The sequence below is a fragment of the Lontra canadensis genome, unplaced genomic scaffold (assembly GCF_010015895.1).
Source record: "Lontra canadensis isolate GAN:19392208 unplaced genomic scaffold, GSC_riverotter_1.0 scaffold11, whole genome shotgun sequence".
Taxonomy (NCBI): Eukaryota; Metazoa; Chordata; class Mammalia; order Carnivora; family Mustelidae; genus Lontra; species Lontra canadensis.
The window spans coordinates 15,021,557-15,093,645 of record NW_022631005.1 but is presented as its reverse complement, the minus strand read 5'-3'; the positions used below and the strand labels follow the sequence as shown (position 1 = coordinate 15,093,645).

General features: G+C 35.2%; 1 long non-coding RNA gene and 1 pseudogene across 4 annotated transcripts; one reads left to right on the top strand and one right to left on the bottom strand.

Annotated features, from left to right (window-relative positions):
• Window positions 1–1,906: 1,906 nt before the first annotated feature.
• LOC116866790 lies at window positions 1,907–2,506 on the bottom strand (annotated as a pseudogene).
• A 36,521-nt stretch (window positions 2,507–39,027) lies between these two features.
• LOC116866869 lies at window positions 39,028–55,369 on the top strand. Of its 4 annotated transcripts, none has more exons than XR_004382498.1 (4): window positions 39,028–39,057; window positions 52,108–52,158; window positions 54,679–54,937; window positions 55,166–55,369. It is a non-coding gene; the product is annotated as an uncharacterized LOC116866869 (long non-coding RNA). The 4 variants fall into 4 exon arrangements; XR_004382497.1 differs by having other exon boundaries at window positions 39,044–39,057; window positions 54,561–54,937; XR_004382496.1 differs by lacking the exon at window positions 39,028–39,057 and having other exon boundaries at window positions 52,031–52,158; window positions 54,880–54,937.
• The last annotated feature ends 16,720 nt before the right edge of the window (window positions 55,370–72,089 follow it).

The following is a 72,089-nucleotide window of genomic DNA, read 5'->3' as shown; positions in this document are numbered from 1 at the left end:
CTTTCAGTCCTATCCCTTTTATGATACCATTGGCATTTTTCAAAGAGCTGGGATGAAAAAAAAAATCCTAAAATTTGTATGGAACCAGAAAATATCCCAAATTGCAGGAATGATGAAAAACAAAGCTGGGGACATCACATTGCCTGACTTCAAGCTACATTTGTATTTTTTTTTTAATGATGTCCATATTAGTTACATGGTAGCTGCTCTAATAATACATATGTTCACAAATTGGATCTTAGTGAGAAAATATTCTGCTGGAAATTTCAGCATTGTATTTATCAATGCATGAAAGAACTTTTGGATTTGCTATCTATAATTTTTAACTTTTAATTTTTTGAATAGTTATAAAGGTTGATTTGAAATTGTTTTACCTGTTTGTGATTTTTTTCATTAATGGAGACTCTTAATGATTTGGAATGAGCTTGTATCATTTTAATTGGATAGAAATAAATAAAAAGTGCTCCTCAGTACTCTTGGGCACAGGTGGGAGTTCTGGCTACCCACTGTAGTCTACTGATAGCACCTGGGCACCATGTCATTTCAATCTCCCTCTCTGCCTCCCGTGTGAACAGAGACTGGGTGGGGAATCTGGACTAATGTCTCAAACTGTCCATGATGCAGTGGTGCCCCACATTTCCCTGCTGGAGTGGCATAAGAGGAGACCAGCAAAAATTAAATACTCAGATAAGATCCAGAATTTCATAAGTTGTTGTCCAAAAAGTCCAGGTTCAATAAAAAATAACTAGTCTTACCAATGAGCAGGCAAATCTCAGCTGGAATGAAAAAAGGCAATTAATAGATGACAATACTGAGAAGACAAAAATATTATTTGACAAAGGTTTTAAAGCAGCTATCATAAAAATGCTTCAATGACCAATGACAAACATAGCTGAAACAAATAAAAAGTCTCAACAAATAAATAGAAAGTTTCAGCATATAAATAGAACATAAAAGAAAAACAAAATGGAAGTTTAGAAGTGAAATCTAATATTAAATTAAAAACTTAGTGAATGGGCTCAAAAACAGAATGATGGGGTTGGAGGAAACAATCAGTGAAGTTGAATAAAGACAAAAAAAAATTCAATCTGAATAATGGAGAGAAAATAGACTGGGTGAAAAAATCAATAGATCTCTGGGATTATACCTGGAGATCTAACATTTTGTCATCAGAGTCCTAGAAGACAGGGAACACAGCTCAAGGCCGAAAGATATACTATGTCCTGGGCCATAAAACAAACCTCAGCAAAGTTAAAAGAATTGAAGTCATCAAAGTAGGTTCTCTGATCAAAATGAAATTGAACCAAAGTCAAGAACAGAAAAATAATAGGAAAATCATCAAATATTTAACTTAAAAATAGACTTCTAAATAAATTATGGGTCAAAGAAACAGTCTGAAGGAAAATTTAAAAATGTATATTGGATTGAATTGAATGAAAGTGAAAATAGAACATATCAAAATTTAGGTGACACAGCTAGATCAGAACCAAGAAGGAAATTTATAGCATTAAATATGTGAGAAAAGAGAGCAAATCTCAAAAAATTAACTTCAACTCCTACCTTAAGAATATAGAAAAAGAAGACCAAAAATAAATATAGAGCAAGCAGACAGAAGGATATAAGGACAGAAATAAATAAAATGGAAAGGAGAAAAGCAATAAAACAAAAACTTTTTTACAAAGATCAATAAAATTTAGCAATTGATAAAAAAAGGAAGACACAAATTATCAATATTAATAGTAAACTGGGGATATCACTATAGATCCCGCAGACATAAAAAGGAAAATAGTCGAACACTGTAAATTACTCAGACAAACTTGAAGACTTAGATGAAATGGATCAATTTCTTGAAAAACACTATCACAAATAACTAAATATGAAATAGATAATTTAAATAATTCTGCAACTATCTTCCCCCACCCATGACTGACATTTTTATTGCTTTGGAAGTGGGGGGCAGGTGCTCAGGAGCTCTTGGTGGGGTGGGCTGCTGCTTCTTCACTATCACAGGTTTCTGGCTGTGCAGGATGGTGGTGGCTATGTGAATGGCAGCCATGCACAGATTTGGGCAGTACTTGTTCTTGCAGAGTATGTGCCTGATGATGGTGAGGATGGCTGATGCGTTCATAATGATGCTGGTCCCTATGTAGGAGGCAGTGGGTTTTAGTGAGCCCCATCTCCATTCATGACCACTACTACAGCTCTGCCATGGGCTACTAGTGCCACGTCCACGGTCTTGTTGTGACTGTGCCTGTTGTAGCACAGTCTGTTGTAGCAGAATGAGTTGCTATTCTTTAGTCTGCTATTCTTCAACTCAACTCTGTTGAGTTGCTGTTCTTCAGCAGAATGCATTGCAAGCCTTCATGTTACTGGGCTCTGTACTGTTTGTCTCCTTGTTTCTCTTGATCAGGAAGCTGGAGCAGTTCTGCACAACCATCCATTATAGGTGGGCCGACTTGATGGCAGCTCCTCTCTTTGCTGTGGCCAGAGAGGGAAAGAGGCCCATAGTCCTGCAACTATTAAGAAAACTGAATTCATAATTTAAAAACTCATGAAAAGGAAATCACTAGGTGCAAATCATTTTACTGGGAAATTCCACTGAACTTCTAAGAAAGAACTAAAACAAATTATGTGTAGTCTCTTCCAGAAAGAAGACAAGGGAATACATTTCAATTCATTTTATGGAGCTAGTATTACACTGATACTAAAACTATATGAAGACAGTAAAGAAAAAGAAAACTACAGTCCGATACCCCTCATGAAATTAGACACAAAAATCTGTGACATATTAGCAAATAGAATTAGATAATATATATGAAGAACTATATGCCATGGCCAAGTGGGGTTTATTACAGTGATGCAAGATTGGTTCAGTCCTCAAAAGCTATTACATGATCCACCATATTAACAGGCTAAAGAAGAAAAACCATATGATATCAATTGGTATGGAAAATGCATTTGACCAAATTTCAACACCATTTATAATGAAAATTCTCAGAAAAAATTGGAGAAGAGGGAAACTTCCTCAGCTTGATAAAGACCAGCTATAAAAAAAAATCTACAACCAATACTTAATGGTAAAGAATTTGAATGCTTTCCCTCTATGATTAGGAAGAAGGCAAAGGTATCTGCTCTAATATATTCAACATGGTTCTGGAAGTCCTAGCCAGTGCAATCAGATTAGCAAAGGAAATAAATATCATACAGATTAGAAAGGAAGCAATGCAGTGCTTCCTTTTTGCAGATGATCTGATTGTATACACAAAAATCCCAAGGATTCTACTAAAAACTCCTAGAAAATAAGTCAGTCAGCAAGATTGTAGGATAGAAGATAAACATCCAAAAGTAATTACCTTTTTATATGTTGATGAACACATAGGAAAAAAGATTAAAATTCAATCCCACTTAAAATTGTTTAAGAGAGGGGGAGGAGTCAAGATGGCGGAGAAGTAGCAGGCTGAGACTACTTCAGGTAGCGGGAGATCAGCTAGATAGCTTATCTAAAGATTGCAAACACCTACAAATCCAACGGGAGATCGAAGAGAAGAAGAACAGCAATTCTAGAAACAGAAAATCAACCACTTTCTGAAAGATAGGACTGGCGGAGAAGTGAATCCAAAGCAACGGGAAGATAGACCGCGGGGGGAGGGTCCGGCTCCCGGCAAGCGGCGGAGCAACGGAGCACAAAATCAGGACTTTTAAAAGTCTGTTCCGCTGAGGGACATCGCTCCAGAGGCTTAACCGGGGTGAAGCCCACGCGGGGTCAGCGTGGCCTCAGGTCCCGCAGGGTCACAGAAGGATCGGGGGTGTCTGAGTGTCGCAGAGCTTACAGGTATTAGAACGGGGAAGCCGGCTACAGAGACAGAGCCGAGGAGTGAGCTCTAAGCTCGGGTTTACCTTGAACCGGTCGCAGGCTCGGTCAGCTCGGAGCGCGGCTGGAGGCCAGGGTGATGGGAGCAATTGGGCGCTGTTCTCTGAGGGCGCACTGAGGAGTGGGGCCCCAGACTCTCGGCTCCTCTGGGCCGGAGACAGGGAGGCCGCCATCTTCATTCCCGTCCTCTGGAACTCTATGGAAAGCGCTTAGGGAACAAAAGCTCCTGAAAGCAAACCCGAGCGGATTACTCAGCCCGGCCCCTGGTAAGGGCGGTGCAACTCCGCCTGGGGCAAAGACACTTGAGAATCACTACAACAGGCCCCTCCCCCAGAAGATCAACAGGAAACCCAGCCAGGACCAAGTTCACCTACCAAGTAGTGCAGTTTCAATACCAAGGAGAGCAGCAGAATTCCAGAGGAGGAGAAAGCAAATCACGGAACTCATGGCTTTCTCCCCATGATTCTTTAGCCTTGCAGTTAATTCAATTTTTTTTTCTTTTTCAATTTTTTTTTCTCTTCTTCTGCTAATTTTTTTTAACTTTTACCCTTTTCTTTTTTAACGTTTTTTAACTAGTTTATCTAATATATATATATATTTTTCCTTTTTATATTTTTTCATTATTGGTTTTCTTTTTTTATTTGTTTCTTTTTTCTTTTTTCTTTTTTTTTCTTTCTGAACCTCTTTATATCCCCTCCCCTCCCCCTCACGATTTGAGATCTCTTCTAATTTGGCTAAAGCATATTTTCCTGGAGTTGTTGCCACCCTTTTAGTATTTTACGTGTTCCTTCATATACTCTTATCTGGACAAAATGACAAGGCGGAAAAATTCACCACAAAAAAAAGAGCAAGAGGCAGTACCAAAGGCTAGGGACCTAATCAATACAGACATTGGTAATATGTCAGATCTAGAGTTCAGAATGACGATTCTCAAGGTTCTAGCCAGGCTCGAAAAAGGCATGGAAGATATTAGAGAAACCCTCTCGGGAGATATAAAAGCCCTTTCTGGAGAAATAAAAGAACTAAAATCTAATCAAGTTGAAATAAAAAAAGCTATTAATGAGGTGCAATAAAAAATGGAGGCTCTCACTGCTAGGATAAATGAGGCAGAAAAAAGAATTAGCAATATAGAAGACCAAATGACAGAGAATAAAGAAGCTGAGCAAAAGAGGGACAAACAGCTATTGGACCACGAGGGCAGAATTCGAGAGATAAGTGACACCATAAGACGAAACAACATTAGAATAATTGGGATTCCAGAAGAAGAAGAAAGAGAGAGGGGAGCAGAAGGTATATTGGAGAGAATTATTGGAGAGAATTTCCCCAATATGGCAAAGGGAACAAGCATCAAAATCCAGGAGGTTCAGAGAATCCCCCTCAAAATCAATAAGAATAGGTCCACACCCCGTCACCTAATAGTAAAATTTACAAGTCTCAGTGACAAAGAGAAAATCCTGAAAGCAGCCCGGGAAAAGAAGTCTGTAACATACAATGGTAAAAATATTAGATTGGCAGCAGACTTATCCACAGAGACCTGGCAGGCCAGAAAGAGCTGGCATGATATATTCAGAGTACTAAACGAGAAAAACATGCAGCCAAGAGTACTATATCCAGCTAGGCTATCATTGAAAATAGAAGGAGAGATTAAAAGCTTCCAGGACAAACAAAAACTGAAAGAATTTGCAAACACCAAACCAGCTCTACAGGAAATATTGAAAGGGGTCCTCTAAGCAAAGAGAGAGCCTAAAAGTAGTAGATCAGAAAGGAACAGAAACAATATACAATAACAGTCACCCTACAGGCAATACAATGGCACTAAATTCATATCTCTCAATAGTTACCCTGAATGTTAATGGGCTAAATGCCCCAATCAAAAGACACAGGGTATCAGAATGGATTAAAAAACAAAACCCATCTATATGTTGCCTACAAGAAACCCATTTTAAACCCGAAGACACCTCCCGATTTAAAGTGAGGGGGTGGAAAAGAATTTACCATGCTAATGGACATCAGAAGAAAGCAGGAGTGGCAATCCTTATATCAGATCAATTAGATTTTAAGCCAAAGACTATAATAAGACATGAGGAAGGACACTATATCATACTCAAAGGATCTGTCCAACAAGAAGATCTAACAATTTTAAATATCTATGCCCCTAACGTGGGAGCAGCCAACTATATAAACCAATTAATAACAAAATCAAAGAAACACATCACCAATAATACAATAATAGTAGGGGACTTTAACACTCCCCTCACTGAAATGGACAGATAATCCAAGCAAAAGATCAACAAGGAAATACAGGCCTTAAATGACACACTGGACCAGATGGACATCACAGATCTATTCAGAACATTTCATCCCAAAGCAACAGAATACACATTCTTCTCTAGTGCCCATGGAACATTCTCCAGAATAGATCACATCCTCAGTCCTAAATCAGGTCTCAACTGGTATCAAAAGATTGGGATCATTCCCTGCATATTTTCAGACCACAATGCTCTGAAGCTAGAACTCAATCACAAGAGGAAATTTGGAAAGAACCCAAATACATGGAGACTAAACAGCATCCTTCTAAAGAATGAATGGGTCAACCAGGAAATTAAAGAAGAATTGAAAAAATTCATGGAAACAAATGATAATGAAAATACAACGGTTCAAAATCTGTGGGACACAACAAAGGCAGTCCTGAGAGGAAAATATATAGCGGTACAAGCCTTTCTCAAGAAACAAGAAAGGTCTCAGGTACACAACCTAACCCTACACCTAAAGGAGCTGGAGAAAGAACAAGAAAGAAACCCTAAACCCAGCAGGAGAAGAGAAATCATAAAGATCAAAGCAGAAATCAATGAAATAGAAACCAAAAAAACAATAGAACAAATCAACGAAACTAGGAGCTGGTTCTTCGAAAGAATAAGATTGATAAACCCCTGGCCAGACTTATCAAAAAGAAAAGAGAAAGGACCCAAATAAATAAAATCATGAATGAAAGAGGAGAGATCACAACTAACACCAAAGAAATACAGACAATCATAAGAACATATTATGAGCAACTCTATGCCAACAAATTTGACAATCTGGAAGAAATGGATGCATTCCTAGAGACATATAAACTACCACAACTGAACCAGGAAGAAATAAAAAGCCTGAACAGACCCATAACCAGGAAGGAGATTGAAACAGTCATCAAAAATCTCCAAACAAACAAAAGCCCAGGGCCAGATGGCTTCCTGGGGGAATTCTACCAAACATTTAAGGAAGAACTAATTCCTATTCTCCTGAAACTGTTCCAAAAAATAGAAATGGAAGGAAAACTTCCAAACTCATTTTATGAAGCCAGCATCACCTTGATCCCAAAACCAGACAAGGATCCTATCAAAAAAGAGAACTACAGACCAATATCCTTGATGAACACAGATGCAAAAATTCTCACCAAAATACTAGCCAATAGGATTCAACAGTACATTAAAAGGATTATTCACCACAACCAAGTGGGATTTATTCCAGGGCTGCAAGTTTGGTTCAACATCCACAAATCAATCAATGTGATACAACACATTAATAAAAGAAAGAACAAGAACCATATGATACTCTCCATAGATGCTGAAAAAGCATTTGACAAAGTACAGCATCCCTTCCTGATCAAAACTCTTCAAAGTGTAGGGATGGTGGGCACATACCTCAATATTATCAAAGCCATCTATGAAAAACCCATCGCAAATATCATTCTCAATGGAGAAAAACTGAAAGCTTTTCCACTAAGGTCAGGAACACGGCAGGTATGTCCGTTATCACCACTGCTACTCAACATAGTACTAGAAGTCCTAGCCTCAGCAATCAGACAACAAAAAGAAATAGAAGGCATCCAAATCGGCAAAGAAGAAGTCAAACTATCACTCTTCGCAGATGATATGATACTATATGTGGAAAACCCAAAAGACTCCACCCCAAAACTGCTAGAACTGGTACAGGAATTCAGTAAAGTGTCAGGATATAAAATCAATGCACAGAAATCAGTCGCATTTCTCTACACCAACAACAAGACAGAAGAAAGAGAAATTAAGGAGTCCATCCCATTTACAATTGCACCCAAAACTATAAGATACCTAGGAATAAACCTAACCAAAGAGACTAAGAATCTATACACAGAAAACTATAAAGTACTCATGAAAGAAATTGAGGAAGACACAAAGAAATGGAAAAATGTTCCAGGCTCCTGTATTGGAAGAATAAATATTGTGAAAATGTCTATGCTACCTAAAGCAATCTACACATTTAATGCAATTCCTATCAAAATACCATACATTTCTTTCAAAGAAATGGAACAAATAATCCTAAAATTTATATGGAACCAGAAAAGACCTCGAATAGCCAAAGGAATATTGAAAAAGAAAGCCAAAGTTGGTGGCATCACAATTCTGGACTTCAAGATCTATTACAAAGCTGTCATCAAGACACCATGGTACTGGCACAAAAACAGACACATAGATCAATGGAACAGAATAGAGAGCCCAGAAATAGACCCTCAACTCTACGGTCAACTCATCTTTGACAAAGCAGGAAAGAATGTCCAATGGAAAAAAGACAGCCTCTTCAATAAATGGTATTGGCAAAATTGGACAGCCACATGCAGAAAAATGAAATTGGATCATTTCCTTACACCACACATGAAAATAGACTCAAAATGGATGAAGGACCTCAATGTGAGAAAGGAATCCATCCAACTCCTTGAGGAGAACAGGCAGCAACCTCTTTGACCTCAGCCACAGCAACATCTTCCTAGGAACATCGCCAAAGGCAAGGGAAGCAAGGGCAAAAATGAACTATTGGGATTTCATCAAGATCAAAAGCTTTTGCACAACAAAGGAAACAGTTAACAAAACCAAAAGACAACTGACAGAATGGGAGAAGATATTTGCAAACGACATATCAGATAAAGGGCTAGTATCCACAATCTATAAAGAACTTAGCAAACTCAACACCCAAAGAACAAATAATCCAATCAAGAAATGGGCAGAAGACATGAACAGACATTTCTGCAAAGAAGACATCCAGATGGCCAACAGACACATAAAAAAGTGCTCCATATCACTCGGCATCAGGGAAATACAAATCAAAACCACAATGAGATACCACCTCAGACCAGTCAGAATGGCTAAAATTAACAAGTCCGGAAATGACAGATGCTGGCGAGGATGCAGAGAAAGGGGAACCCTCCTACACTGTTGGTGGGAATCCAAGCTGGTGCAACCACTCTGGAAAACAGCATGGAGGTTCCTCAAAATGTTGAAAATAGGACTACCCTATGACCCAGCAATTGCACTGCTGGGTATTTACCTTAAAGATACAAACGTAGTGATCCGAAGGGGCACATGCACCCGAATGTTTATAGCAGCACTGTCTACAATAGCCAAACTATGGAAAGAACCTAGATGTCCATCAACAGACGAATGGATAAAGAAGATGTGGTATATATACACAATGGAATACTATGCAGCCATCAAAAGAAATGAAATCTTGCCATTTGCGATGATGTGGATGGAACTAGAGGGTATCATGCTTAGCGAAATAAGTCAATCGGAGAAAGACAACTATCATATGATCTCCCTGATATGAGGGAGAGGAGATGCAACATGGGGGTTAAGGGGGTAGGAGAAGAGTAAATGAAGCAAGTGGGATTGGGAGGGAGATAAACCATAAGTGACTCTTAATCTCACAAAACAAACTGAGGGTTGATGGGGGGAGGGGGGTTGGGAGAGGGGGGGTTGGGTTATGGACATTGGGGAGGGTATGTGCTATGATGAGTGCGGTGAAGTGTGTAAACCTGGCGATTCACAGACCTGTACCCCTGGGGCAAAAAATATATATTTATAAAAAATAAAATTAAAAAAAAAAGGGAGTAAGAATACTTAGAAGTTAAGGATACTTAAAAAGAACTCAAGACATAACAATAAAATGTGTGTACTTTATTTGTACTCTGAGTCAAATAAACCAATTGTTAAAACAATAAAGGACTTATGGTAAAATCAAATATGAACTGGGTATTAAATGATATTAAGGAAATATTGCTAATTTTGTTAATCATTGTAGTGGCATAGTGATTATGAAGAAAATGTCCTTATTTTGAAGGATATATAAGTATATTGAAATATTTAGGGGCAAAATTATCAGATTGCCCAGGATTTTCTTTAAAAGTCTCCAGCCAGAAAAAAGAAGCAAATACAGTAATACATTAATAATTGTTTAAGGTAAATGTATGGAGCTTCGTTATACTAGTTTTCAACCATGTGTTGGAATTTTTTAATAATAAAAAGCTAAAAGATAAAGGTCCTTCAAATAGGATGAAAAACAAAGTGCCTTGCCTTCTGGAGACTACCCATGATATCTCTAATTATTTTTACTCTAAGGAATTGAACATTGGTTTTCAGAATCTCTCTGCTAACGTTGGAAGTCTCCATTTCGTGGTAAATATTTTGGTATTCTCTGTTGTTGTTTTTCCCAAATGGGGTATTCTATTTCTTCTGGGACCTTCCTTCCTCCAAGACCCATGCCTACTGTTACCTCCCCCACTAAATGTATTCATTCATTCATTTAAAAATAACTTTTGGGTGACCTCAATGTGCTGGATCCTGTACTAGACACAGGAGATATTGTGGAAGCAATAAAAACAATTTCTTAACTCTCAAAAAAAAATTGTTTAAGAGAAACAATTAGATGTAAACCTAAAACAATATGTGTAGGACTTACATGCTGAAAAATACAATAAACTGATGAAATAAATCAAAGAAAACTAAATAAATAGATATATTCTGTGTAAGGTTTGGAGACTCAACATAGTGAAGATTTCAGTTGTCCTTAAATTGACACCTAGGTTAAATGTATTTTTTTTTTTTAAGATTTACTTATTTATTTAAGATTGAGAGAGAGAGAGAGAGCGAGAACACAAGCCGGGTGGAAGGGGAGAGGGAGAAGCAGGCCACGCCTGAGCAAAGAGGCATCCCAAGACTCTGAGATCATGACCTGAGCCGAAGGCAGCTGCTTAACAGACTGATCCACCCAGGTGCCCTAAATGCGTTTTTAGTTAAAATAGCAACAAAATTGTTTTGTAGACATAGAGAAGATTATTGTAAAAGTCATATGAAAGGGCAAAGGAACTATAGTAGTTAGCATAAGTCTTCTTTAAAGATTTTATTCACTTATTTGAGAGAGAGTGAGCAAGAAAGAAAGCACAAGCAGGGAGGAGAGGGAGCAGGCTCTCTGTGAGCAGAGAGCCCAATGTGGGGCTCAATCCAAGGACCCTGAGATTATGACCTGAGCCAAAGGTAGACACTTAACCAACTGAGCCACCCAAGCACTCCAGTTAACATAATTTTTAAAAAGAAGGGGGAAAAAGGGAGAAATTGGCCTAACAGATTTCAAAACTTGTATAGCTAAAATACTGAAGACAGTGCAGCATAGGTAGAGATATATGTAGGTCAATGGGATACAATTAAGGTCCCATAAGTAGATCACATAAATATGTTCAACTGACTTTTTGCAAAGATGCAAAAACAATTCAATGGAGGAAGGACAGCTTTTTAAACTAAAGATGCTAGACTAATTAGACATCTATCAACAAAAATATAACCTTTACCTAAACCTCACAACTTAGATAAAAATTATCTCAAAATGCTTCATTGACTTAAATGTGGACCATAAAAAAGTTTCTACAAAACTTTTAGAAAAACTACAGGAAAAAATAGTTGGGCTCTAAGAACATGATTTATGGAATGGAAAGTGAATTATTACATTTGAACAAAATAAAAACTTTTGCTCTGCAAAAGATACTTTTGAAATGACAAAAAAAAAAAAAAAAAAAAACCAGCTACAGACTTGGAGAAAATACTTGCAAACCACATGTCTTAGAAAAGAATAATATCTATAACAGTAAAGAACTCTTAAAATTCAATAGTGAAAAAATAAGCAATCCAATTAGAAAATAGGCAAAAGATCAGAATTTTCACTGAAAAGGATATGAAGGCAGCAAATAAATGTGTCCAGTAATATTCAACATAATTAGCCATTAGAAGAAAGCAAATTAAAAATACAATCACTATACTCCTACCGGAATGACTAAAATTAAAAAAAAAAGTGACAAAACTAAATTCTTCTGAAGATGAGGATAAATTAGATCACTCATACATTGTTGGTAGGGATGTAAAATGGTACAGCCACTCATAAAAAGGGCTTGGCAGTTTCTTAAGGAAATTTAACATGCAGGCACTGTACAACCCAGTAATTGCACTTATGGGCATTTATCCCAGAGAAATAAAAACTTATATTCACACAAAAATCTCCATACAGATGTTCACAGAGTCTTTATTCATGGTAGCTACATACTAGAAACAACCAAGTTGTCTTTCTGTGGATGAATAGTTAAAACAGGCTGATGTACATGGAATATTACTCAGGAGTTAAAAATAAATGAACTTTTGACAAAAAGAACAACTTGAATGAATCTCAGAAAATTTAACTGAATGAAAAATGTTTCCGAAGTGTTACATACTGAGTTACTCCCTTTATGTAACATTCTTGAAATGACAAAATTATGTAACTAGAGAATGTATTGGGGTTTCCATAATATAAGAATGAGGGGAGGAGGGGCGCCTGGGTGGCTCAGTGGGTTAAAGCCTCTGCCTTTGGCTCAGGTCATGATCCCAGTGTCCTGGGATCGAGCCCCACATCAGGCTCTCTGCTCCGCAGGGAGCCTGCTTCCTCCTCTCTCTCTCTGCCTGCCTCTCTCTGCCTACTTGTGATCTCTGTCTATCAAATGAATAAATAAAATCTTAAAAAAAAAAAAAAGAATGAGGGGAGGAAAACTATAAAAAGAAACATTAGTAATTCTTATAGTAATAGAAACATCCTATATCTTGGCTGTATCAGTGTCAATATCCTGGTTATGATATGGTACTATATAGTATTGCAAGATGATACCATTGGCGGAAACAGTAAAGGGAACATAAAACCTCTTAGTATTGCTTAGAGTTTTATGTGTATTTACAGTTTTCTTCAACTCAAAAAAAAAGTTTAATTAAAGTTATAGGAACAAATTTGACTTTCTCATAGAAACAAGATTTTACCCAAATGTTTTAAAAATTCAATATTTAATATATCCCCAAATATTTTGAATTTATTCTTATCATGTGTATATAACATAAAGAAAAATATAATTAAATGTTTTTACTAAACCTGTTATAGATATGGATCAGTTCATCCCAAAATGTGTTTCAAAGAATCCAAGATTTTTATCATAAGAGGAAAAAATTTCAGAGGGAAAAAAAGAGTTTTCAAAACTATTTTTTGAAACCTCCAATAAAGTAATTATGTATGTAATACTTATACCAAAACTTGCCTGAATATTTGGCGGGGAATTTTATAATGTATGTATTGGGCTGACAGCACTGGATTCCATTGATAAGACTTCACTGAATATCAGTTCATCACTAAACAAAACAAAACAAAAAAGGCATATGCAGATATTGTACAAATGTATACCACTGGATATTAAGTGGATCCACCATGGTACAATAGGGAACACATAGCACCAACCATGAGATATTGTTACCTCACAAATACCTCTGAAAATATTAATATGACCTATTTAAAATTCTCTCTCTACCCACCTGTTTGTAGGAATCCTAGAGATAAGGAAGAAGTTAAGTGACAATATAAGGAAATAATCACACACCTCAAGAATCAGAGAAATTCAACATGAAAAACAACCCAATTTATTTGACTGTATTCTGATTTGAACAAACAATCTAAGAAAGACTGCAGGGAAAATTAAGTGTGGACTAGATAATGATAACATTAAGAAGTAATTGCTTAATTATTTAGGTGTGTGGTGACATTGTGGTTGCTTAAAATGGACTCTATCTTCTAGATATTTATATTGAACTTAGAGGTAAAATTATACGATGTCTGGAATTTGCTTTAAAACATGCCAGATATTGTTATTTATTTATTTACTATTTTTTAAAATTTAAATTTAATTAGCCAACATATAGTACATCATTAGTTTCAGATGTACTGTTCAATAATGTAAGAGTTGTGTATAACACCCAGTGCTCATCACATTACATGCCGTCCTTAATGCCTATCACCCAATTATCCCTTCCCCCCCCACCCACCACCCCTCCAGCAACCCTTGATTTGTTTCCTTTAGTTAAGAGTCCTTCATGATTTTTCTCCCTCTCTGAAGACTTCCCATTCAGTTTTCCCTCAAAAATATAAAATAAAATAAAAAATCAATAGAACATTCCAGATATGTAGCACTACCAATGACAACAGTGAATGTGGGAAAGTGGGGACGTATTGAGACTATTAATCAATAGCTGGTAGTTGTTGAGTTTGGAGGATGGATATACAAATGATCATTATATCATCCTTTATACTTTTGCATGTGTTTGAAAATCTCCCATTAAAAACAATATATACATTTAACACCCAATGCCCATTACAACAAGTGCCCTCCATCACTAAATTCTACTCCTGAACTAATATTATATCATATGTTAACTAACTAGAATTTAAATAAAAAATAAAAACAGGAAAATAACACATACATAATATACTATTTATGTCATGCCAAAGCAAATAGAGCTATAAGAAATGATTGTCAGCTTTTCATAGAATATTTTTAAACAGCCGAAGTGATCTATCACTGGATCTGCCTCAAATTGTGTCAGTCACAAGAACTGAATGCCCTTCTACTTTTTCTGATATCCTTTTATAGTATCATTGGTCATCTAGAGGGTAAAACTTTAATATACCCTGACTTTTCTCACTGTATCATCCCTTAGACAAATCTATTGTACATCTGTCCTCTCAGGGATCCTGATTTCAATTAAGTTCTGAAGCTTTGTAGTAACGTTGTTAAAGGAATTGCTGTGAAGGTTTTTATGGTCAAAAATGGTAAGTAAACACAAATGGGAAGAGACATTATTTTGTTTTGATCCTACCCTGTGTCCCTTTTCCTTCCTTCCTCTTCACCTTTCTTTCTTCCTTCCTTTCTTTTTCTACCTTCTTACCTAGAGATTCCCTTGCTATCAGTGGTATAATATATAATAATAATACAAAAGTGTTAGTTACCCAGGGCAAATATCTTTACACTTGATCAGGGAAGAAACAAAATAAAACAGAACATATTTTGTACAGTATGTTATCCTGCTGAGTTGTCATATGAGACCAGAAGACTACACTCTTGTTCAAACTTATGAAGTTAGAAAAAAAAACATGCAAATTAAGTGTGAAACATAAATTATTCTGAAAACAAACAAGAACAGCAACATTAAAGGAACCGGGTCATCAAGGGAAATTCAAATCCAGGACACAGCTGTGTAAAACCTTAGACAGTGAAGAGCAGCAACACTCAAGGAAAGAAGGAAAGGATTACATTAAAAGAGAATCCTCAATGAAAAGGAAATGGACTGAATCTATTTTTATTTAGAGGAGACCGTTGTAAGATATTTTAATTACTGTTTAAAATATCTTTAAGGAACAGCTTCCATTTACTTTAAAGAAAACAGAATGGAAATTTGGTTCATTTGTTGAGTGTCTTTATAGCTATAGGATGTATAAAGTGAATATATTGTTACCTAATGTGGTCAAAGAAGAGATTACTTGTTCATTTGTTTAGTAATTCAGCAATCTATTCTTGTTTTCCTGCTATGTGATGAGCATTAGAGGTTCAAAATTAAGAAGGTATAGTCATCAACTTCCACATACTTAAAATCCTGCAGGGATTCACTGTAACAGTGAATGTACTGATGGAGGTACACCTAGAGTTCAAAAGGAACACACAAAGGCCCCTAAGTCATACCAGGGACATAAAGATTAAGGGAAGTTTTGAAGGACTATAAAAGTTATTGTAATGGGGGGAAGAAGCCATAGTGATGGCTATGCTGGTGGTGGGTTGGGAGAGGTTAAGCATCTCAAGCACTGTAAAATCATGTCTGCAAAAGCAGAAAACATTTTAAAATTACAAGTGATTAGTTTCGGTTGGGCCAGCAGGTATATTTTGTTGACCAGAAAGAGGTGCTAGAGGTGAAAGGGGCACAAAGCACAAAGGTCTGTGTGATAAACTGCATAAACCAAGCTTTATATTACAAAGCATGAGAAGGAATTGAAGGGTGTTCAAATGAGAGGTGTGATATAATCCGATATGCGTTTCAGGAGGATAGCCCCATGCTCAAACTGAGTGGTCGTATTCTTGAGCGTACTGAAGATGTAGTAAGAAAATTCATGCGGATTTGATTTCAGTAATATTCTCTTGTGTGTAGTATCTGTCATTAATAAGAAGCTATTATTTGCAAAATAGTGCCTGTCATTCTTATATCCATTTTGTGCTGTCTCTTGCTCTGTCCTATAATCAGAGTGGCTGATCCCTGCAAACTGTACTTCCCAGGCTCCCTTGTCCACTGATCTTTTAATAATTTTGACTGATTGTAGTTACTCATGGGAGATCAACAGGAAGAGAGGGGAAGTTAGGTTATTTCTCCAATGCCATTAAATACCATTTAATTTTACTATTGTTTAGGATCTAACATGCTTTTTAAATTTTTTAAAAAATGTTCGATAGGACTTTAAGGGTAATTGAATAGTGTGATAAGACACCTCCAGATAACAGCCATATATACAAGATAAATATTGTAAGCTTTAAAGTAAAGGTGCAAAATACTCTTACAGCTCAAGTAGGAAGTGAGAACTACCAGCTGATTACAAAAAAAGAGAAAAGAAAAGAAAAAGAAATAGGTTTCATATGCTGACATGTTTGAATTCACTCAAACCATAATTTATTCTGGGGCAAAAGTTGAAAACATCACAGAATTATGTTCCCATTGCATCACTGACCTTCATAATATTCTTGGTCTCCTTGTATTTCTCTCTGTATGTCTGCTATGAACCTTATTTCTGCGTTTCCTATTTTGGCCCTTCTCTGATAGAAAAGGAACTTATAGTGCAGTTGTGTGGGCAGGGACAGTCAGGTAGGTGATCAGGTAGTAAGAGAGACAGGTAAATACTTGATATTTACTAGGCAAACCAAGAAATGATTATGTGGATTGGGAGAAGGAGAATAATTTGGGATCAAAAGCTAATCTCTAGTATCTGGATCCAGAGAAGAAAATACTTGGGAAGAATATCCCCAACATCTATAAACTAGAAAACACAAACAGATTTCCTATATGGATATGGAAAAGAAAGGGAATTTTGGAGGTAGGATAAAGGGAATACAATAGAGAGATGTTCCTTATTAAATTTTAATATAAAGAATCATTCTTTTTTTCATTTTTTATTTTGTTTTCAGATTATGTTTGTGTCAGTCAGAAAGATAGTGTCACAGTCACATGTAACAGAGACAAGAACCTGGACAAAGTGACCATATTTGCTCTATGGACAAAGAGAAAGTCAGCCAGTCACCTGAAACCAAAACATCAGCATCAAGGAAAACACCAATTATGGCAACATAACCTCTCTTCTTTTTAATATTCAGAAACTCAGTGTGTGGCATACTCAATGAATATTAGCATCCAATAAATATTGACTTAATAAATGAATGGCAAAATAAATGACAAGATACATTTTTACTGGCACTTGGATAAAACATAATTTTAAAGACTTCATAGAGGAAATAAAACACTCTTTTACTTATCCTCAAATCCAAGTAGTTTCCAACATATACACTTAGACCAAAATTATTATTATTTTTAATGAATAAGTTTTTTATTCTTGTGTTGAAACAGTGGGTCAAATTTTATAGACACCCTAAAATTGTCCAAAAACAATTTGCCCTTGAAATGTGAAAACTAGAAGTGTGAGCTGCCAGACATGATGCAATCATCTATTGACATCTTCATTCCCTTCCCAAGATATGAGATTAAGCCTTCTTTTATTTTAATGATGAAAATATTGGATCTGTAATGTGGAAAAGTAAACTTGAATGTTCTTAATAAAAAAAATAAAAAGTATCATTAGCAAAACTGCAATATCTGTCCAAAAAATGAAGCACAATAGACAGAATATTCCATGGACAGATGTTAACTTAAAGTGTGCATTGTTTGGGAAAGGAGTTAATTAACAACTTATTAATTGGATAGAAAATCTGAAACTGTTGTACTTCTAGCAAATACATAATTTTCTTCAAGTATTATTAAAGCGTTTTTGTTGTACCTATTAAAGATTCTTGTCTCTAAGTTAATTTCATTATGCTAATAAGCTATCATCGTTACAGAACCTAAGCTTTGATCCATGTTAATTGTCGTGATCTTCAAAGACAAAGTCACCACTTACTTTAAATGAATTTTACATCTTTTTAAAGAATCACACGGAAATTAGGGGAAGTAATTAATTTTTTATTATGTGTCTCAATATTTTTAAGGGAGGAAGTCAATGGTATTGGCTAGAATTCATTTTAACATTTAACTAGGGAAAACAGCATGAGGCAAAAAAAACTGTTCAGATGCAAAAGATTAAAGAAAATTTGAAACTGGGACCTAATTTGTCTTGATAAACTTTGGTGTTTAATATGCTTCTTTTGTTCTCAGTGTGAAACTGCAGGGTTTTGATTTGTAAAAACTTTTTGAAGAATTAATTCTTTCTAATTTTTATTCATTTCTTTGCCTTTCTTTTACAGTAAGACAGACAAGTTGACCTTCAAACCATAATACTTTTAAATATCTATGAACTTACAAGGTTAAATCTATTAGTGATCTGATATTAGCTATTGTACACTAACAGAGTATGTTTCTTCTGAAGCAGAATAGACCTAACTGTTCCTATATAATAACTAGTTATTTGAACCTTAAGGGGTATAAGCAAATAATGTTATTAAATTATTTGCATTTCTCTTTGTAATGAGAAAAGGTCAAGTATGGAAATATTAACTTGTTCATTTTGTGAATTTTTTTTACACAAAGAAAAGTATTGGTTTTAACTTTGTTATAATAAGAGTGAGGTGCAGGTAAGGGACATTCTTCAGTGTCCCTTCAAATTCTTCATTTTGATCAAACTAGATAAAAAACTGGATCAAAATCCAGGCAGGCAAAAGCAAAAGCATAATATGGTGTTTTTTTTCTTTAACATTCAGAGGGAAGGAATGAATTGCCAAAACTAAAAATTAATTTTGTAATCATTTATGCCGTATCAAGTCACCCAATGTCCTTTTTGGAAAGATAGGGGTATGGAAGAGATACGTTAAACATACATTAAAACCACAACAACAACAACAACAAAGACAATGAAGCCACCGTAATACACCAAATGATGTAAATAGGTTGCTTCACAGAGAGTAGAAATGCATTAAATGGGATTTTTTAGATAAAATCTAGTGGCTATAATATAAATGTTAGCAATGGAACATTTCAGTACATCAAACAAGCTAATGATAAGGTTTTACTTTTCTATGAAGGATTTATGATCCCATTATGAACTCATCATAATAATTTCTTGAGAGATAAACCAATAGTTCTCAATTCTTTCTGTGCAAAAATTAGTTGGTGATGACAAAAATGTGAATCTATCATGGTGTCCAAATTTTTGTTTTTAACAAGTACTCATAGGTAATTCTAATGCAGACAGTTCATAGACCACAAACCTTAAACATTGATAAGATTAATAACAAACTCAAATTTTATCTGATAATAAACAATTTCTGACTTTAAGAGATATTTTAAAAACTATATTTCAATTCATAAAATTCTTTATTAGCCTAGGTTCTGCAATATATCTAAGAAAATAGCCATATGAATTAATATGTCAGCTTAATAATTTTAATATTAGTAACATGTATTATAGTGACTAAAAACAACACAACTAATTAATTATATTAGCTCAGGTCTGTCAAAACATACACCTTAAATTAGTATTGTCTTCTTTATAATGGTGGACCTAGGTACCTTTTATGGTAAGCCATTTTGTATTGTCTCCTTTGCATGTTTTAGATGCTTCATGGTTGTTCCCTAAATGGAGAAATTGGATTTTAATCTTTTATGTTGTAATCCAGTGAATGGCCCAATTTAAGTTTATCTACTTTATTGCCAAACATGGCTATTTTCATAAAAATCTTAACTATATACACAGAATAAGCATTTTCTACCTGAAATTATTCTAAAAGCTGTGCTGGAGTTTCTGAAGTTATTTGCATGAATTTTGCAATACTTGAATTTCTATAATAATACATGAACATGTGTTCCATGTGCCATCTTACAAATAGACCAAACCACATATTTGCATGTGTGCAAAGGTCTAATTTTTCCTAGACCAGTTGTGCTGTTAGGGGAGTTCTGCATTATATTTTAAGATTGGTTCTTGGTGAGTGTAATTTAGGGTAAAAAGACTTACAATTTATTTACATTAAAAATTAACTTCTAAATCTCCACTAAATAGTCCCTTTTATCCTTTAACATCTTTCTGAAACATGTTAAATCACATTTCAAATGCATTCTAGAAATAATAATCAGCATCTGAAATCATTCTTACATTAAAAGTGTTGACTTTGCTACATAGTAGGATTTGGGGACATGCTAAAGATGGCAGAGAGCTCAAAGCTCATCCCTCATAGGATTGTGTTAGGCTGGGATCTAAGAAAGAAGAGGCATATGAAGAGGCATAAAACATTTAGTTTTGTCAATTTCATTCTAACCTGTCAGAGGGGCCTGATTAAGATAGAAGGGGGAAGTAAAATTCATAGAAAGTTTTCCCACCATTGTGACTATAAGGGCTGAATAAGGTGTGCATTACTTTTTTTGATCTTAGCATACAAATTTACAGCTTCACATACCTCTCTTTATCTCTACCAAAGCCACCTGGACGTTAACCCATGAGGTCATTGCTACATATGATGGTTTAGAGCAAAATGTGCCTTGTACAAATGGCAGATCAAAGGAGAAATATATGAAGGATCAAACCCTCTATGTATAGTTTTAGTAAATTAAGTGTTTTAGATCAGGCTTCCATATGAGAAAATTATGAATAAATAAATTAAGGTTAGGAGTTGAGAGACCTAGGAAATTAGAACTGTTAAATAACATAATCAAACATAGAGTTTATTGCATAAAAATCTTTGTTGCAAGATATTTTTTTGTAAAAGTATCAGAACAACACTGCAATGGCTTCAAAGAAATTCATGATCAAAGGTGTAGCAAATCCATGATTAAGGACCATAACCTAGACTTTGTCAAATGCTATATATATAGAAGAGCAATATTTCTGAATAATATCTGATTTATTTCTAAACACCCCATGGCTTTCAACCTAAAGGGATAAAATATATGCTAAAGGAAATAGTAATTTTCCCAGCTTTGCCTGAATTAGATCATTAACATTTTTTATTTATTATACTTTATAACAGTTTACAAACTGGCATCAGCCATATTTTGTTTGGCTTACACAAAATTTAAAATATTTCAAGTTAGTTTCTAGCATTTAAATATCATGTGATTTTATACAAATGGTTGGACATCCAGCTTTAATCAAAAAAATCTGCTATCTGAAAATGCTGAGTATTTCCTTTGACATAGCAAGGATGGTATGGGGCCAAGTGGAAATTTCCTCCTTTAAAGTCATGTTCTGTGCTCTCCTGTTCACCTTAGCACCTAGGTAGCAGGCTTTCCTTCTTTAAGTAATTTGTCTAAGACCTGAAGACTCTTGAGTTTGCCTCAACTGATCAAAACATGGTCTATTAGAAATAAATGTGACTCTAGTATCCACTCCTGGGGAGCCCTCCATGTGAAAATTACTGAGGTTGAATTCAAAAGGTATTCCGAGCAATATTGTGAAGAATGAAAAGACAGTGGAAAAAGAAGAGACTGATCTATCGTTTGGAGGGACACAGCCAAGATAGGGGCTTGTTCTAATTACCTTTTGTAGCACTCGAGAAAACCTTGGGTGAGCCTGAACTTGGCAAATCTTAGATTAAGAGAAATGAAATGTTAAGGTTTGGAGGAAATAATTTTCATTTCTGCATATAGTAAGTAACATTCTAACTTAAAAATGTAAAAATACCTCTGACTGAAGATTGTTAGAAGATGTTTGGGGTTAACTGTGTTAGATGCTTTGCTCTTCTAAAGACCTTTGCTTTTAACTAAATGCTTGCTTATCTTTCTAATTTAACATAGTCCCACATTCTTCTTTGTAGTAATTTTGGGCTATCTGATAACATATAATGGAAAACATGTTTATGTCTTCCACCAGTTCTTGTTGCATATTTCAAATGCTTAGAACAACAATTTTCAGAAGCTTTCATTAAGGTTAATTTAAAAACTACATTAAATACAAACAGATTTTCTCACAAACAAAATGCAATGTGTACTTAACAGACTTCTGTATGTTATATTTGATAAACTACCTCATATAAATGCAAATTTTGACTTTCTGCCAGAACCAGGTGGTATGGAAAATATTTCTATTAAACAAATAATGCTCGAAGAGCAAACTTCAAGCACTGGTATGTTGCATAGAAAAAGAGGATGTTTTCGTTCAGGTTTGATGTATATTTTCAGGTTGACCTTTTCATATACAAAATGAAATAAACATACTGAAGACTGATATGTGGTAAGCAGTTGTCTTTGGGTGAAAGAAGATTCAGGAAAATATACTTGGGGAGGGATTTTACATATTCAGAGAAATAGGCTAAAATATTTTCTTCTGTTTTTTTCATGGTTATTTGCTAGCATCATCTCATCTCCTTTGGTAGTTATCTGAATGGCTTTCATCTCAATCACTAAGTAAAATTGAGCAAGGAGAGCTAAATAAAGCAGGATGATTCCAAACATTGCCTCACATGGAAAAGCTTTTTTTTTTTTTTTTTGAACTCTTGGCCAGACAAAATACAATCAGAACATAAAAGCAAACAGAAGACCTCCCCAAACTGATAACTCCAGACAACCATGAGAAAAAAAATATTAGAAAAAAAACAAAATCATGAGGCATTCTACTAATTATCTGATCAGTACTCCTTAAACTTTGTCAAGGTCATCAGAAACAAGAAAAATTTGTGGTACAGACCAAAGGAGATGATGGAGACATGACAACTAAATGTAATGTAGTGTTCTGCATGGTATCTTGAAATAGAATAATGGCATGGAAAAACTAGTGAAATCCAAATAAAGCATGCAATTTAGTTAATAGTAATGTAGCAATGTTGGCTCAATAATTCTGACAAATGTACTAAAGTAAGGGAAGATGTTAACAATACAGGTGTGGGGCACATGGGAATTCTCTGTACAATGTTTATAACTTTTCTGTAAATCTAAAACTATCCTCTCAAAACAAGTTTTTACACTAAAAAAAAGGTATATACAAGATAAATGGAGGAAGTATTTTTTGTCCTTAAGGTACATATGGATCCTTAAGAGGATGCTTCTTAATCAGTTTTTTGTTTATTTTTTTACTGAATTATAGGGTACACAATACTATATTCATTTCAGGTGCACAACACAGTGATTTGACAACCCTTTATGTTATATGATGCTCACAGGAAGTGTAGCTACCTCTTGTCACCATGCAATGCTATTGCAATACCATTGACTATAATCCCTATGCTGTACCTTTTATCTCTGTGATTTATTCATTTTCTAACTAGAAGCCTATATCCCACTACCTTTTGCTTCTTTCTTCCCATCTTTTCACCCATTCCCCTCCAGCAACCTCCAGTTCTCTGTATTTATAGTTCTGTTTCTGCTTTTTTAGTTTTTTTTTCACTTTTTTGTTTATAGACCCCACATAAAAGTGAACTCATATAGTATTTGTCTTTCTCTGACTTTTCTAACTTGGCATACACTTTAGGCCCATCCGTGTTGTCACAAATGGCAAGATCTTATTCTTTTTTATGGCTTAGTAATATCCCTGTATACACACACACACACACACACACACACACACACACACACACTGTATCTTGAGTATCCATCTACTGATGGACACCTAGGTTGCTATTATCTTGGCTACTGTAAATAATGTTTCAATGAACATAGGGCTGCATGTATCTTTTCCGATAAGTGTTTTCTTTTGGGGGCTTTGGAGGAGTGGATAAATACCTAGTAGTGACACTACTGGATTGTGTGGTATTTTTATTTTTAATTTTTAGAGGAAACTCCATATTCTTTTCTGCAATGGTCGTACCAATTTACATTCCCATCAATAGTGCACGAGGGTTCCTTTTTCTCCACATCCTCACCAACACTTGTTATTTCTTGTCTTTTTGATACTAGTCATTCTGACAGAGGCAAGGGGATATCTTGTTGTGGTTTTGATTTGTATTTCCCTGATTATGAGTGATGTTGAACATCTTTTCATGTGTCTGTTGGCCATCTGTTTATCTTCTTTGGTAGAATGCTTATTTAGGTCCTCTCCCCATCATTTACTCAGGTTATTTTTTTACTACTGATTGATCATTCTTAATCAGAGATGGTGATGACTGTATACACTATAATACACTTTCTTGCTTAATTTCACACATGAGGTCCACCAAAGGATGAGGTGTGCCATCTTAAAAAGAGTTGTTGCCTACATGTAGGACAATGGGAAAATCCATGACTTTGACCGTTGGTACTAGGTTCTACATATTAGGCCTAACAAACTTACTCCTTACTATGGTGGGGTCTGAAGACCCTATAGAAATCTTTGAGTCAAGACAAGGAATTAATATTTTAAAATTCTATAAATAATTTAAAAATACTCTATTGATTATATGCAATGTAGAAATAATATGCAATTTTACAATATTCAAAATTGGAACAATGCAATAATTTTTAGGTTTGATATTATAAATTATATATCTAAAAGTAAAATATGAAATTTGGGGCACCTGGGTGGCTCAGTTGGTTAAGCATTTGCCTTTGGCTCAGGTCATGATCTTAGGGTCCAGGGTTTGAGCTCACATTGGGCTTCTTGCTCAGCAGTGAGTCTGCTTCTCCCTCTCCCTCTGTGATTTCTCTCATCCTCTCTCAAATAAATAAATAAATAAATATCTTAACAAAAATAAAATAAAAGTAAAATATGAAATCTAAGTACATATGTTGAAGAGAAGGAGGAGGAAGAGAGATGAAGAAGAGCAGAAAAGAAGCTTCTGTGTTGTGGGGGGGAGGTCTCTGTTCTAAGCAGTGAGCTTAAAGCTTTACATACTCTGTAAATTTGTATTATTGTTCCTATTTTATGGATGAGCAACAAGATTCAAAGAGAATAAGTAATTTTCCTTAATACTCACAACAAGTAAGTAACATAGTAGTAACTTTCTCTCATCCTTACTCTTGACAACACCTATCACCATCCTTGTCAAACTTTCTTACTTATTTAAGTCTCCCGGATCTGTATCTTCTTAGCATTTATCCCTGTCTCTGCCATTAGACTGAGGACATATTTTTATGGTGTCAGAGATCATATATGATACAGTCGAGATTCTAACCCAAGCTCACATAACTCCAAAGTCTGTATACTTCAATTAAACCAGTGAATTAACATGCCTCTAGTAGAGTGTGTTTACCTTTGAAGTACTAATAAAGACATTTTATACCTGCAAATGTTAAAGTACTTCCTGACCAAAGTACCCATTACCAAAATGTTTTATTTATTTTCTTGGACAATAAGGATTAAATTTCTCTTTAGTGAAATACCTATTAACTTTCAAATGTAAATGTTGATGTAGATTAACTACATAATATAGAATTGTGTAGGAATTTTAAAAGTGAATCGAGGACAGAGGAGAAAGAGACGATGAGATAATTTGAAAGGTCTTAAAAAAAGTTACTTGGAAGAGAACAGTAGAGTTTGTTGTTGGTGCTGTTCTTGTTTGTTTGTTTGTGTACTAGAACTTAGGTTTCATCCCTCTAAAAATAGTGAATATTTTCATAAGAAATACGAACATAGACTGGGCTAGCTAAGACTTCTGAAAATCTCTTCATACCTCTGACCCAATATGTTATTTCTGCTATATGAGATTAACATTACTGATGCACAAAATAATTTCATAATTGTCTCTAACAACATCTGACTGAGCATACAACTCCTAAGAGGCCATCAGTTTCAATAAAATAATCTTTATTAATATCTTACTGAAATTTATTTCATATAAAATCAAAATGGAGCCAAGGTTTTTATAGTTCATGAACTTTCAGAAAAAGATCTCTTATTCTCTCATTGAAATGGGAATAGTGTCCCAAGAAATTTTTGTTTTTAGAGATCTAGTAAGGTAGGTATACATACAGATAATCAGAAAATCAATATTCTATTCTAAGAGGAAGTTAAATTTCAACATTAGAGATGTTTTTAATTAATTCTCTATATCAAACATTATTCTGAATCCTTGAAAGAATTCACAAGTCAGAGAGGGTTTGATTATATAAAGTATGATTTTGGTGGTGGGTTAATAAAATCATGTGTACTCTAGCATATTTAATGAGGAAGCTGACAAATGGCATCAATTTTATAACAAAATCAATATTTGCCTTGCTAAGTTGGGCAAATTCATTTCTCTAAAATTTTATTTAATATCAAAAGAACAAAATTCAAAAACTGTGTAAAATCAGAAACTTTCAAAATTGAATATTAAGTGAAACATTATCAAAAACTATATTAAGCTGGTCTAGATTAGTTATTATTTAAAGCAGCTAGTCACAAATACTCAGCTTTTTTTTTTTAAGATTTTATTTTTTTATTTGAGAGAGAGAAAGAAAGCATGAGAGGGAAGGGGTCAGAGGGAGAAGCAGACTCCCCACCGAGCAGGGACCCCGATGTGGGACTCAATCTGGGGACTCCAGAATCATGACCTGAGCCCAAGGCAGTTGCTTAACCAACTGAGCCACCCAGGCGCCCCAAAATTCAGCTTTTAAGGTAAGGTTCTCATATATTTAAATATGAGTGATTTCAAATTTAATACTATTATCATTTCTTTATCTTTTTCCAGGGAAAATTTTAGATTTTTGAGCCAAGTGTGGAATTATATGATTGGAGGTTACATAATGCAGATTTACAGAGTGTTTTATATTATGTCTATGAGACAGAGTGTTAGATTTCACAAAGAAAGTCATAGAGATGCCACATTGTTGAAATTTCTGATCTGGTTGCAACGCTTAGGTTTTAAAGAAAAGCCCAAGGGCTAATTCACAAAACAATTACATTTGCTTTTCTACACCCTTGATGCCCAAAAACACTAGAATTTGCACTTTTGAACAGTCAGAATAAATTCTCTCTTTCCTCCTTACTAAACTTTAAACTTACAAATGTTTCTTACCTAACTTTAAGTACTTTCCTTAGGGGCTTTGCTGGCCGGAAAAAAATGCAGCGCTGCTGAGAAAGGTGTTCCCATCTCAACCATCCTGTTTATCTCTCTGCTCAGCTCCTGTTCATTCTAAAGCACAGGCACATAACGAATCCTACCAGGGGCATCTATAAAATATGTAACATCACTTTAAAACAGTAGTTTATGTCATGACTTTTTAACACATTATATTTACTTCCAAAAGAAAGGATTCAATAATATCACCAATCAGACCCTATTTTTCTTTACTATTGAATATCATAATCTATCCCTTTAAAATTCACTTTTAACCATTGTTGTCAGAAAATATATAGCCACTCATTACATATGCTGTAACTATTAAATACATATGCAGATTTTCTCATATTCTGAAGTTTCTTCTGATAGGTCTTCATAAGGTCAGAAATCTATTCATAATCTATAAGTTAAAAATTAGCCATATGAAAAACAGATAGCTTTCCTTGTTCATCAAAAATAAATGAAAAATAAATGTAGGCTTGATACAAAGATGGTATCTGTCTGTGTAAATGGACACCCTTAAAGTCTCTTTTTCTGGTTCTCCCCAAAGACACTCATACCTTCTAAGTACCACAGTAACTTTCCTTTTATCAATTGCTCTTGAGAACAACTGTCACCATTCTTGTCAATCTTTCTATCCTATCAAGTCTTCCTGGCCTTCATCCTCTTGGCATTGTGTCTTGATTCTCCTTTTAGAATGAGGTCTCCCTTCTATAGTCTCATATTCAGGCTTTTAGTTGTATGTGTCCAAAGACAGTTCTTTAGATTGTATCCAGTGCTGCAGTATACTTTTGCCTGGATGAAGGGCGCTTCCATCATTGAAATAACTGCATCAAAGGATGACACATAGGTATTCCAATGATGGAATTACCAACACCTAGGGTGATCACACACCCAGGATTGCCAAGACAGTTCTGTTTCATGCTTGTTATCTTCAGGTGATTATTAACACATCTGCTTACACTCTCAAAAGTCCTTATTTGATCACCATGTCAATAACCAATTTGTTAAGACAAGTTGAATGGGAATAAATTCATAAGACTTGAGGGACAAATTTACTATTTTAGGCAGGAACACTATTTGAATTATGTGCGGTGAATATCCCTGTACCCCTAATAAGAAGAAATTCATAAAAGCCAAGCTTTAAAGGGTCTTCTATGTGAATTGAACAAGAAAGTCCCGAAGGCAAATAAATGGAGATGTTTCAGTCCAATAGCTTCAGTGATCATGTGCTAGTAATTAGAATTTATAAATTTAAATATACCAATTTGGTCTCAGTAACAAGATTGTGATAAACAACTAATAATAAGATATCTAAGTTATATTTATAGTGGTAGTATTATTCTGAGATACCTCCAATAGCAGCCTAGATTGAAAAAGGAAAATGGCACATATGGACAGACAGTGATAGGTCAGGCATTAAGACAGGTATTATAGTTATGCAGCAGGACTATAAATACAGATATGTTACCACCAAGTGACAGAGGACCTCATGGAGGATCATTTTAATGAGAAGTTAATCTCTTGGGATAAAAAATGAAACAGATACTCATAGGATATAATAACATCCCATTGTACATGGACAATGAGGAGGTTCAGCAATGGCTGGATGATTGCTATTGTGGGAAGCTCATATCATCCTTGCAGGTGGGAAGGAAAATGTTTGCATGCAGGGATGAACACTGGAAGAGAACAAAGACAACTGAGAAACAACTCTGACCACTTTTTTTTTTTTTTTTTTTGTCAGAAAGAGAGAGAGAAAGCACACAAGCAGGCAGAGAGGCAGGCAGAGGTGGAGAGAGAGGCAGGCTCCCCACCGAGCAAGGAGTCCAATGCGGGACTCAATCCCAGGACCCCGGGATCATGACCTGAGCCGAAGGCAGCGGCTTAACCCACTGAGCCACCCAGGTGTCCCAACTCTGACCACTCTTAAGATGTGACACCTCCTGGGCAATGCAAAGGCTGAACCCAGCCAAAAATATACCCCAGATTAGTCATGGGCAGTTGAGACACTGGGGTTGAGAGAGGTTTTGCATATTGAGGACACTCAGAAATTCCCAGGGTAAAAGTGCAGTGTATCCGTTTAATGTTAATGAGCATTTTCTGTGTTATGCTTTCTTTTCTGTAACCTTTGTGACAAGAGCTATTGTCCTCTAGGCAGAGGAAGTGAGAAACATATTATTTGGTAGTGTCCTATAAAATGTATTACCTGAGGTAGCTCAGGAACAATTGCATAAATGGATGCATTTCACCATGACATTTATTCTACCCTCAAAACAAAGTAGGGAGGTAGATATTATCCCACATGACAGATGAGGAGACTGAGGATAGTCAGATTGAATAATTTATCCAAGGTCACACAGGCAACTGATGGCAGAGCAGCTCTAACTCCAAACTGCACTTACTTTTAAGTATAGTATTAGTCCATAGACAGGACTTTTCAAAGCTAAATGTTTATAGCTATCACTTGATTTTTGTTCTTGCTTTTGTTTATTTTTTGAATGAAAACTTTAAAGCAGGCAACATGGAATGGGCCTAACAGGTTAGGATGATAATGCTCTCAGTCCACAGACCACATTTTAAGTAGCAAGGGTGAAGTAGAGAGGTGAAGTCACAGGGTGCCTTTATTCTTAAATTTTCAGGATTATTGATGCACCTTTTGTTATTTACAGACTTGCAGTCATTTTTTGTTGTTGTTACATTGCTTTTTATTTAAGGAATTCTAAACTACTATGTATGAAATTGGCTCCCATCACCATTTGTACTTTCTAATCAAGTATAATATTTTGTTGGAATGGATAATTGCAGATGTAACCATTTGTGAGTTAATGATATATTTTCAGAATGAAACAGGATCATAATGCTAGGTTGGTGCAATGTAATATTTCTCTGTAGTCTATAGTTTGCTTCCATAGTTGCTATCAAATTGCCCACTAACAATAGTTTTGTTGCTCTGCAGGTAGCATTCAAAACTATGTCCTGCCTGTGGAAATTTAAAATTTTAGTGTAACTGTTTAATGTTTTTTTATAAAGCAAAATTAAAAATGCAAAATAAGTACAAAGCAAAAAGAAGTGAACACCCCCAAATTAAAGTTCTGTAGTTCAGTAAGATATCACCAGTATAATTTTAGTGAGACTCTTTTCATGAATCCCATAGATACCAAATTTTGAAAGGATTTCCTCCTCTATGTTTTACAAGATTTCATTACATTATTATTTTGTTACATTATTATTTCACATTTTTGAGATTCTCAGAACACCTTTGTTCAAGAAGCAGGTCTTTTTTCTATTATGAGTCAGGTATAATTAACATACAGTGTTATATTAGCTTCAGGTTGTAAAATAATGATTCAATAATTCTGTATATACTCAGTGCTCATCAGGTAAGTGTACACTTAATCCCTAATAAATATAATGCATTTGAAGAAATATGCTGAGAGAAGTGGAGTATTTCATTTAACTAATTTAAAAAATCCTGAAATCTCAGAAATTGCTTATTTAAAATAATAATTTTAGCTGCTTTGCTGTTTATTGCAACTCTTTTCTTTTGACTATAACTTTTTGTAAAACAGAGTCCAAGAATTTTATTCCCCCAAATTTAAATTATACAAATTATAATTACTAGTATAACATTAATATTCAAAACAAATAAAAGTTTTATTATAGAAAATTCTTAAGAATTCCCCTTGCTCATAAATCAAGTTATAGTTATTCTGTCTTTCTATGTAGTTATCTTAGTTACCAGGTTTTTCTACAAAGGATAATTCTAGAATTTGTGTATGTAAATTTATTTCTTAGCCAATATAAAAAGGACAGAATATAAACAAAGTCCTTTGAAAAGAAAGTGATTGGATAGAGTGAGTCTAAAGTTTACGTGGAGAGGCCAAAGACGCAAAATAGCCAATGCAATATTGATGGATAAGAACAAAGTTGGAGGATTCACAGTACCTGACTTCAAGATGTACAATAAAGCTACAATAATGAGAAAAATGTGGTACTGTCAAAAGAATAGATAAATAGATCAATGGAAGAAGATAAAACATAAACAATCGGTACTGTCAATTGACATTTGACAAAAAGCAGAGGCTAATTCAATGGAGAAAGGATAATCTTTTCAACAAATGATGCTGAACAACTGGACATCCATATGCGAAAAGAAATAAAGCATAATCATCATTATCATCGGCATCTAGACATTCACCTTAAACGTCACTAAAATTAACTCAAAATGGATCACACACCTAAATGTAAAATGCCAAACTGTAAAAAATCCTGCAGTATAATACAGAAGAAAATGGAGATTAAAACCTTATGTTTGACATTGACATTTTAGTTAACTATCAAAGGTACAATCATAAAACAAAGGGTTGATAAGTTGGACTTCATTAAAATTAAAAACTTCTGCTTTGTGAAATACATTATCAAGAGAACAAGAAGACAAGTCACACATGAGAAGAAAATATTTACAATAGATACCTCATAAAGTATTGTTATTCAAAATAGACCAGAAAGTCTGAAAATTCCATAATAAGAAAATGGACAATTCCATTAAAGAAATGAGCAAAGGATCTGAACAGACACTTCACTGGGTGATGATGATATATAGATGGAAAATAAACATATGAAAAAATGCTTAAAATCATCCATCTTTAGAAAATTATAAATTAGAACAGCAATGAGATACCCCTACACATCTATTAGAAAGGCTAAAATTCAAAATACTGATAACATGGAATGCTGGTAAGTAGGAGCAACAGGAACTCTTACTCATTCTTGGTGTGGTGGCAAAATGGTACGGCCACTTTGGAAGACAGTTTGACAGTCTCTTACAAAACTAAACATACTGATACCATGTGATCAATTAATTACACTCCTTAGTATTTACCCAAATGAGTTGAAAAGTTATGTCCGCACAAAAACCTATACAAGGACTTTTGTAACAGCTTTTTTCATAATTGCCATAATTTGGAAGTAACCAAGAAGTCTTTTAGTAGGTAAATGGGTAACTTGTACATCCAAACCACGAAATATTATTCAGTGCTAAAAATAAATGAAGTATTAAGTGACAGAAAGAGATGGAGGAACCTTAAATACATCTTCCTAAGTGAGAGAAGCTAGTCTGAAAGGTTGCATACTGCATGATTTCAATTGAATGACATTCCAAAAAAGGCAAAATTATGGAGACAGTAGAAAGGTCAGTGGTTGTCAGAGATTTGTGGGAAGGAAGGATGAATAGTGGAAGTACAGAGAATTTATAGGGCATGATAACTATACCATATATACTGCAATGGTGGATACATGTCAGTATATGTTTGTTGATACACATAGAATGTATAACACAAGTAGTGAGGTATACTATGGGTGTTGGTTGATAATAATATGCCAGTGTTGGCTTATCAATTATAACAAATGTACTGCACTAATGAGAGATGTTTAAAGTTGGGTATATGTGTGTGTGGGGAGAAGTACGCAGGATTTCTCTGTACTTCCCACTCAATTTTGCTGTGTATTTAAAACTGCTCTAAAACATAAAACCTATTAATTAGAAAAGAAAACAAGCCAAAAAGAACATGACTGATTTAATTTTACATTATACATCAATTCAAGGAGTGTCTAATAGTCTGGGTTTTGTTTTGTCTTATTTTTCTTGTACAGGGGAGTTCTTTTAACCCTCATCCCGAAAACACACAAATGCAAACTTTCCCTATACCTATTTAGTGCTTTTCCAACACAAAGGTTATTTTCCATTACCAGGGAGATGCTATTTTAAGGTACAATGTCTTATAGAATTGTTATAAATTTCAGGTCTAAGGCATTGATTCTCTTTGTCTCAGGCCATTAGGTGTGATATAAAGTAGAATTGGTCTATCTAAATGACTGAATTTATTAGGGGAGCTACATATTTTAGATTCTATCATGGACTCAATCTAGAAGGGCTTTGGTAGTAAAATTACTTTCTAATGTGTTAAAAACTAAACTGATGTGACGGTTGCTCAAGATCAAATAATAACCATAGGCATTGATAATCATTGGCAAAATATTTTCTAAGATAAGATGGCATGCTGTAGTGGAGGAAGCACCTTGATCTACTAGTGCTCATGCTTGAAAGGGTATAGATGAGTTGCTGGTCACCAAAGTTGCAAATATCTTTTAGTGGTTCATTAATAAATCAAAGTGTTGTCACTTTACTATAAAGAGAGAGAAGTCCTCAGCAACGTGAACGTATGAGCCTTTAGAAAGTACATGTAACAGCAATGATTTTATTTCTTATATTATTTTTCCAACTTTAAAATTTGACTTTTGTGGTGAATCATAGATATAAGATTGTATGCATGTATTTTGGGCATACAAAAAAACCACGGGAATATATGCAATATGTTCAGAATCATCTCTGGTGCTTTGCACTTTAACCAATTCATTCACCATTTAAAAACAATTAAAAAATTCATTAAGCTGGATTCTGCCCTTGGATACACACAAGAAAACCCCCATTGAAGTCAATGGAAATTGTGCATGCATATCCAAGGGCAGAATTTGGCCTGCTGTGCTTAATTCACTCTGATCATTCCTATTAATTCAATATTAATATTTCCGTTCATTTATTCAATTAGTTCTGTGGTATTCAAAATTCATTGTATGTAATACATTGCGATCAGTCAATCATCACATTTCCAGTCCACTTTCTAACAATCAATATTTGAAGTTAGTCAAGGCAAAATGCACTTAAAAACCAAACAAATAGAAATAGAAGATAACCTTCTGCAGAGATATTGCCTACTTTGCTTCGTGGTTTCTTCAGGCCTGACCTCTCCCTGTGGATTTAGTCAGTGTTAGAGACATTAGCAAATTGCCGGGCAGAGTTGGCCCTTAGATCAAATGCTGCTTTGTGGAGTAGCCAAGTAGGGCTATCTAATAACAGCCAGATGTGAAAGACTAAGCTCATGAAATACCCACCATTTAATTAGGTCACACAATACCATTTGGCTCCCAATCAAATTTGGGTTATCTCTGTTCTGAGCAGAGGGATCTCTTCTGTCTTCAAGGAACATAGATCAAAATGAACACAGTATGTTAGCATCACAGTATAAACATTGCATGCATGAATAAGTGGGGCTAAACTCAAGAAGTGTAATGATCCCTCTGCTCCAAATTCATTTAAGTATAGTTTCCTTAGGCAGAAGAACTAAAACTTTTTGCATAATTTCTATACTCATTTTAGATATCCACAATATGCAAGATTATCAATAAATCTTAGAAAGGAAGTCTATAGAAATTAACAGTTCATGTTTAAGTATTAAGCATTTTAAAAAGAGTCATGTTCACCATTTTTTGCTTTGTAATAGTTTTATTGAAGTATAATTGACATCTGAAAAAGCATATATTTAAAATATACAATTTGGTAAGTTTTGACAAAGGTATTTTGACACAGGTGTGAAATCATCATTATAGTCAAGACATAACATATCCATAACACCAAAAAGTTTCCTCACATCTCTAAACATTTTCCACATCTCCCTCCAGGCAACTACTAATCTGTTTTCTGTTGTTAGAAATTTGTTTTAGTTCTCTAGGGTTTTGAATAATCCAAAAATATGTATTCTTCTATGTCTGGCTTTTTTTCAGTCAGCAGAAATATTTTCCGATTAAACTCTGTTGGTGTGGGTTTCAGTAGTTGATTCCTCTTACAATCTGAGCAGTATTCCCTGTGTGGATGTAATTTATGTAATTCTCTCATGGTGGGCATTCAGCTTGTTTCCAGTTTGGGGCTATTACAGGTTGAGCTGCTATGAATATTCAGGTACCAATCTTATGGACATCTTTCCCTTGCCTTGAGGAAATAAATAGGAATGAAATGGCTAGATGATGTGGTATGTGTATGTTTAACTTTTTAAGAAACTGTCACGCTATTTTCCAAAGTGGTGTGCCATTTTACATTCCCACCAGCAGTGTATGAGAGTTCCAGTTCCTCCAAATCCTTTGTATTACTTGGTACAATCAGTCTTTTTAATTTTACCCATTCTTGTAAGTGTGTAGTGAAATCTATTGTTGCTTAATTTGCATTTTGTTAATGACTAATTATGTTGAGCATCTTTTCATGTGCATGTTTTCCATCTGTTTATCTCCTTTGATGAGGTGTCTGTTCAAGTCATTTGCCCATTTTTAACTGAGTTGTTTCTTTTCTTATTGCTGAGTTTAAAGAATTATTTGTGTAATCAGAATAAAAGTCCTCTAACAGATATATATTTGGCATATTTTCTCTGAGTCTGCAGTTTGCCATTTTATTATCTTAACATGTCTCTTAAAGAGCAGAAGATTTTTCTTTTGATGATAGTTGATCAGTTTTGGTTTTTATTTTGGAATCAGGTTATTGGTTTTATATCTAAAGAGTATTTGCCTAATCAAATGTTGCAAAAATTTTCTTCTAGAAGTTTTATAATTTTATATTTTATATTTAGGTCTATGATCCATTCAAATTTAATTTTCATATATTTTACAAATTAAGGATTGAGGTTCAATTTTTTGTGCATATTAATACCCAATTTTTCCAGCACCATTTGTTGAATAAACTAGCCATTTTCCACTGAATTATATTTGCACCTATGTAAAAATGAGTTGTCCTTATATTGTGGATCTATTGCTGACTTATTTTGTTCCACTGATCTGTTTATCTTTATGCCATTTCCCTTTGTCTTGATTGCTGCAACATTGTACTACCCCTGAAACTGGTATTGTTGGTCTTCAAGTTTATTCTTCTTTTACTATGTTGATTTTGGCTATTCTAGGTTTTTTACATTTCCATATGATTTTTTTATATAAATTTGTTAATGTCTCCAGGAATCCCACTGGAATTTTACCTGAGATTATATTAAATCTATAGATAAATTTGAGGATGTTTGACATCTTACCAATATTTGTTGTTATTCCAACTCAATGTTTTGTATTCTAATCAACAAGCATGGTATATTTCTTCAATCCATTTAGGTCTGCTTTATTTTATACTTTCCAGTGCACAGGTGTCAGACATTTTTTTTTGTCAGACTTATTTTTAAGTATTTTCTATTTTTATGCTATTGAAAATATTTTCTAAATTTCAATTTCAGATTTTTGATAGGACATGATCTTTTCTATATTGGAATTATATGTTGTAGTCTTGCTCAATTAACTCATTAAGTTTAGGGATTTTGTTGTAGATTAGGAATTTCTACAGAGATGATCTTATCAGCTAAGAGCAAAGGTAGTTTTAGTTCTTTGTTTCTAATTTGAATGATTTTTTTTTTCAAAGCTATTTCAATGACTAAACCTCCAGTACTTTGTAGACTAGATGTGATGAGAGCAAATAGTCTTATTACTGATAAAAGGAAAAAACACTCAGTCTTTCATCCTGTGTATGATGTTAACCATAGGTTTTCCTTAGGTGCCTTTCATCAGTCTTTGGGAATTACCTTCTATTCCTAGTTTGCTGAAATTTTTATCAGGGATGAATGTTTAATTTTGCCAGATCTGTGTATTTGTGTGTTTGTATGTGTGTATGTGTATGTTTGCACATGTCTATCAAAATGATCATATGGTTTTCCTTTTACAGTTTATTAATATATAATGGTGAATTACACAAGTTGATTTTTGAAAGTTGAATAAGCCATACCTTACTTAGATGAATTACACTTTGTAGTGATATATTATGATCTTGCTTCTATATTGTTGCTGTTGACTTGTTTATATTTCACTGAGAATTTTTGCAGGCATACTATGAGGGATATGCATGTGTAGATTTCTTGTAATGACTTTTTCTCATTTTGATACAAGTTTGATGCTTGCCTCATGGAAGGGGTGGGGCAGTATTCTCTCTTCTTGGAATTTCTGAATGTATTTGTATAGAAATGGTACTATTTTTTTCCTTAAATATTTAATAGAATCATTAGTGAAGATATTTTGGATGGAAAATTTTTTGAAGGTTTTTAAAGCAAAGTCAATTTACTTAAAAGATAGAGGGTTATTCATATACTCTCTATTTGAGTAAGCTTTGGTGATTTGAGTTTTTTTTAAGGAACTTCCCTGTTTCACCAACTTGTCAAGTTTATTGGTACAAAATTTCTCATAATATCCTCTTATTATCCTTTAAATATTTATAGACTCAGTAGTGAGCTGCTTTTTTCATTTCTGATATTGACGATACATGTCTTTTCTCTTCTTTCCTGAGAAGTCTTGCTAAATGTTCACCAATTTTATTGACTCTTCTCTAAAAAAGGTTTTAGTTTCACTGAATATTTCTATTGTTTTTCTGCTTTTTATTGCAAAATGATTGATCTGTTGCTTATTGTTTCCTTTTTCTGATTACCTTAGATTAAATTTATGCCTTTCTTACTAGTTTTTGAAGAGCAAGTCATCAATTTGAGATCTTTTTTATTATTTCTGATTTTTTAGTGCTATAATTTTCCCTGGTTATACTGCTTTGTACTGCTTTAGCAGCATTCCGCATACTTTGATATGTTGTGTTTCCATTTTAATTCAGTTCAAACTATTTTCTTGTTTCATATATATATATATATGGTTAGTGGATTTTTGAGGAATGTGTTACATAATTTCCAAATATTTATAGTATTTCTAGGGATCATTTTATAGTTGTTTTCTAACTTTATTATAGCCAGAGAACATGCTTACTTTGACTTTTAAATATATTGAGACTTGCTTTCTGGACCAACATGTAGGTAATCTTAGTGAATGTTCCCTGTGTACTTGAGAAAAATGTATATTATACTGTTGTTGAGTGGAATGTTCTACAAATTGTAACAGCATTCAGTTGGTTAATAGTATTTTTCAGTTCTGTATTGTTACTGTATTTTATTTGTTCAATCAGTTATTGAGGGAGAAGTATTGAAATATCTGACAATAATGGTAGATTTATTTATTTTTCCCTGTAATTCTACCAGTCCTGGCTTCATTTATTTTGAAGCTTTGATATTAGAAACATCAAAGTTTAATATTGTCATGTCCTTTTGTTGAATTGATGTGATTATGAAATGATTTTAGTTTCCTTGGTTATGTTCTTTTCTCAGAAACCAACTTACTCTGAAATATAAGTATTTAATATTTAGTTATATTTACTCTGAAATATAAATATTTTATATAAGTATAAAATAAATATTAAGGATTCTATATTCCTTTGATTAGTGTTATTATGATAAGTCTTTCATCCTTTTAATTTTAACCTATCTTTGTCTTCATATTTAATGTGTATTTCTTGTAAGCAGTTTAAAGTTAAATATTACTTTTTTGGTCAATTGTGCTTATCTCTACCTTTTAATTGGAATTTTTAGACTATTTTTGTTTAATGTAATCATTACCCTTATTAAATTTTAGTTCATCATCTGCTCTTTGTTTTCTCTATATTCTGTATGTTGTTCCTTTTTTTCTGTTTTTTTTTTCTGTCTTCTATTTGATTGACTATATTTTATACTCCATTTATGTCCCTTTTTTAGGTTATTAGCTATGACTCTTTGCTTCATTATTTAATAATTGCCTTATGATTTAGGTAATTGCCTTATGTCTTTAACTTTAAGAATCTTACCATAGTATACTTCTATTATTCTTCTCCTATACATAGTCTGTTGTTTTAAGTTTCATATGTGTGTGTGTGTGTGTGTAATAAAGCCCACATTTTTAATTATTTTTGTTTAAAAAGTACATTCTATTTTTATTTTTATTTATTTAAGAGAGAGCACAAGAGCAAGAGAAAGAAAGAGAGAACACAAACATGGGGAGGGACAGAGGGAGAAACAGGCTCCCTGCTGAGCAGGGAGCCCAAGGTGGTTCTGGATCCCACGTTCCTAGGATTATGACTTGAGCTAAAGGCAGACCCTTAACCAACTGATCCACCCAGGTATGCCAAAGTGTATTCTATTTTTTTTTTTTTAATTCAATTAGGTGTAGTTTTCAACAAGCACATTCTAATTTAAAGGGAAATACTAATAAAAAATTCTATTTATCCATGTAGTTATCTTTCCCAGTGTTTTTCATTTCCTTGTATAGATACAGGATTTCTTCTATCATTATTAAAGCTGAGTGAATTCTTTTTAACATTTCTTATAAGTCAGATCTGTCAATAATGAATGCTAAATGAAATAAGTTAATCAGAGAAAGAATTATTTTATGATCTCACTCATATGTAGAATTTAAGAAACAAAACAGAGGATCATAGGGGAAGGAAGGAAATAATAAAATGAAATCAGAGAGGAAGACAAACCATAAGAGACTCTTAATCATAGGAAACTGAGGGGTGTTGGAGGGGAGAGAGGTCCAGAGATGGGGTAACTGGGTGATGGACATTAAGGAGAGCATGTGATGTAATGAACACTGGGTATTAAATAAGACTGATGAATCACTGAACTCTATGTCTGAAATTAATAATATACTATATGTTAATTGAATTTAACTAAAAAAGTAAATAAAATAATTCAGTGCTTCAGCTTTTGTATACATGCAAAAAGTTTTAGTTAAATTTTGTTTTTGAAAGATATTTTCATACTGAATATTCAGTAATTTGACAGATTTATTCATTTAGTACGTTATTTGATCGATTTATTCATTTGGTACTTTAAAGATTTCATCATGCTGTGTTCCTGGTATCATTGTTTTTGGTAAGAAATCTGCCACATCCTTATCCTCGTTTCTCTGCATATAGCATCTTTTTTTCTTTTTGGGTGCTTTTAAGATTTTCTCTTTATCCCTGGTTTTGAACAATTTGGTTGTAATGTGACTTGGTATGTTTTTCTTTGTTTCTTATGTTTAGAGTTTGTTGAGCCTTCTGGATCTGTAGGTTACAGTTCTCATCAATTTTGGAAAATTTTCAGTCACCATTTCTCCAAAGTATTTTTCTTTTCACCCTCTTTCTCAATAGCTTCATAGACTCCAATTATACACATATTGGGACATTATTCCCCCAGCTAATTTTCTATTCACTTTTTAAATAATATTTTTCTCTGTATATTTCATTTTGGATTTTTCTTATTTCTGTGTCTAGTACAAATTCACTAATTTTTTTTTCTTCTGCTATGTCCTATCTGCTGTTAATTCTATATAGTGCAATTTCATCTCTGATGTTACAGTTTTCATCTTTAGGAGGATGATTTTGTTTTTTATTTTTCATATATTTTTCCATCTCTTTTCCTATAATACAGTTTAAAAACTATCTTAACATATTTATCTGCTAATTCTAACATCTGTGGAAGTTCTGGGTTGTTTTGTATGATTTTTCTCCTAATCCTAGGCCACATTTTTCTACTTCTTTGCATGCTTAGACATAGCTGATTGGATGCCAGACATGATGAATTCTATTTGAGTGTCCAATATGTTTGTGTTCTATAAATATTCTAGAGCTTCATTCTGGAACACAGTTAAGTTATACGAAAATAGTTTGATTCTTTCAGCTCTTCCTTTTAAAATTCATCAGTCGAGACTGGAACAGTACGTAATCTAGGACTAAGTATTCCCTACCACTCAGACAAGACGCTTCTGAGTATTCCATTCAAGGCTTTATTTATTATGAAGTTTTCCATGTTGGTTGGAAGGGATAGGCATTATTCCCAGCTCTGAGTGACTATCAGAAATTATTACCTCAAATGCCTTTGGGTCCTTCTCTCCCCAGCCATAGGTAGTGTCTTAAATGACCAATACGCAGCTGAATATTAGAGGATAATCCTTTATGGGTATCTGGAGTTCTCTCTCTGTATCTTGCTCCTCTTTGACTCTATTTTACAGATTTTAGCCACCTTCTTCTCTTCAGATGCTTACTCTCATCTCTCAATTCAAGGGGTTTGCTGGATTGGCCTATCTTCCTCTTCCCTGGAACATGTCTTGGAAACATTTTCAAGCCAGTAAGCTAGGGCAACTGTAGGACTTACTTCATTCCCCACCCCCCATCTTTCAGGGATCACTGTCCATTATTTGATGTTCAGTGTTTTGAAAATCATTGTTTCCTATATTTCTCTATTTTCGTTTGTTTCAATCACAGTAAAGCTGGTTCCTGTTGCTTCTCCTCAGTAAGAGGTAGAAGGCTTATGTTGACCACTGAGTCATTATTTTTTGTTCCATGGCTTTCTCATTTGTATCTCAAACAGAGCATAGAAATAAACAGTTGATGGTTCATCCAAATTTTCACAACATGAAGACCTGGGAGAACTGAGAATTATTAAGTTGACTGGCTAACTGTAGATAAAATCTATAATTTGTAATAAAAATTATTTAGGGTTCAGAATAATTTAGTTTGGCTAAAGTAATTCTAATTTGAATTCAGTGACAGTTTTTCAAGTGATTTTGCTCTTTTTGTTACTGGATAAGTTGGTGTGATTCCAAACATTCCATAATGGCTTAGCAGAACCAAATCCAGTAATTATCTCAGTGATTTTAGCCTTATACTTAGGGATACTAAGGTGTAACATCTATAGAACAAATTAGTGGGTTAGAGGAATATAAAAGCCACTGAAGATCTATACCAGTCAGTTCACCATTTGATTTTTCTTGAAAGCAACATAGCCACAGCTTTACTCTCCTTGTTCCAGGAACATATACTTACTTTTCTCTATTATTTTATCTTTGAAGATACAGCTAAATAAGAAAATTGTCCTGCTCATTTAAAATATTTTCTTCCTCTTCCCACATTCCAAAATTACATAATGTTTTCCATTATTCTTAATCCCATGACTTAAACAACTGTTGTGATTTCATAAGTGGAAGCATTTGACTACAGGTGGGGATTAATTTGCAAAGGCAGGAAAACTGTTGAAAACAAAGAGCTAGTGTCCAAGTAAATATCTCTTGAGAAATTAGGAAGTACAAGCTACATTGCACGAGAGGAATTGTTACTCAGTATTATGGTTTAAAGAATTCCAGGTGGTCTGTGTGGGTCATAATGCTAGGTTTTCATCTTGGAATAATCTTTGTTCTTTCCAACACTGTTTTTTTTTTCTTTTTTCTTTTTTTTAACCAGTGTTTCTCCTATAAGTGCTAGAAAGTTTGTTCATATAAGCTTATTAAGTATGTAGCTATATAACACAAAATGAAAAGTGAAAAGGATCTGTTGAAGAAGCATTATTTTCTATAATGTATAGACATAAATTAGGCAAGAGAATTTTGGGGGTAATGATGGGTAAAGCAGGGGAGGTCACCTGGATCAGTGCCTAATTCTCCATTTTACTTTCTTCCTGTGTATATAACTCTCGTCTCTACAGGTTGAAACTTTAGTGTACGTCATTTTTTTTTCCCATTTTTGTGTTTGTGGGGGAAGGAAAAGGTATTAAAGTCCTTTCTCCTTTGGTGGAGAAGGCACACTCTGTTGGTAAATTGTACACAGGAGATCTCGAGAGATACTGTTTAGGTATCAGGATGATATATATCACTATATGAGTGGCTGAGAATGATAAGCAGGATAAGAGAGTAGCCTCTAAGAACCGCTTTTTGTCATGTATCAAGATAGACTGTACAACTCACTTTATAATAGCATTTAACAAATCCTGCTAAAAATTTAAATAGCCTATTCTCTTCAAGACTAATGAGCAAGATTTACTTAGCTATTTTAGCCAATTATGTCATACTCTATATAAACCTTCCATTCCTTTATATTTCCCAAAGAATAAACTCCTTGGCATACCATGGCCCCTTTCATAATCTTATTCCAATTTACCTCCCAGGCCCCATCCCTCCTTGCATCTTCTTCTTCAGTTGCACCAAACAGTGACCCTTCCTGAAATACGCAGTTTTATGCTTCTTCCCTCTTACAATCTTTTTTCTACCCAGACATTTTTATCTCTTCCTTGCCAACTGTATTCTTGTTCTTCCTTCATGATCCACACTGAATCAAATGTCTTATCTTTCTTGAAACCATTCTTTTTTTCTTTTTTCCCCTAAGTAGGCTCCCCACCCAGCTCAGAGCCCAACATGGGGCTCTAACTCATGACCCTTAGATTAAAACCTGAGCTGAGATCAAGAGTCTGACACTTAACTGACTGAGCCACCCAGGCACACCTTCTTTGAAGCCATTCTTAGCTCTCTTAGGAGGAGCCAAATCTTCCCCTATTTGTACACTTTCATAATATAATTTAATGCATGTCATTGACTATCACCTCCAGGAAAAACATAAAGTATCTCTGTCATCATAGCTAACATAACTGCTGCAGATAGGCCTTAAGTAAATGGGTAAATGAAATAATGAAGCTAATGAGTATTTCTTTCACACATGGAGATACCACTCAGAGTTGATAGTATTCACCATTCTCTTTTCACATGCAAAGAATGCACTGAGCTTATCAATAGGGAATGTTCTAATTCGTTTCAGAAGGATTTTTGTTGCATTGGATAGACAATACCAGCCTAGAAGTGTTGATGTACTGTGTCTTTACAGGTTGGCTAGAGGGAGTGAAGCAAAAAAAACAACAACAACAACAAAAAAAAACACAGAAGCAGAGATTGCTGATGTTCAGTTAACCACTGACTCCATACTACAAACAGAAAAAAGGAAAAAAAAAGTGTCAAAGCAATGGAAACTTCATGTCAGGGAGCGGGGTAGTCATGATCTTATTTATTGTCTTGACCCTTAATCAAAAACTTTGTAAAGTTGTTCTAGTAGTAAGCTCCTAGTTATTAATGCAATGATTACAAGTAAAAAAGGAAAAAAAAACAAAAAACAACGAAAAAACGACACTTACCAGCAGTTAGACATAACTACAACCACCTGGACTAATCCCTTTACTACTTTCCTTTAGTATTTCCACTATCACTTACAGCTTCTCAAGAAAAAAAAATACTCTTATAGTAGAATTATTGAAATTCACCCATCAGGTAATATCCATGAATAAACAACAAATGATTTTTTAAAGTCATTTCTGTTCTCAATGCTTTATTTAAATAAATGACAGCTACTTGTCATGAGTATTAGTATATCAAAATTTTGTTGTTCGGCCTAGTAAATAAGTGATTTAATTATGTTTTATATTTTGTTTGTTTCTAAGGCTAAAAGAACAAATAAATACAGTATGTCTGAAACATACAAGATCTGTAGTGAAAGCTTACAAAGTGTCTGAATGAAAAAAGGCCTGCTTTCATTCTTTTTTTTCTTATTTCTGTTCTCTAGCTTGAAGAAACAATGAAATTAAGCTAAATCGAATTTATTTAGTAAAGTTCACCTGATATGTTAAAGACCGATCTTCAAGTTTAATCTTTCTAACTCTGGGCCTGGCCCTTTGAGACTATTACCATCTCTCACATGTCCCCTTTATGTAGAGAAAAGAGAAAAAAAATGCATGAGACAACTGTGAAATATTTTGCAAGATTTTAATATTACTAGAGTGAACTTTCATTCCTTTTGTTTAGCGGCCAGCTGTAGCTGACACAAATATATAGCTGCTAGCTGGTAGCCCACCCTCAGAGTGAGATTTTATATAAGGATTTATTTATGGCTAATTTCTTTATCTTTATATTGAATATCATACTTGGTAGTATCTTTCAGCTTGTAATTATTTTTGCTTCACATCAAAGAACAACGTTAGAAATTAAAGTCCATTCACTGTCGTGTATGAGTCATAGCCTATGATGCGGATCTTATAAAAGATGCTCATTTTTCTTTCTTATCCATAACCCCCTCCTCTTTCTCTGTTCCCTGAGCCTGTCTACCCCCACCTCATTCAGAAGGCTTGGTACTTTTGGTATTAGTAAGTCATACTAATGACTTACTAGTCATTAGTCATACTAATATATATTAGCAATATAGACATGTCAGAGAAAGGAACTTTTTCAGGCTCGTCATCCTGATCCACAATCCAAGGAAACTTCAGTTTCTTTGCCTCCCAGGGTTGTCTTAACAGTTGAATTGTTTATGTCGACCTCCTAAAGCTCTTGCTGAATAAGAAAGACACACTTGGTACCAAGCTGCCTTTCCTTTCCTTGGTGTGGAATCCTATAGCACTGTGAAACTTATAAATAATTGAGTTATTTTTAAACCACTGGATGTTTTCCAGTCACTCTATTTCACACTGGATTAATTATGTAAGAAAACTGAATTGTTCCTCACCAGTGTTACAACTTTTAAAAACAACATGCTGTTTAAATTCAGGTTTGGCAACTCTGGCCCGAAACCCCTCAAATTTATGGTACCACACCCATAGCATAATAAAACCTTTAGTGGTCCTTTGTCTTTTAGCTTGCCTTCTATTTTTTCTCAAGGGTGTTTTATGCTGGAAGATGCAAACAAAAGTTGTCCAGATGTTATTTGTATCAGAGCAGGATTTCAGTCCAGCTATCTGTGCTTGCAAATGTTTATTTTAATGGGTTATTGTGCAATCTTGCTATGTAGACCTTCATGGCCTTTATATGCATGTTCTCAGCAATGCCAGGACATTGTTTTTTAAAATATATCATTTTAGTCCAATTGAATGATTACTAGTCACTAGGGGAGCAAAAAATGTAACACCTGTAGAAACATAGAGTATATTTTTGCCAATGCCCCTATGTTGACACTGTGCAAACTGCCTGCTTATGAAACCATGACCAATGGGCTTTAGGTAAGCAGGAGAAAGGTGTGGTCCAAGCCCTAGCAACAGTCCAGCCCTGAGACAAAGTTACACAGTTACACTGCTGCAGTAAACATACCAAGGGTGTCGAAAAAAACCCCAGCTGTTGCCCCATGCAGTCTGATGGAATGAAAGAGGAGCTTAGCTAAATCACCATGGTTTGAGCTGCGAGTTTATTTTAGCTATTATAACAAGCATGGGGCTGGGCTTATTATTCATTTTTAGAATTCTAATAAAATCTTAACTGATGTCTCCTTGATATTAAAGCAAATTGTTTACTCTGTATCTAAAAACATACATTGTGTTGGATGAACCAATTAACGGTGGAGAATTTCTAGTCCTTAAAATAAATTTTGAAACTAAATTACATCATACAAGAAAGATTTGGTTTTCCAGAAAGTGCTATATTTTAGAGGTACTAGTTTTCTCTAATAAACTATTTAAAATCAAAGGATATTTCTAATACACATGTGAAGGACACATTTTACATTCTCTGTTATTGAAAAAAACAAAAACAAAACAAACAAACAAACAAAAAAAACCGTTGAATTTAATCTTGGTTTTAGAAAAGACCCCTAAGAGGAAAATTATTTTAAGACCTGTAACATCAAAGACTTATCAGTCACAATGAAGTTTTCACTAGGCATTTCATTGACTTTTTAAGTAAAATATAAATATTTAGTTGAAAATAAAGCATAAGATAGTCTTTTTCAGTCAGCTTTGAGGTAAATTAAATGTTGGTATAGTTTTGTAGATACAAGCAGCCAGGAAAAAACTTGGTGATCCAGAAATTAGCATATTATGAGGAAAACAGTTTTTTAGAACTTTGGAAAGAGTTAGATTTTCCTTTATTTCATATGATGATATGTATATGTCAGTCAACATTGATTAATGACACTATCCCATTTTTGTCTAATAGTTTATCATTTAGACAGTGGACATTAACTCATGGCTTTACAGATTTGGATAGTTTATATAGTGTCATACTCTTATCACTCCCTGGAGTCTGAAATGTCCTCATTGCTGTCTTATTCTTCACAGGTGTGGACACAGTGCTATTTCTGTGAAATTCAGCCCCATGTACTCAAATGGCTAGTATAGTCAACTCATTAAATAGTCACGTGTTACATCAGTACCCAAAATATAGAACTTGCCTGAAATATTGATTAACCCCCTCAATTTCTCTATGAAAATAATGTACAAGAGCAGTTAAATATGGCACATTTTTGGTTGAAAACAAGAACACCAAAATTGGGGGGGGGGGTAATGCTGTTGCTTTCCCTCTGTCTGTCTAGGAAGCTCTATTGCTGCAGTAAAAACTCAGATAAATAGAATTCTCATGTCTTATTTTTGGTTGCCCCAGCAGCCAACCCTGAGATAAGGATGTGAGGGCAAGCCGTTTACTTGGAAGGTGCAGGAAACACTAATTGAAGGTGGCAGGATCGAGACTGAGAGAAGTGAAGTCATGCACCAAGGAGGGCTTTATTAGCCAGCTATCCCAGGGTGTGGCTGGCACTTGACACTGCAGAGGATCCTAGAATATAGTGGGAAACAGACATCAGAATAATCCTATCCTAGAGGTGAGGGAGCCGAGGTATTTATATACCATCTCCTTAGAGGCACTGAATGAAAGATTTATTGGGTAGAGGTGGGGCTGAAGGAGTGGAGTGGAGGCAGTGGTGGCAGTGTGTTAACTCCTAGTATTTCTGGGTGGTCGCAAGTGCACGGAATAAGCCCTCAAGCACACAGAGGCAAATGGGTGCAGGGGGAATTCAGCCAGATCATACCACAAAGTCTGCAGGATGAAGATGGGATACTGTGAGCGTCTTGTTACATTTGGCGAAGAAGACATTCTATGATTGGGGTTTCTAATTAGCTAAAGATTTAATTAAAAAGTATACTTTGATTCATGTTGCCAAAAATGACTCTAAAATATTTTTAAAAGTGTTTCCAGGTGAATTGCATGGGGAATATGATATATATCTTTCCTTGAAAGTTTGAGATCACATGATCCTGTGGTCCTAATCATAATGTCTCAAGAAAGAATATTACCCAAGGCAAAGTCCAATGTATGGGGAACACAGATAATTTTGCCCTCACCTCAAAGGAATGTTTCAGGAATTTATTCTAATTGAAAAACTAAAGCAAAATGTTCTGTGATTGGCCATGTTTTATTAAAAATAGACTATAACAAGAAAATTAAAAATCCTAATTAATTGAAAGGTGCACAATTAATTTCTGTTAGTCAAGGTTTTATTATGGTTACCAAAAGGAAAGAAGAGCTATTAATTCAAGAACTCATTCACCTATTTATCCAGCAACTTTTATAAAATATTTACCAAGTCCAGCAAATTATAAAATGAATAACATGAAGGTGCCAGGCAGTGGTCAAGGTCATTAGAACAGTTGAGACTTGATACTGAAATTCAGTTCTGCTGCTTTCTAGCTAGGAGTCTTCAAATAATTTGTCTTAGTTCTCGAGTCTCAATTTCTTCTTCTGTAAAATAAGAGTAGGTGAGTTAAGGAATTTAGGGAGATTATGTTTTCAATGAGCTTAAGAGCATGCCTGGCACATATGAAACACTCACTGATGTCATTTTCATAGGTGGTGGTAATGGGAATGCTAGGGTTGCTGCCATCTGAGCCCTCCCAATCAGCTAAAGGGGGCAGGTGTCTACAGGTAGTGTAGGGCAAAATGCAAGTGTTCTGCAATCACAGAGAATGAGCACAATTAGAGAAATATCTTCTGAGATATGTAGGTGGTTCCGGGAGGACAGAAAGATTTCTGATAGATGATTTTATGGGTCAGATGGAAGGAGTGAATATAAGTCAAAGCATAGTGTTTTAAGTGGACCTGGTGTGTCTGGAATGTTTGAGTATCCAGGGCCTGAGACACAGGGCTCAGGTAGTCATCTCTAAATGCTGGATGGTCCCATGCCTCAGTCCTTGAACTCCCCTTTCTTTCTACCCTCATTCCTTTAGGTGACCTTACCTATTCTTCATGGCTTTGATACTATCAGTTCACTGGTGAACTCTAAGTTTAAGTGGAAGAAAGCTAAATATAGGTTTTCAGATAAACCCTCTTCCCCAAACCTCCTTGTGCATTTCTACACAGACACTGGGATATCTAATGGGCTTCTCACAGTTAATATGCACAAACCCAATTCTTTATGTTTCCTCCTAGAGGTTACTTGTTTTCCCCATAAACTTTCACAGTTCAGGTAATGGAAATTCCATCCCACTGTCATTCAGATCCCAGCCATGGTATCCTCTTTCATTACTTTCTCTCTCAAAGCATGCATCTACTTCATTATCAAATCTGTTGTCTCAGATTTGAAAATATATCCAGAACACGACTTCTTCTTACCTTCTCTACTAATAGCATGCTGGTGTTCCTCCTGGATTATTTTTTTTAAGATTTTTATTTATTTATTTGACAGACAGAGATCACAAGTAGGCAGAGAGGCAGGCAGAGAGAGAGGGGGGAAGTAGGCTCCCTGCTGAGCAGAGAGCCCGACATGGGGCTCGATCCCAGGACCCTGAGATCATGACCTGAGCCAAAGGCAGAGGCTTAACCCACTGAGCCACCCAGGTGCCCCCCTCTTAGATTATTGAAATAGTCTCTCCAAACATGTTTCACTGCTTCCTGCTGAGAATAAATAGCAGCAAGTTTAATCCTGTTTGACTGAAGTATAGCTTGTTCCTCCTTTTCAGGACCCTGAAAGCCCCCTGGCCCTCATTTCATCCAGACTAAAAGCCCAAGTCCCTACATGTTCCAGAAGCCCCCCCAATGATCTCACATCTGTTATTTTGCTCTCATTTCTTTATTTCCCTCTTGATATGCCATTCCATTCCTACTGGGTTTCTTGTTCAACAGATAGGGCTTCACATTCTCATCTTGAGACTTTGGTTTGCCTATGTCCTACCTTAGCATCACACCCCCAGTCAATCTCCTGGACAGTGCCCTTACCTTCTTTAAGCTTTTGTGTAAAATTCACCTTTCTCTCTGAGGTTCGTACTGACCACCCTGTTTAATGCTGTAATCTGTACCCCTTCACATATGCTCACATTTTTTTCAGAATGAGTTTGCTCTACTTATATTTCCATACCTGTTATTGCCTTATAACTCAGTGTATCATTTAGTACTTTCATTTAATATTTACCTCTTCCCTGCTAGTAAGATACAGCACCATGAGCGCTGCTGCCATTGTGCATTCTGTTCAGATGTTTGCTGAAAGAGTGCTCCACACAGGAAGCTGTTTGAGAACAACAGAAGTGATGCTGTCTTCCTTCTCCTTTCTTCTGAAGTGCGCTTTCTCTCCATTAACAGAAACAGTCCCTTTAATCCACAGTTTACAATATTCCTAATCATTTAAAAGGTCTTGAATATAATTTCTGTACTTTAAAGTTTCTCTCCATTGGAAACTAGAATATGATATGAAGTAAAGAGCTGTTATTTATGATATACTGTGGGAGATTTCTTTCTGCAAAAATTATTACTGCTAGATCCATCTTAGGAAAAACACTAATAACATATTGAGTAATTCCAATATGGTGAGCATTGTATGTATTAATCCATTTAAATTCACAATATGAATGACCATTTTCTTCAATGATCTGAAAACTAGAGATCAGGCACATGTAGTTGTTTGCCAAGATTCACAACGTAATTGGGGTGGTAATCTGGAGCCAGCTTTTCTTCCTACTCCTTAGCTCTTATATTTGGTTGGCCACCTTGATTTGATACATGAGTCTCTATTGTATAGATATGAGAAAAATTTAAACATGCACAAATGTCTCTGAATCCAATAAATGAAGGACAAATGCTTCTTAATGAATGCATGTTTTTATCCAAGGAACTTTATTGTATTTTTATTTTTTTAAAAGGTTTTATTTATTCATTAAGGAGAGAGAAAGTGTATACAAGCAGGGGGAGCAGGAGGCAGAGAGAGAGAGGTGGGCTCCCCACTGAGCAAGGAGCCTGATGTGGGACTCGATACCAGGACCTTGGGATCATGACCCGAGCTGAAGGGAAATGCTTAAACGACTGAGCCACCCAGGCATCCCGATCATATTTTTCGTATTTATCTTGCTTTCAGGACACTGTGTATTGAGCAGCTCCATAGATAAAGAGGAAACTTCATTCCATATAAAAAAGATGCTGAGATTAAGCATCCCTATAGAAAAAGCCAACTAGTAAGTTATACTTAACTAATTATTCTAAGGAGGTTTGAACTGTCATAACTGTAGTGTACAGCTATACCACTTTTTTCAAAAACCTATTTAAAGTAGCATCTCATGATGTTTACTGACTAAAAGCGATCTTTCAAATATTTTTAGTTTTGATACTTTCTTGAATTTTTTTCAAAACTTTGGTCTGAGTTTTCACAAGAACTTTTTTTTTTATATTTTGTATCCTGTTTTTAAGCAAAATATTGGTTTTTTTGGTGTGTGTGTGTGTGTGTGTGATACCTTTCTCATTCTGTTGAAGTTAATGTTCATGATTTTAAAAGTTTCATTCACTCTTTTCCTAATTTATGTTTACTACATAGTGTGGCAGAAGCATCTGTTTAAATTCATCTCCACCGATTTTATTTTACATTTTCTAAACCCAGATTACTAATTTGTGTCATTTTCTTCACTCTCATCTGGAGAACTCTTCTTTCCCTTTTCCAATGCAGTAAGTAACTCTTGAGGAGGAAAAAAAAAAGAAATTCAAGTTCATTTAAGATCAAAGAGATTTTGTGTTTCTCATCTCTTTTGTCCCTGATCATTTATCAGCCAACAAGGAGGAGATCTAGCCCACAATCACTTTAGGCATAAACTTAGAAGCAAAGAAACTTACAAAAGAAAGGATCCTTTGTCCACAGAAGAAAGTCATATTGTCCATTTCTCTCATTTTAGAAGTGAGAAAAGTGAGGCCCAGAGAGTTTAAGTGGCTCCCTAAGGGCATGCTGCTAGAGAATACCCACGCCAGAACCAGCTTCGGGACTACGAATTTTGAATTCTCAAACATTCTATCTTATGACGTAGCTTTGCTGAGTTTTTGCAAGTAGGGGATTGATGCCATAAAGAAAACTTACTACTCTGTCACAGAAGCATAAGGGCATCAATATTCTAACTAAAGTCTCATTTTAATTTTTGGTGTTTCCCAAATTTTCATGTGAACACATTTCAGTTTGGGGCAGCAAAAAAAAAAATTTCTTCTGAAACTTCAGACTTATTTGAGAACGTTAAAATCTGAAAAGAGAAACTCATTTGGTCATTTTCAAATAAGATTCCATGTAACAATGGATGTGGCTTTTCTCCTTTTTATCTGCATACATAGTAAATAAACATGATGGTTAATTTCATCTGCTTCCCCTTTTAAGCCACACTGCAGAAAAGAGGCAAAAGAATGGGATGGCAAGATTTCCAACGCGGTAAGTTTGCTCATCCTTAGTTTATCTTCTGCAAATGAGCGTGTATAAAACAGTCCACCCGCTGTTCCAGTTGCTCCAGTTTAATGCACTTCCACTGAATAATCCTGTTAACCTAACCTTCAATTTGCTGGGGCCTGGACTCTGAACTACAGCTTACGAACATAGTTTAACAGCTGGTACAAGGGCTTCTTTTGAATTTTTAATCATATGAATTAAAGATTGCTAGAGATGCTTTTTTAGACTTCTCTTAGGAATGATCTAATATATAGAAAGTCAAGTATAGAGAAGCCCAAGGGAATGGAAGCACAAAGGTACTGGGCTTGGAGACAGTAGGCTGCACACTCTGCTCACCAGTTTGGTGAACTGCAAAGTGTTCATTAAAGATGGCATCTTAAGCAACCATAACATTATCAAATACTGTAGTGTCTTCATTTGTACAACATATATTTTGTAGTTACCTTCAGATACACACTAGTCAGAGAGAAGTGAGCATATATTTTGAAGACCCATTATTGCAAAACCTTAAATTGGTCCAAGGACAAATCAGAGGGTAATCACTATACTAAAGGATTATTTGATCATCATTATAGAATTTCCTAAAAACAACAGTGTTTTGCAAGTGATGAGATTTTTGTGAAATTTAGTGTACACTGAAATTAATTTAGTAAGGCATGACCAATAATCTTTAATTATTTAATTTAAATAATTTTAAATTATTAATAGTACTGTTATTTAATTTAAATAATTTAAAAAATAAAACAAGATAGGATAGAAAATGTCAGAATTCATCTCGTTTAGCATAAATTTTCATGTGACATTTTGTGTTAGTTATGTGTGTTTGTGAGTGTGTGTGTGCTAATAAACTGGTTTGCTGTTGTTGTTTTTTTCCTGTTTAATGACAGTTTGAAAAACACTAGCACAGGATAGATAGTTAAATTAGATTTCTACTTCCAAAATTCTTATTATTCCAATGTACCTTCTTAAGAATATAGTGAGCACATATAATCAGGTATATATGGAGTAATAATATTAACACACAGCAAAGTTCAATTCTCTGGTAACTTCAGAAAAATGCACCAAGTATGACAATTATCAATAATGTATAGTGATATGACAGAGGAAAAATACTTATTATTAGCATTTTTTAAAAGATTTTATTTATTTATTTGAGAGAGAGAGAGAGAGAGCACAAGTAGGCAGAGAGGCAGGCAGAGAGAAAGATTGAGAGAGAGAGAGAGAGGGAGAGAAGCAGACTCCCTGTTGAGCAGAGAGACCAATGTAGGGCTTGATCCCAGGACTCTGAAATCATGACCTGAGCCGAAGGCAGAGGCATAACCCACTGAGCCACCCAGGTGCCCCAATTTTTTTAGCTATAAACATGTTTGTGTGTGTACATTTTATTAAATCCCTTTTTCTATTATTTATCCCAGCCTGAGTTTCCTTACATGCTGAAAGTTGCAGGGAATATATTCTGTACAGCTAGACGTATTCTTGCGTACTATGTAAGAAGATTAGTGTTTGGGAGTTAAGACATTGTTTTGTTATTTAGCATTTCAAGTTTGCACACTTCCATACAGTGTAAGGACAACTATTCATCTATTAGAATCATCTACCCAAATATAGGTAAAAGGAAGGTAAACTAAAAGCAAACCAACAAAATCAGGGCATTAACCAAAATAAATCATGAGTCTTCCTCATTCATAAATCTGTGCATCCTCTCATAGACTTATTTCACAGTATGGGCAACACAAGGCTGTCTGGTTGTCTGGACAAGTACAACCAAGCTTTCTTCTCATAAACATAAATGATTTTATTGTATATATGTATATATGTGTTTATTGTAGACAATGTGTATATATGGGTTTGTTTTATGCCAATTCATCTCATCTTTTCAAGAACAAATAAGTGCATCTGTGAGAAGTTTGGGTCATATAAAATAACTTCAAAGATTGAGGAAGATGTTGTATTTAATTCTTTGGGATCAGTATAATTCTTCACATCCTAAGAATCTGTACATGACCCACTTAATTCCCTTTCCAATACTGTCTTCAATGAGACTAATGAGTAGAGAAATTTACCTTTTTTGGTGACTAAGTATAGGCTTTGTTTGCTCTTTTTTGTTTGTAAATAAAGCAAAGTGAGATGAGAACAAAGGAATAAATGAAGATGGCTCAATTCATCAAAAGGACACACAACTGGCCATAGAATAAGAAATGCATGGAGACAGTGGTTTCAGTAACTTATACAGCTCATTGTAGTGAAGCAGTAAGGCAAGAAGTAACTGAGGAGAACGGATTTTGGATGGTTTTTTAATACTTTTCTTACCATGTGATGAAATGGTTGCTTAAAGCAGCTGGCTGCATTTAATTATTTTTATTTCAATTTTATTTTTTTAAATGTAGTTACTTCATAGACACATATATTTTCCAACATCAACTCCTGAGTGGTATAATATAGAATGCCTCATTAGCAATGGAAATGGGCTTAAGTTTGTAGCAGGAATGTTCTGAATGTTTTTAGATGTGGAAGAAGCTAGCAGCAGAGATCATAGAACCTCTCCCTCCCCCCCGGAGAATGTCAGAACAAGTAAAAAATTTCTGTTTAATCCACAAATTTCACATAAGAGCTATCCTCGTTTACTGGTGCTGCTTTTACTTCACTAAGGTCTCCCCAACACTTGTTCTTCCTTCTGCTTTTCTTTACTTGAAGATGCCATGTAAGAAAACGAAAATGCCTCAGCTGGAAGGAGGATGTGGGTGCTGCTTGAGTACTTGTACTGGTATGTTTCTTTATCCACACTCTCCCCTGGGTTTCCTCATTGTCGTTTTGGGGTTGGATTATTTCAGTGGTTTTCAACCAACAGCATCAACACAGCCTGGGAACTTAATAAAAATGCAAGCTTTTGGGTCCCTTATCAAGTCAAGTGAATGAGAAACTCTCAGGGCTCAAGGGAAGGTTGGATTTCTATATACTCCAATATGAAATGTTCTATTATATCATCTTGAAGAATTCAACCCAATGTCTGGAAAACATGGCGAGATCACCACCAGCAATGCAACTGCGAAACCTGACAGAATTCCTTTCCTGGCCACGCGCACTGCTCACTACCACAGGTGTGTTTGAGCATCAAGTATCTGCTCATTCTTACTTATGCCAAAAGTCCCAACTCATCCCAGGTGGCTCAGCTAAAAGTGCATCCATTCAGTCAGCAAATATTGGTTGAATGCCTGGTGTGTGCCATCCACTGTGCCATGCACAGAGAACGTATTGTGAAGATGACTGTCATAGGTCCATGACATCGAATCCTCTGCAGAGATGAGAAGAGTATTTGGAGAGCTGAATCAGGAACTTTTTTTTGGTTGCTGATGTTACAATTAAAAAAGAAAAAAAAAAAAAAGGCTGTATATTTCGCATAGTTTACACCCTGCAGGTGAAAAAGCCTTTCCTATGAGAGAGGATGGTTGCATCCCCCGATGCAATTCTCTGGCTGACAGTATGTTTACTAAGAATGCTATCTTTAGGGCATTCTAAAGAAAGGCAAACTACAGTACCAGAGAACACAGCAGCTGGGACGTGTGCATGAGCCTCCAACTCCAGTCTGAAGGGTGAAGCTCAAGCCTCGGCCACAGCTGGAAGAATGGGGAGCAGAACACTGGCAACGGGCAAAATGGTTATTCATTTCCTCTCTTGTGATCTTTCATATTTCATTTTTGTGAATCTCAATACATAGTTGAGACTTTTCCCAGATTCACAATCAACCCTGATTATCTTTCTCCTCTCTCCACTTTTCCCTTTTTAGTTTCTTGGAAACTGTTAGAGGAAGAAGATTAAAAACTATCTGGCATGGAACATTCTTGCCTTTTTTTTTTTTTTTTTCCTTTTTAGATCACTTAGTTTTTGTCTAAGAATTGAGGGAAAGAGACAAAAGAGAATAAGACCAAGGGATAGGAAAGACAGAAAATTTTGTTTCGCTTCAAATATATTTTTCATCTCTGATCTCACATAGAAACTTTGCAGCGCGTTCAGTCATAGTATTTACATCGTTTTAAACAGGTAGTGATTCTTTTGGTGACAAAATTATTATACAGTGTTAATCCCCTCTTATGCTCCCAGGGTTTGGTAGCTTTTTATTTTCCTCCGAATTTAGTATGTTTGGACAATTTAATTTGAGTGAACAACCTAGTAACAATTTGACTGCTTGAAGCTGCTCCTGACTTTTTGCTTACCTGAGCTTACCTGAGTTCCAACTCTTAAAATCTCTACAATTATTCGCAACCCATACATGAAGCCAACAGTATCCGCATAATAGTTGAGGGCATACCGAGTACAGGACATTGAGAGGCACAGCTCACATTATAGCCAAAAAGCTCTATCTCCCTCAGGGACATTGTCTTTATCCTGAACAGAAGTTTTTGGTGGTCAGCCCCAAGTCCTACTCAGTTAAGAAATGTATAAATAAATTAAACATAAGTTAAAATTATGTGACTGTTCTGGAAAGACAAAAGCTTTAAGTCATGAGGGAGAGTGACTATAACAAATGTGGATTCAGAATCTCTCTGCACTATGTTCTGCAGTGCCCACCCCCCCGCCCGCCTCCCCCCCCACACATGCAGAGGCTAACAAATACTGAAAAATGCCAGAAGTCTGGAACAATGGGGTGGCTCTAATATTATTACATTCATTATGGATAATTGTTAAGGCCTGAAACTTGGATTCAGAAACAAAATACACAAAGGTAGGACTGAGGGTGATAGGACTTAACGACAGCAGTTGTGAAAGAGATTGAGGCATTTAGTTGACAATGAGCTCAGTAGGAGTTAACAGTAATGTGGCTGCCAAAAAGGCTGATGGGCCCTCAGGCGGTATTAATAGAAGCATTGCTCTAGAATAAGGCAGATAGGGTGCAACTCAACTTGAAGCTGCACACACAACACCCAGAGAGTTTAGTCAACCCCGTGGGACCCACGTGCATCCGTTTGCAAGGAACTGTAACAAGGCAAGCAAAGGCAGTTAAGAATTACCACACGTGAGGAATAGTCACAGGAAATGAAGTTTACCTTTAGAAAGGTCTAAAAAAAAGTGCATGTGCCAGGAATAGTAGACTTGTGAAAAAGGCTTAAGTTATTCTTCATGATCAAGAAAAAGAGAACCCCTTCATAGAACTAGCCTTGGAGAGATGAGCTAGAACAATAATCTAGGCATTTCAGTTCAGACAAACCTGGCATGGCTTCCTGGCTCATCGGGCTACTCAATAAATATGAACAAGTTTATTCTGCTTTTCTTCACTTCTATTTCCATATCCATGGTTTGAGGAAAATGCCTACCTTATAAGATTGGATATTGAGGATTAGAAACAAGGCATTCAAAATAACAACCACGGTGCCTGTTGCCACATATGCATAGAATCTGCAGCAACAATAACAATCAGAGATACCTACAGGATAATGGACAAAATTGGGAAGAAGTAAATAAAATTATGCTTATTAGGGGAGGTGATAAGGAAGGAAAGATAGAGTTGAGAGTGGATGGGGGATTAATCAAAGAACCTGTAGGGTTTCTTAGGATCCTGGGAGTTGTTAAAAAGATCTTATAATATAGCTGTGTATATAGAAAAAATACAGTAAAAATAAATCTAGAAGAACAGTCAATCTATGAAGAGACCTAGGCATTTTTTGGTCTCTGGTGTCTTATAAATATTTAGAAAGAACATCTTTCCCTTTAAATATCAGAAACTTCTTAAAAGGAATTCAGAAAATAATAAAAGTATTTCCTAGGGAACAGGGCTGAGATGGGTTAAAATCATCAACAGCGTTATAGAAGACCCTTTCTAAATTCTTTGAATAGGTAATTTATTCCATAGTTCAAAATCAACCCTTCTCATCCAATTAAAATCTTGCCTTGTTTTAGTACTCTGAGGGTGAACTGCTTGGAAGTCCTGCTGAGAACATTGTATACATTGTTTTCTTTCATGTAGGCTTAAGTTAGTTGACTTGTAATAGTACTTGCACCTTCTGTATCTACTTCCTTTCTTTATAATTAAGAAGAATCTGAAATGTATCTGGGACAAAGTATGTTTCAAGTATATCCTTTTAAATTGCATTCTAAATCTATTTGTGATGTTAAAAAACTCTCAACTTGTTTCAATTTCAGTGTTACTTCAAGAAAATTGCCCACCAAAAGGTGTTACTCAGAAGCATAACCCAGCATCTACCTGTGGAAGGCAAGGTCATTCAGCAGTCACTCAAATCCCTAATAAAAGCCTCTGTTTTTTTGTTTTGTTTTGTTTTGTTTTGTTTTGTTTTGTTTTAAATAGTTCCTTGAAATACTGAAGAACTATATAGTCATGGAGATATATGCAGTATTTCGTTCATTCATGAATATAGCCTAGCACGTGCTCATAGTAGTGTGCACTAAATGTTTGCTAAGAAATGAACAAATAAATAACACTGTGCATATCAGTGGTTTTCAATCATCGTTGCACATTAGAATCATTCAGGAAGCCCTTTAAACTGGGCATGCCTGAGCTTATTCCAGAACAAGGGAAAACATAAACTCTACAGGTAGGGCCAGGCATTGATATTTTTCAAAAGCTCCTTAGACAATTACGTGAAGGTAAGATTGAAAAAGTTGTATTAAATGATCATGTTTGTATTTTTTTTTAAAGATTTTATTTATTTATTTGACAGAGAGAGACACAGTGAGAGAGGGAACACAGCACAGGGAGTGGAAGAGGGAGAAGCAGGTTCCCCACAGAGCAGTGAGCCCAATGTGGGGCTCTATCCCAGGACCCTGCGATCATGACCTGAGCTAAAGGCAGAGGCTTCAGATGCTTAACTACTGAGCTACCCAGGCACCCCTCGAGTTTGTAGTCTTTAAATCTTTCATCTCTCAAAGCCTCATAGACCACCTCTTCTGCATATATTTGATAAGGGGTGCTAAGGTTTGGTATTCCCCAAATCACAGTCTTTATATTTATACCTTAGAATTTTCAGACAAGCTATTTTTTAGCAGTTAGATGAACTAAAAAATGTAAGTATTTAATTAAGAGATTATGAAACTAGACATTTATTCTGGCTTGATATGAAATGGTTGCATTCTTGGGAATTCTAACTAATAAGTAAGATAGGCCTTAGCATTATTTATATTTTAATTTTAAATGAACAAAATATAAAAGAGTAGATAGGTGCCTTATAAATTTCTTTGTAAGGACAATTTTCTATTTTGTTTACTGATATATCCCATCCACCAAGAAAGTTACTCGATAAGTAATGAATGAATGAATGAATGAATGAATGACATTTCCACCCTTCATAGAAAGCCATGCTTAATTTAAGTTCATAGAGCTAGAAATCACATATGTAGGGGCATAGAGTGGAATTTTACCTCAGAATTTTCAGCTGGCCTGTAGAATATTTTAGAAGAAACTACATTATAAATACATTTAGGTTGGGCATGCTCTCTTCTAACCCACACAGATCCCTCATACTTTTTATTGATCCTCAGTCTGATTCAGGCAAATATATATATTACATATATATATGTATATATATATATACATATATATAATATATATTTTATTTTTAAATAAATTAAATATTATATATATATATATATATTTTTTAAGATTTTCGTTTTTTGACAGAGAGAGTCACAGTGAGAGAGGGAACACTAGCAGGGGGAGTGGAAGAGGGAGAAGCAGGCTTCCCGCTGGGCAGAGAGCCCAATGTGGGGCTCGATCCCAGGACCCTGGGACCATGACCTGAGCTAAAGGCAGATGCTTAACAACGGAGTCACCCAGGCGCCCCAGCAGGTTGTGGGGCTCAATCCCAGTATCCTGGGATCATGCCTGAGCCAAAGGCAGACACTTAACCAACTGAGCCACCCAGGCACCCCTTTTTTTATTTAGGTTTTACAGGCATTTGTATATGTAACTTCTCTACACAAGTGTTTTTTGATATATGGTTCCTAGACTAGAAAACTCTGAATCAATTGGGTACTCGTTAAAAATGTAAATTCTCAGGTAATCTGGGGGTTAATAAGTCTCTCCTGCTGATTCAAATACACTAAAGTTTAAGAAAACTACCAATCTTAGGAAGGCCTGGCCTGGTAACATCTTTTAATTCTGGCATACCTTGCAATACTGCCCCCAACAACAAAACAAAACAAAAAATGAAACATTTTAATGTCCCGTCCCAGATATACTGACAGAGACAAAAGCTGTAGGATCAAGTACCAGAAACCTAGGTTTTTAATTAGTCCTTCCCTCCCTACCCCCTAGAATAGCTCTTTTGAAGTCAGGCTGAGAGAGTCCAAAGATTAGTGTTCAGGGACCACCTTGAATTTAGCTGTGCAAAACTGGCCAGTAAATTTTCATGCTCTGTCACTGAAGGAAACCTTAAACATGGTGGGGGAGGGGTCACACTACAGAAATGGACACTTTCATCACCATGAGCACTGACTCCTATCTCCTTTTCTTGACTTTATCTAAACTTCAGGTTTTCTTCCTGCCTTTTGCTAACTTTCCATCTTGGTGACATGCTTTATACTGGTGAGCTATTTTTCTGGGTCTATCCTAGTAGAAACCAATTACTGTCACTCACTTGGTATCCCTCAGGATATGGCACTGTAAAGACTCTAACATCCCCCCCCCCACCCCCGGTTTCCATTTCCACTTTATACTTGTGTAATGAATCTGTTTAGCATTATAGTTACGACTTCTACTTTCCACTAAAAAGTTGCTAATTCATTTAATTCATTAGTTTGGCAATGGATTTCTTCTATAATCTAATCCCTGGCAAACTTTCCACATGATCATGGTTCTAAACACTGCCCAAATACGTAAATCTTCGATGGCACATGGAATAACTAAAAGTAAGCTCTTTCACCTCCTTCTCATATGGCTACATGTTCCTCATTACTGAATGCTACTTATGAGGACCAAATTGAGTCTATTGTGTGCAGTTTATACAATGTCCAGAGAAGGCTGTGTGTGTATTGCTAGTTCCAAATACTCATTCCTGAAAGAACCTAAATGGTGCTCAGATTAGGAATAAAATGTAAAGAATGACTATAAAAAAACACTGCAAAGATTATCACAGAGCCATTTGTGAAGATATCATTGGTGTGTTTTTTTCTCAAGGAATAAATATTCAAAGAAAGCTGACTTCCCTTCATTATACCGCCCGATGCAAAGGAAGGAAACCTCCACACCATAGTATTTATATACAAATAAAATTGGTCTTCCCAATAAAATAACATATTTGATTTAACATTGTAACAGAGGTAATAATAGCATCACTATCTAAACTTTGCAAGAAGGAGCTTCTTTCCTCTTTGTCCATCTTTTATCTCTTAAAGAACAGATACTTCTCCAAAGAAGACATACAGATGGCTAACAGACACAAGAAAAAATGTTCATCATCATTAGCCATCAGGGAGATTCAAATCAAAACCACATTGAGATAACACCTTACACCAGTTAGAAGGGCGAAAATCAACAAGACAATAAACAACAAGTGTTGGAGAGGATATGGAGAAAGGGGAACTCTCTTACACTGTTGGTGGGAATGCAAATTGGTGCAGCCACTTTGGAAAGTATGGAGATTCCTTAAGAAATCAAAAATAGAGCTACCCTATGATACTGCAATTGCACTACTGGGTATTTACCTCAAAGATACTGATGTAGTGAAAAGAAGGGTCATCTGTACCCCAATGTTTATAGCAGCAATGGCCACAGTCACCAAACTGTGGAAAGAACCAAGATGTCCTTCAACAGATGAATGAATAAAGAAGATATGGTCCATATATACAATGGAGTATTATGCCTCCATCAGAAAGGATGAATACCCAACTTTTCTGTTAACATGGACTGGACCGGAAGAGATTATGCTGAGTGAAATAAGTCAAACAGAGAGAGTCAATATCATATGGTTTGACTTACTTGTGGAGCATAAGGAATAACACGGAGGACATTGGGAATTGGAGAGGAGAAGTGAGTTGGGGGAAATTGGAGGGGGAGACAAACCATGAGAGACTGTGGACTCTGAGAAACAAACTGAGGGTTTTGGAGGGGAGGGAGGTGGAAGGTTGGGTGAGCCTGGTGGTGGGTATTATGGAGGGCATGTATTGCATGGAGCACTGGGTGTGGTGAATAAACAATGAATGTTGGAACATCGAAAAGAAATAAAATAAAATAAAATGGAAAAAAGTAAAAATAAAATAAAATATATATAAAAAAATTCCTGTGGAGCAATGAGTGTAACATAAAACAAAACATTTACTGGTGAAAGCAGAAGAGCAGAGACCTAATTCAAACAAGATAATTCAAAGATTTGTATCACTTAAATAACAAGTATCATTTTACTGGGTCATGGTTTCACTTATGTAAAATGATGAATATGGTAAGGATATACAGATACAATTATTCAGCATGATACATATGTGTATGTACTTATACAATAAGCTATAGAAATTAGGGAAATTGGGGGTGCCTGGGTGGCTCAGTCAATAAGTGACTTCCTTTGGCTTAGGTCATGATCCCAGAGTCCTGGGATCAAACTCCACGTTGGACTCCCTGCTCCACTGGGAAGCCTGCTTCTCCCTCTTCCACTTCCCCTGTTTGTGTTCCCCCCAATTCTCTGTCAAATAAATAAATAAAATCTGAAAAAAAAAAAAAGAAATTAGGGAAATTGAAAAACTTGTAATAAAATAACCTGCAATATATTTTAATTCTGATTTTTGGTTTTTAATGAAATCATGGATCTTTAAACCTATATTCATGTTAAAAATGGTTAATAGATCTAAAAAAATAAATTCTTTACAAGGTGTTAATGGAGACCTTCAAACGGTCACATCTTCATGATATGCAAGTTTCAGTACGAGAAATTAGGTCCTGAAAAGAAAGGGGAATTTTATTTCCTTTCTTCTACATGTCTGATGCCAATATTTGATCATTATATTTCATTACTTTATAATAAAATAAATGTGTTGAGTGGTTATGATTCTAAGATATTTTAATCTGATATATCTTGACTTCATTCAAAGTAGTATAGTGCTACTATTTTTATTTACTGAGTCCCATGGTTAGAATAGAATTTATATATTCCTTTTTTGTTAATTAACATTTGTTAATAAACAGACAATAGAAAAAAGATACATATTGATGAGAGCTTTTCCTAAACTTGATTCTGAAAAAGGAGAAAGAGAAGAGGAAAAAGAAAGATAGAAGAAAATGAAACCCACAGTTCTGCATCTTAGTACTCCTCATGCATTTGTCAATGTTCTGTTGCTGTTTTATATCCTTTTCTCTCTCCTGATTGGGCTATGGGATCATTTCAAAGTGCAGCAAATATGATCTCAACTTAAAGGAAATTTAAGAAGTGCTGAATGGCTATTAAATCAGGTTAGATATGGAATAGATGTTACACTGTGTCTTGTATTTTGACATTTCATGCAGAAATCTAATCCAGGTTGTTGCCTTTCAGATCAACACATTAGACACTGATAACTACATCTTTGAGGACCAGGCATGTTAGCAGCTAATTTCCAATGTAACTAACTGCAGGAGATGTGGATGGTGGAAGGTAGGACTCATGCAATAGCTCTTTTACAGGACTTACAGAGCTACTTCAATATAAGAAGAACCTATTCTGTGTTCTATATTGCAAATAGATGGGGTAAAGGGTATAATGCTAAGATCCTTTGTTATAAATGAATGCCTTAAAACAAATTAAAAGGAAATAAAACCTTTAATCAAGTGAATACAAGAGCCTATCAACCAAATTATACATGTAAATGGAGAGGTAGACACATCTAAAAATCAATTCTTCCAATGAAAGTTCATAATTTACTAGGGAGAAAAGAATAACATTGACGTTAAAAAGAATATATATAGATGTACGTATCTGGGTGTCAATATATATACATGTAAATTGAGTGCTCTCTTGTATAATACAGACAATATGTGTTATTGAACTAGGTGCACTGAAATAGCTCCACTGAGGAGGTAGGACTATAACTAGATCTTTGAAAGGGAGTAGAATTTGAATAGAAGTGTGAGTATAGGAATAATGATTGGACATTCCTACCATAACAAAACCAAGATAGTGCAAAATAGAGCTATGTGCCTTTTTGGAAAGTATGGAGGATAGATCTGACCAAGCTGTCCTTGGGGACCATATTGGGTAGACTGGGTCGAGGGGAGGATTTATGCTGATGTGATTAGAAGACATAAAGATGGATGCTGAAAATCATACTGCTGTCTATCCACTGTTCCTTGAGCCTGTACTAGGAGGGATACATTCTACTCTATTTCCTATTGACTTAGTACAGGAAGGCAAAGTAGTATTTTCATAATCAAAAAGAACTGTATAAACATTTAACACTGCTTCTTATTCAGGTATTGTCTTAGCTTTATGAGATTTCACAACCTTATAATGATTTGGAATAATGAAGTTATGATAAACGGTGTAAATTTATTTATTTATTTATTTACTTGTCTGTTCATTTATTTATTTATTTATTTACAGTGTGACTTTAAATTAGAAATGTTTAAGTCAGATCTGCCTGTACAGGTTTCCCCCACTATCTGAAAGTAGAGTGTTTCTGTGAAACCTTAATAAGCTGAAATGACATAAAACAAAGAAGTAATTACCATTAATTCATATGGAAACATTTCTAAGCATTTCTAGACTAAAAATAATTTATTTTGTACATCTTTTAACAAGATGTATCCAAGAGTATTAGAAAAGTCCGAGAGAGGCTGTTGAGATAAAGCACAGATGCTCATGGACACAGTTTTCACACACTTTCCAATGTGTAAAAAGAACATTGTACATTCTTTTCATATTGTATGTTCTTGGCCCCTTTGTTGTGAATTAATTGACCATATATGTGTGGATTCATTTCTGGGCTCTTTGTTCTGTTCCGTCAGTCTTTGTGTCTGTTTTTATGCCAATACCACCCTGTTTTGATCACTGTAGCTTTGTAATATACTTTGAACTTATGAAGTGTGGTGCCTCCAGCTTTGTTCTTCTTTCTTAAGATTACTTTGTTTATCTGGGGTGCCTGGGTAGTTCAGTCGGCTAGGCATCTGAACTTCTGATTTCAGCTCAGGTCATGTCACGGTCGTGGGAAGGAGCCCCGTGTTGGGCTCCACTCTCAGTGTGGAGTCTGCTTGTCCCTTTCCCTCTGCTCCTATCCTCCATCTCTCTCTCTCAAACAAATAAATAATTTTTTAAAAGAGATTACTTTGGCGATTTGAGGTCTTTTGTGGTTGTATAGAAATTTTAAGATTTCCTGTTTACGTTCTCATTTTTAACAGTGATATATGAATTATAAGAGACTTATAATACCATGTTAGAAAACTTAGGTTTACTTAGGAAGCAGCTCTTCGTAGGATAAAGAATAAAACATTTCTAACATCTGAATCTGTTTGTTGATGGACAATGAAGAGGGGATGCCTGTACTACCATGTTGTTGTTGTTTAATTCATCGTAACAGAACACAAACATTTCTGCATTTTAGTCAGTCCTACTGTGCAGAAGAAAGAACCAACCTAAAGTCTGCCAACAGCTGCTTCTACTTTAACTGGAGATTTTCACAGTTGTTTGGAAGCAAAAGCATAAACTATGTGTTCACCATAGGCAATTCCAAGTGCGTTTCTATTCCATAGGCTTCCTAAATTAGTAAGATTTTTTTTAACATGACACTGACACTTTTCTCCACCAATATTTATATTTATGTTATCAGTACAAAAACAAATAAATAAATTTACAATGCCAGATATTTTACTTCAGCAAAAGGAACTACTCTAATCTTTTGATTTTATAAATGTGAAAGAAAAATTACACTACTGTTAGAATTGGGTTTTGGAAACATCTAATAACAAGAGTCTAAAATTAATATCACTTAACCATTTGCAAACTTCTGCCAATAAAGTCAATACATTAGCAGCTATTCTTTTCTTTTTTTTATGTGCACAAGAAAATTTTGACTTTAGCATGAGCAAAATTAATGATTAATGAACATTAATTCAATCTAAATGAAAAGCCTTGCTTTTAGAAAAATATGAAAACTTACCTTCTTTAGCTACATTTGTTAAGTAAACATCTTTGGCATAGTCATCTATAAATAGCTACTAACTTTTGAAGTAAATGCTAATGCTTCTTGGAAAGAGTTGCAACTCAGTTTTTCACGTGTTTACTGATACCATTACGGCTCCTATAGTGGATAATAAATGTCATGAAGCATTTTGTGCAAGTTAAAAGTTCATCCTCTTTCTTGGCAAGCAGAAATTCAGTAATTAACTTCCCATTAAAAACACTTAACAATTCTTAACAATTTATATTTATTGCAAAAGGCAAAAAAAATAATAATAATAAGGCCAGAAGACTTTAAAGGAAATATATATATTCAGTGGCTAAATGACTGAAAGGTGGAGTTCTACCAAATCATCCCAACTTATTTGAGCACAACTACTACAAATAATGGGTGAGAAAATCCAAGATGATGCTAACAGGAAGCAAGGACAACAAATGTGGGTTTGCACTCTCCAAATAAACCTGGGAACATGATCTCCCTTCCATGAGTCAACGTTAGCATCATCCCTGCAGGGGTCCCCTGAGTCATACATGGCTCAAACAAAAGCAGGATCGCAAATTTAATTACTTGTGTGTGTATTTTTACATACCTTGTATTTTAATATTGGATTGTCTGTGTGGTGAGAAACATCACATTTTGAATCACTCAAAGGCTGGCGTGACTTTGTCTACATATGCTAACCTATCTTCCTCCCTGTTCTCTCACTCTTCTCCATGCCATTGGCTGAGGATGCAAATAAGTTTGAGTATTTTGTGGTTTGTAAGGATGCCTGTTGAAAAGAGACTTAAGACCTGTACCTTTTTTTTGCTGTTTGGTACTCATATTGGATAAGAACAAGGAGCTTGTGCTGATATCATCAATTAAAGAGTTAATAACCAGAGAAAGTCTGTCTGTGGCTAATTTAGCTTTAATGTTATAAGATCATATTAAGTAATATTTGTTCTATAAACAAGGCATTAGCTAATTTTTCTGATACTCGTAGTGGCCCTGGGTCAGTCTTGTTATCTCGACAGTCGAATTTCCTCATCTCTTGAATAGCTATGCATTCTTCTTCATCTCTTAAAGAGACATTCATGATTATCTAAAAAGTCTAGGTGGGGTCCAGTCTATTAGGAGTATCAGTGACTTTAGAGAAAACATGTTTGTTGTGAAAAACATGCTTCGGTCCTAATAAATTATTAGCATGCTTGACCATTAATACCTTTAACATATTTTTAAAAGTTTCTTTTTATCTTCTTATCACCAGCTGCACTGATGAGGAAACTGAAATACAGAAAATCCAGAGCAGATTCCACCAGGCCACACAGTGAGGTCTGATAGAGCCAGGAGAAACTTTATGAAATCCAGACTCTCGGGCTAATGTTCTATCAGCTAGACCTCCATGTGAGCCCCACAAGTGTAGGTAGAAATAGCATCCCCTAAAAATGCTCATGAAGCAAATCAGAGCAATGCTTCATTTTATGTGATTTCTAATTTGAAATGCAAACAATTGCCAATTTGTTTGTCTTGTATTTATAATTATTTCCTTGTGAATTACTCATCACTAAGTGCTTTATAAATATTTTCTCTCTTTCCCAATATCTATGAAATGATTGTAGCATAGAAAATATTGGCTTTCAGGAACTTACTAATATCTTCTTTTGAAATAGCATGTATTTGTAAAACAGAATAAAAGCATTTTAAAGAAACAAATATTGAATTTGAATTCCCTTTCCGACATGCTTATTAACATGAACTGACAGTGACATTTATTTAAAGGTGTCCATTGTATAACAAGTGGAAGGTAAAATATGCATATTTGAACTTAGTTGAACACAGCCTCACCCTCAGCTCCTCCTGATAGATTTTTTGACTGTACCAAGTTTGTGTAAGCTGAAGACATCACATTGTATATGTAACAGAATCTGGTTTCACTTTTGCCATTAATGAAAAAAACAAGCTAGTGGTCATAACATGGCAGCATGAAGCATATGCTTACCATAATCTCACAGTTTAACTCTGTAGGAAGAACTAAACCCTTTATTTCTCAGTTTTTTTAATATGAGACGTGATTTAAAGCATTTTCTAAGTGGCAAAATAAATACTCCTTTACCCAGAAACTCACCTAATTTGGATTAGAATATAGATTTAAGTAACCCGATTCAGAATATTGTTCTTATTCTGTTTGTAAGCATTTGAATATCAAAAATTTTTTAAAGAAGAGAGAAAAACAGGATTCCTCCCTATTTTTGGTCCTGTTTGCTACCAAATGACAATTATATATGTGTTTTTCAGTCTTTGCTATGAAAATTTGACAAAAACTTAAAGCAGCCTAGATACCCAAAATCCAACATCCTCTTTTAAAAACAGAAATTTGAAATTGTTAAATATTAACAGCAATCCTCTTAAGCAAGAGAGAAAGGGGAACCATTAGAAAAATTTCAGAGAAAAGTAACACTCTTATTAAAGGGCTATGAGGGTTGACTTAGAAGATTAAAGAAAAAATGTAAAAAGGAGAACTGGATCTGTTGTGGGAAAATAGCAGATAAGGAAAGCTGTAGCAGTAATATAAACAGTCAGAGGAGCACAATCTCTCGTTTTGCTATAACATAGTAACACAGGGAGCAAGATGGCCCGGTTCTTTTTGCTAAGGTAAGTATTACTACGTGCAGAGTGTAGTAGGTGAAAAGCAAGTACTTGGCTTTAACTATTATTTAAAATATCCTTGAGAAACACAATTTAAAGTGAGAAAGGGTGATAATAATCAAATGAATCTAGAATTTTGAAAACTACTTATCTCGATCCCTACCAAATCTCCCACCAAATCTTCAAACAGTAGCAAAAGAGCAACTTAGATACAAATGTCTCAACTCTATACCCCAAGAAGGGACTCATTCTGTATGACTGACCCAGAAATGCACACAGAGGGGTAAGATAATATGGAGAACAGGGTTGAAGGAAAGGAAACTGCTCATTTTCAAAGGAGAAGAAAAGATTGTGTGAAATGTGAAAAGCCCCCTTATATCTGAGGGAAATTAGAAAGAGAAGTCAGGACTATCATGGGGTTTTCCATTCCCCTTACCTGATTCTTCTTGCCACTTCACTGGTTAAGTTTTATAGGTTGCAATAGCTGGCATGGAAGAGGTTTGCCTGTCAGCTGTTCACAATGCAGAATCTTGAAAAGGTCAGCACAGTAGCACTGTGACAGGCCACGTAAGTCATTATGTGACTTATAACTCATTTGTAAGTAGAATGAGAACTAGAGCAAATTAATGTAAACCCTGCCATAAGACCTCTGAAAACATGTTAGTAATATTGAAAGCTAGGTTTTCCTTTCTATCTAGAGAAACAAAAAGACAATGCCTGACATACACATTGCCTGCCGAGGAGCAGAAGAAATGGGAAATAAGTTCAGTTTGCTGTGAAGAGACTTAAAGAAAAGATATTAGCAGCAGAAGGAAGTCAGTCTGGAGAGTAGATAGGTAATATAATACATATACAGGTAGCATAAGTGGTTAGGTTCCCGTTGGGGCCACTTGGACGTCATTTCTGGGCAGTAAAAGTCTTGCCATTCAAAGTCCTGTATATTTAAGGAATATTAAAACAATATTATCAGGTGAGAAAATATATTTTTGACTTTCCATAGTTTTATTTTGATGGCTCTGTTAATTGTGGAGCTTTGTCTTACATTAAAATAAGCATTATTTTATACACTTAACAAAATATTGTTTTTTGTGTGTGTGAAAACTAGTAATGTAGTAAGGTATACAGACAGCACATTCCATAGTATTGAAATGCCGAAGTTTACTGAACATGCCACAGGTGACTGATACAGAGTAGTGAAAGAGTTAATTATCCATACTACCTTTTTCTCCCCCCTCAGACATCCCATTTTGCCTCTGTTACACATTTAGACAAGGTTCCTAATGGCAAAATCTATTAGGATGCACAATATTCTCCCAAGGGAGGTGGTGGAAATCCTGTCACTTGAGACATTTAAAACTATACTGGATAAAGCACTAGAGAGCGGTGAGTGCATGTGCTCCAACCCTCGGGATAGAATACATGACCTAATGGGTGCTTTTCCATTCCTTAATGTCTCTGATTCACTGGGTTTTTTAATAGCTCCCTCATATTTGAGTGGATCTAGAACAACACTCTTTTTTTTCAATGGGAACTTGGTTTGGTCTATAAAGTGTCAAGACTGAGGGGACAAGACAAACCACAAGGGAATAGAGGAAGCCTCGTGGAAATTTAATTGATTTAGAGGAGGGTTGAGCAAACACAACAGTGTATTAGGGTTTAGCAAATGCCTCAACTTTTTTCAAATGTTTTCAGTTCAAGAAAACCCAAAACACATTTGGCTAAACACTTTTTCCTTGATTTTCAAACCCATGTGTATTTCAAGGGAAATTTAATCCATGTGTTTCTGATTCATTTACACTTAGCTCATCAAAATGTGGTTTCGTAAGACTCATTTGATGTCTAAGAAGCCTTGTGAGCTTTTTTATAAGCCTTTTTTCTTTGAACCAGGAAGTCGCTTTTTGCCAAGAGTCAATGGAACTTCAACCAGAAAAGAGTTAGTTTTGTTTGGGATTTTGGATCCTCAAAGTTGGTGGGAGCTAATGAGCAGGGAGGGGGGTCACTGATTCAGATAGAATGGACATTCCTATTTCTACTATATTATCTTTTCAAGTGACTTGAAAAAATTCTCTTTTCCCGCTTAATTGATAGTGGAAAAATCCATCTTAAATTCTTGAAAACCTTGTAGAAAACATAAGGATGAATTTTATTTCAGGATGCAATATTGTCATGTGTTCTGATCATTGTCCATTAATGTGTCTCATGGTGATAAGTAATCAAGGCAGTAGTGTCATATTTATCTCAGAGGCAGTTATAAGAAGTGACTCAAAATGGTGTTTAGATTGGCCATCTTTCTGTATTGAAAGAAAAAAAAAAAGCCCTCTGCCTAGTTTTGTGCACAACACCACCGATTCTTTAAACAAGAAATGAGACAAATAAGACTCAGTGAATGTGCTGATTCAGGTGCACACAATCCCCTATCTCATTGTCGGTATTCTTAAGGAGCATCTGGGGTAAGGAAACATACATCCGGTCCATCCGTCAAGAGTCTATGAGAAAGCCAACAATGTTTGCACCTGCAGGATGAATTACATCTTTGGTGAGTGTGGGAAGCTACATAATGAGACAGCTGAATGGCTGACACATTTCTTTTTTCTTGCTCCTACTGTACCTTCTTTTCACACTACCTTTACTTTTCCTAATTCTTCCCCTCTCTTTTCTCCACCTGTGCACAATCACCATTAGACAACAGAGCCAATGTGACACATTCATCCAAGGATGGGTTGACATGGTTTACACATTGCTTTCATTTGGTTGTTCTTTGGATGAATTCTTCGTTGAGAACAAGATAATGAAAACCATACGGTCATTGAACACAAAATCTGCCGTCACTTTGGCTGTTCCCTTACAGCCCATTTCATTTCATAAATGCTGGTTCCTGAGTTTACTCCAGTAGAAGATCCCAACCAGGTGGAATCCTGCCCCCTATGGGTTTGGATAAATTCAGCAAAAAAGGCCCAATTTAGTCCTTGCCTGTCACCCATACATCAGAGAGCTCATGCTAGCTTGACATAGTTCTAGAAACTTGGCCTTTTAAGTATTCATAGAGTTTTGTTCAGGGAGCTTCATTGTGGAAACTGGAGACAGAAGGGGTTGGAATTCTGAGGACAAGATAAGTGACAACCAAGAATTAAAGGAACATTGAAAGTTTTTTTTTTTGTTTTTTTTTTTAAAGTCATGCTGACCACAAATTTGGAAACGCTGCCTAA